The 72,089-nt window shown below is 48.8% G+C and overlaps 1 protein-coding gene across 1 annotated transcript; it reads right to left on the reverse strand.

The window, feature by feature from the left end:
- Positions 1-5,531: 5,531 nt before the first annotated feature.
- Positions 5,532-52,112, reverse strand: tamalin (trafficking regulator and scaffold protein tamalin). The gene is made up of 8 exons (XM_072567014.1): positions 51,839-52,112; positions 31,576-31,625; positions 30,078-30,132; positions 29,821-29,923; positions 14,758-14,851; positions 12,815-12,881; positions 11,074-11,140; positions 5,532-6,144 (listed from the first exon to the last, which is right to left on the reverse strand). The coding sequence occupies exons 1-8, from the start codon at positions 52,007-52,009 to the stop codon at positions 5,717-5,719; spliced, it is 1,035 nt and encodes a 344-aa protein (XP_072423115.1). The 5' UTR covers positions 52,010-52,112; the 3' UTR covers positions 5,532-5,716.
- Positions 52,113-72,089: the final 19,977 nt, after the last annotated feature.

Consider the following 72,089-nt stretch of genomic DNA (forward strand, 5'->3'; position numbering starts at 1 on the left):
TACCTCTGTGAAGCTGCTCCGCGTCCAGCTTCTGTCTTTTTTTAAGGCACAATGCGTCAAGTGTCACGAGGGTAATTTCAGGTGAAATATCTGCTTACTTTTGGTTTGTAAGCCAATTGTGCTCGGTTTGGTTGGATGGCTGGCCTACATTGCAGGGTGATGCGAACAGCCTGGGTTCGATTCCTGCACTGACCGAGATTACTCTGGGAGGCCTCTCTGCCTCAACCTCTCCCTTTGCTTTAATAATACCTGCCTCAGGAAGTTCAAAGCTGAACACAGCACATGGGCTACACGAGAATGCCTGAGCAGTTTAAAAATATCTGGCAATCGTGCCATTTTCATCTTTGCTTCCATTTGGACATCAGACTAAATTACAGGATATCGTTTCCACTTCAAGTGGAATTGAATGTACGCTTGTCAACACTAAATTCAATAAGAAATTCAGGAACACACACTTTCTCAGAGAACACTCTGAAAGGGGGACTTCCTACCATGACAAGTGGACAAGGTGAATAACATGCATCTGTTTTAAGAGCAAGCAAAATAAACACGAAGGCAAAAGGGCTAAGGTGAAGAGGGGTGGGACCAGGCTTGTGTGGATTGAGCTAAATGCCTTGCCAATGAAAACCATGTCTACAGTATGTGTGGTGGCATCTGCAAATCTCAACTGTTCAGGACCATTCTGGCTTTGGTCATTGTCTATGAAGAGTAAGTGAGGCCTGCAGATGCTGGAGATCAGAGCTGAAAATGTGTTGCTGGAAAAGCGCAGCAGGTCAGGGCAGCATCCAAGGAACAGGAGAATCGACGTCTCGGGCATGAGCCCAAAGCTCATGGTGTCCTTAGTAGCCGGACTACAAAAAAAACTGAAAGCAAATACGACTAAGGGAGTGAGAACACATAAACACTGCCGACAGTGGACTGGACCCGATTTATTTTGCACTAAAGTAGGACGCAAGAAACAGAATTGAACAAAAGAGACACCATTTTGACAGCGTGAGATGGGCATGCTGATTGGTTAGGTCTCCATTGGCAAGAACAGTTAACTGTCACTCTCCAGTCTCAGATCAGGCAGGGAGATTCGGATTGGTCAGAGGGGTTCCCATGGGGATGCAGCAGAGTTTGGCTGTCTCCATGAACCCCTTTTTTTTCCCCCCCAAGGGGTACAATGTTTGTACAAAATCCTTCCATTGACCAATCAGGATCTACCCTGCCTGGTCTAAGAATGAAGATTGATTTAATGTCTCATCTGAAAGCCACCATGTCTGGGCAAGCAGACCTCTCCATACTGACACTACAAGGGGTCAGCCTCTGTTTGGCCCGAAGGGTGGGTTTTGAACTCTTACCTTTCCATCTCAGAAGAAAGAGAGCCAAGGGCTGAGCTATTTGATTACTCATGTTAACATCCACTTGGCTGATGGGATTGAGTCATGCAGCACGGAAACAGGCCCCTTTGCAGACCAGGTTTCCGAAACTGGTCCCGTTTGCCTGCGTTTAGCACATATCCCTATAAAACCCTTCCTATCCACATAGTGGTCCTAATGTTGCAATTGTACCTGTCTCTACCACATCCTCTGACAGTTCTTCCATACATGCACCACCCTCTGTGTGAAAATGTTGCTCCTTAAGTCTTTTCCCTCTCATCTTAAACCTTTGTCTTCTCTCTCCTCCACCTTGGGGTAAAAACATTGGCTATTCACCTTATCTATGCTGCTCAGGATTTTATAAACTTCCACAAGGTCACCCCTCGGCCTCCTACGCTCAAAGGAAAAAAACCTAGTCTGTCCAACCTTTCCTTATAACTCAAATATTCCAGATGTGGAAACATCCTTTTAATCTTTTCTGCACCCTCTCCAGTTTAATAACATCCTTCCTAGAGCAGAGTGATTAGAATTGAATGCGGTCACCTCACCAATGTCTTGTACAGCCTTAACATGACACTGTCTGTAATGGACTACACTGGCTCCTTAAGCACGGTTTGGAACTCAAAAAGGCAAAAGCTGTAATTGTACGGTGGTTCAGTGGTTAGCACTGCTGTCTCATAGTACCAGGGACCTGGGTTCGATTCCACCTTTGGGTGACTGGATGGAATTTGCTCATTGTCTGTGTGGGTTTCCTCCCACAGTCCAACAATGTGCAGGTTAGGGTGGATTGGACTTGCTAAATTGCCCCATAGTCTTCAGGGATGTGCAGATTAAGGGGAATGGGTCTGGGTCAGTGTGGATTTGTTGGGCCAAAGTGCCTGTGTCCACACTGTAGGGATCCGATTCGAAATTAGCCTTCTCCTGGTTGACCCTAAAGTATCACAACAATTGGCAGTTCAATTGTTGCCAAAGTCCGAACTCAGGGTGTTACCATTCACTCAAAGCTTGGCTGAATTTCTCAGTTATTGCCAGCGTCGGGCAAAGCTTTAAAAAGATCGATGGCCCAAGGCAGCTGATCAGAGGCCTAGCCTTCAGGCTTTAGCCACTCATGATAGTGAGCAAACCTAATCCCAACTGGATTCACTCCAATCTGAAGCAGGATGCAGCCATCCTTCAGCCTGCCTATTGTTTCAGGTTACTGACAGGCTTCCTTTGCATCGAGAGCTTTCTGATTTTAGCCTGTCACAGCTGATGTTGACATTCACTCCCCAATCCCCCACAGCTGCTCCCCCCACCAGCTTCCTGCCTTGACTACATTTCAACTCGTGAAAGATTCGGGTCTGAAAGCAGACAGTTCCCACACCACGTCCTGTCAGTAACATGTTTCTTTTCCGCATAACCAGTGTCTAGAAGCCTTTGTGGTCACTGAATAGAGGCATGGCTGCAGAGCTATTTCGAGAGCAGCTCGGTCAGTCAGTCAGTAGAAGCTTATTTAAAGAGACAGTGACCTGGCCCATTCAGTTGCCACTCTTTTTTTTAACCCCTTCAGTCCTGCAATACTCACGCCCTTACCATGGCTCTACCTGCTGCTCCGTGTCATGGGTGTTACTCAGTGGAGGGGATCAGTTCGCTCGGATGGCTGGTTTGCAATGCAGCGTGGGTTCAATTACAACTGAGGTTACCACGGAAACACTCTCCTTCGCAACCTCCCCCCCTCGCCTGAGGCGTGGTGACCATCAGGTTAAACCACCACTGGTCATCTCTCTCGCTAATGAGACAGCAGTGGTAAGTTTTTGCCTTTACTCAGAGTCAGAGATGTACTGCACGGAAACAGACCTTTGGTCCAACTCATCCATACCGACCAGATATCCTAAACTAACCAAGTCCCATTTGCCAGCCCTTATCCCTCTAACCCCTTCCTATTCATGTCCCCACCCAGATGCCTTTTAATTGCTGCAATTGTACCAGCCTCCAACACTTCCTCTGGCAGCTCATTCCACACACGCACCACCCTCTGTGTGAAAAAGTTACCCCTTAGGTCCCTTTTAAAATCTTTCCCCTCTCACCTTAAACCTATGCCCTCCAGGTCTGGGCTCCCCCACCCTGGGGAAAAGGCACTCTATCCATGCCCCTCATGATTTTATAAACCTCTTGAATCCATGAGCTTTGTGGAATCCCACCTAATCCTGCTCATTTGATCCAAAAACAGGTTAAGACTGTGGGAGCTGCAAGCCATGTACACCAGAGTTTCTCACCGGCTCTTGCTCGCTCTCTGAGACTGTGGGGTACAGCTGGATAGGGAGAAGCTTTTCCCAATGGGATTGGTATCCATTGGGGTAGCAGGTTTGGAATGGCTGCAACTGGGCTCAGAGCAGATGAAAATGGGGAATTACTGTGTTAAGATTTGGAAAACGTTCTCCCAAAACGCCATGCCATGAGGATTGGCTGCACAGATTTATACCAGCACAGGGTTGAAGTTTGGTTAATATTATGGATGTATCATTGCCTATGAAAGCACGGGAGCCTCCGTTCAAAGGAAATGGCCTGTAATACATGGAACTTGCTGTCACGTCTCTCAACGTACAATGTGTTGCCAAAGGCTGGAACACAGACTGGTGGCGAGGCGAGGAAGATGGCTTCATGGCAAACCAGTTTGAGAATCATTTGGGTTTTTCCAAACCTGCCCCTCGGCCACCATCTTGGTCTTGCCAGTTGCCAGGCATCCTGACAAAAAGACGCAAGTCTATTTCTCAGATGTGGCACTGTCACTGGACTCAAAACCCAGGGGCTGCAGTTAAGGCTTTGGCAGTGGGGTGAGGTTTGGGGGGGGGGGGGGGGGGGGGGGGGATGGTGGGGGAGCAGAAACATGCCTGCAAATCCTACCACAGCGGCTGCTGGAATCTAAGTTGGGTGAATGGATATGGAATAGAAAGCTGGTCTCAGTAATGCTGATCGTGTTACTGTTGCAAATGTCCCACCTGGTTTACCAGAGGGGGGAAGGAAATCTGCCATCCTTGCCCGGTTTGGTCTGCACGTGACTCCCGACTCCAGCCAACATGGTCGACTTTGGCTGATGGAGGGGCCAGGGGGGTCAGTCGGGGATGTGGAGTTCTCCCTACATACAGATTCAGAGCGGCAGGATAGAATCAAGGGGCTGAATGGCTCGCTTCTGCTCGGTTTGACACGGAGAGTGAGAAAAGGTTCAAATGGGGTAAAATAAGACCAACATCGCCTATTGGAAAAAATCCAAACTCTTTTCCCCCCCCCATCTCTAGTCACAACAAAACTCTTTAACCAAGCTCACTCTTGAGTGTCACCTTCTCAACTTCCTCCCAACCGCAAATTTCTCACTTACATTTGCACAAAGCCACCCACTGCTGTTCAAACTCTTGCCGTTTTTCTTGTTTTGGCTACAGCGCCAAATTTATGGGTCTTTTGCGCCTGGCCGCCATTTTCTTCACAGCTCTGAGGTGCCGTCAGGTGATTTTATTCTGCGGGCAGAGAGTGACATCAGTCACGCCCCGCAGGACAAAAACAAAATCGCCTGACGACACCTCAGAGCTGTGAAGAAAATGGCGGCCAGGCGCAAAAGACCATAAATTTGGCGCTGTAGCCAAAACAAGAAAAACCACCATACTTTGGACAGCAGTGGGGGAGGAAGGGGATTGCTTTGATAGGAGAATGCCCCAGTGCATGGATGGCAATGCCCACAGTTTGAGGAATGCCTGGCCGGGCAAGGTACAAAGATGGTGGTACCAGTGGAAGTGCCCCCAGTCCTGGGCAGGAGTCTGTGCCTTTGGATGAGATAGCATCAGCGCCGGACACTGCACAGCAAGAGGACATTCGGCCCACCAGACCAGTTCTCTCTCGCTCTTCAGTGGAGCTGTCCAATTCTCTGTTCATGAAAAAAAATGGGAGCAGGAATTTCGCCAATCAGCCTTTCGAGCCTGCTCTGACCCCATAAGCGCGAGAAAGTTTTCTCCCTTGCCATTAAAGGGGTGTTGGGGGGGGGCAAGTGACAATTGGAAAACAATTGTTAAAGAGGATTGTCTTACATAGGGACACAAGGGAAGGGAACGGTTCTCTACCTCACCCAGCCCGCCCCAGTTCATTAACAAGGTCATACGCAGTTAGAATTGAACCTTACAAGCCCTCCCACCCCACCCCAGAGTCAACACAAACTGCAAAGCGGGTTTATTGATACTGTCCGACTGGCTCCTCAGGCAATTCTGTGTTACCTATCCGCTGTGCAAAGGCGTGAAATCAAAGCACTTTGGTACCCTTGATCCTCCTGGTGGTCATCTTAGTGGCAAAAATCTGGGAATGGCAATAAATAAAGACGCTGCCCCTCAGCCCTACAGTTGGCTTTCTTCCTCTTCTACTGAACGGTTGAGTCCGGGGATATACTTCAGCAGCCTCTTCCGCAAGCTTTTCCTCCTGGATTTCCTCGGCAGAGTTCCAAAGGCACTCTGGTTGTTGCCTTTATCCCAGGAGGAGCAGGTGACTCCGTTGTGCCCAGCCTTGGCGCTTACGCTCCTCGTTAGTAGCTTTTTGGCGAGCACCACCTCGCTGCCATGGCTGTCATCGCTGCCAGTGTCCAACGGGTCAAAGATACAAGTCTGATAAATGGGCTCGTCTTCGCCCTCCATGGCGCTGCAGCAGGTACTGCCACTGGAGCCGGGTTGCCTCTGGGCGGAAGGGCTGAGGTAGTGTGCTTGGCCACAGAGGCTGGCTCTCACCGACTCGAAAGCATCATAAACACTCGGATCTTTTGACACAATGCCTGGAGAGAGGGCAGAAACACCAGGCGGTGAGGTCGACAGACAAAGGGGTTCGCCACGTTTATGTTGGCGCTCAGGGCTGCAGGCGACTGGCACCCTTCCGCTCAGACAGCCAAGTCCAGCTCCGTTATCCTTGTGAGAGCCTCACAGAGCCAGTCTCTCCACTGGGTCTACATCGCTGCCATTGGATTGAGGGAGCCAGCGTTGGCAGAGTGCGCGTAGAGTGCCAGCTGACAAGACAGAGCCCACCACTACAACTGGCATCTTTAAAGGAGTGGATTCAAATTCGCGGTGGACCTCAAACAGGTGCCAGGCAGACCATGCCAAGCTAGACTTAGACCACTGGAAACAAGACTGTAGACACTGAAGCCCTTGGGTATCACCTACTGAAGTGTTTGTTCTTTGTCTATGAGCCAAAACAGTGAGAATCAGCAAACTACATCGTGACTTAGAGCTATTCCAACAAGGAGACTCAATGGCAAAACCAGATGCCAGGCGCGTGACCAGTTGGGTAGGAAGTAAGGTAATCCTACATCATTTATACATCATTGGCTGAACGAGACTTTAAGCTGTTGCATCCCACTCCGATCACCAGAAGAGAAAGAAAAATGAGTTTGGAAAGGATGGCAAAGCAGAACGACTGAAGAGTTGGGAGGACTGGATTGAGGAGCAGAGATTGAAGAGAGGGTCAAGAGGTGATGGAAGAGTGATAAGGATTCTATCGAGCGGTCGCTCCCAACCTATCTCCCAACTGTGACCCAGTTTTCCAGGCTTGAAAATGGTTCCAAGCCCTCAGCGAGATGCAGGGAGTAGGGAGAGCTTAAAAAAGGCCGAGGAGCGCAGGGGGAAGAGGGAGAGAGCACCCGGGAGAACAGGGGAAAACGATGGTGGAGAAGATTTACAAGGATGTTGCCAGGGTTGGAGGGTAAGAGCTGTAGAGAGAGGCTGAATGGGCTGGGGCTGTTTTCCCGGGAGCGTCGGAGCTGAGGAGTGACCTTATAGAGGTTTACAAAATCATGAGGGGCTTGGATAGGATAAATAGACAAGGTCTTTTCCCTGGGGTCGGGGAGTCCAGAACTAGAGGGGCATAGGTTTAGGGTGAGAGGGGAAAGATATAAAAAAGAAACCTAAGGGGCAACTTTTTCATGCAGGGGGTGGTGCGTGTGTGGAATGAGCTGCCAGAGAAAGTGGTGGAGGCTGGTACAATTACAACATTCGAAAGGCATCTGGATGGGTATATGAATAGGAAGGGTTTGGAGGGATATGGGCCAGGTGCTGGCAAATGGGACTATATTAAGTTAGGATATCCAGTCGGCATGGACAGGTTGGACCGAAGGGTCTGTTTCTGTGCTGTACATCTCTATGACTCTATGACTAAATGCGGTAGCCAGTGCCACCTTGGACCTCATAGCCACACAATTTCAGTTTGCGACCCCACTTGGGGTGCTGACCCCTACTTTTGGACACCCTGCTAGAGGCATGAGATAATGTGGAATGTAATAAGCGGTTTCCCTTTTGTCCAGGACTGTACAACCAGGCAACATAGGGTTTGCTTGATGGAACAGGGGTGGGCATTGCTAAATTCCAAGCTAATCGGTGAAAGGAGGATCTCAAATGGTCAGTTGATGGAACCAACTGCTTTCAGAACCGGAGGGAAGGTTGGGATTAATTCACACAAAGGTGAATTTCTTTCAGGGTGTAATCAGAGCAGTTTGAGCCGGGATGCGGCAACTGTTACCATTTTGTTGGGAAAACTCATCGGGTTCATGAATGTCCTTTAGAGAAGGAAATCTGTCATCCTCACCTGGACTGGCCTACACGTGACTCCAGACCCACAGTCTAATATGGCTGACTCTTCGCCACCCACTGAAATGGGAAAGCCACTCAGCTCAAGGGACATTTACAGATAGGCAGCAAATGTTGGCCTTGCCAGGGGAACAGGCCATTTTGTCCCATTGTTCCCAAAGTCTTCCATCTCCTTATGTCATCTCTCAGTCTATGGTGGGTTAGCTGATGGCATTTCATTGCAAGCATTGGTCACCCACCTCCATTTATGGTTGTACCATGAGACCATCAGGATGGTAGGTGAACTGGGGGATCCGTTCTGGTCTTCCTTTGTCCTGAGGATGTCGCAGTAAGGCCTGACCATGCCAACCCACCTATACTTTCCAACATGGCAGCCTGTCCCCACCAGTTGCCTGAGGTTTTTGGGGTGAGGGGTATGAGGGGTGAGGCTGTTGTAGTTCCATCCCCATCGCCAACCTCAAATTGAACAGCGCAGACAGGCTGAAAGCCGGAATGGTCTGAACTGAACAAGTTGGTTTGCAAAGCCTCTGCACTATGCCAAGCAGTGCCCACTATCTGGCAGGATAACTCCCTCAGCTCAATGAGCTGGTGAGGAGCTGGGTTCAACTCAAGACAAGAGCTGCTTGCCCAGTTCCTGATTAGGGCAATAGGATAACGGAGGGCATTGCAGGGCACTGGAACGGCAATTACAGATGGCTTTAATTCAAATGGCTGGGACATGTTCTCAGCAGGCTTTCAATAAAGTTCAAAACTTAGTACATGCGATTGCCGCTACTGTATCGAGATAAGTTGTATTTCCTGTCTCCCAACCAGATCTCACCATATGAATTAATAGGTCTTTTTTTCCAAGTGGCAGGCAGTGACGGATGGAGGACCACAAGGATCAGTGCTTGGACCCCAGCTATTCCCAATATATGTTAATGATTTGGATGAGGGAACTCTATGTCATATTCCCAAGTTTGCAGACAACACCAAGCTGGGTGGGAGGGTGAGGTGTCAGGAGGATGCAGAGGTGTTACAGTGTGATTGGCAGTGTTTTGCTCACTTTGGGAGCAGAAATGTGAAGGTGGATTATTCTCTGAATGGCGATAGATTGGGAAAGGGGGAGGTGCAGTGAGACCTGGGTGCCCTTGTACACCAGTCACTGTAAGTAAGCCTGCAGGGGGCAGCAGGAGGTGAAGAAGGTCAATGGGATGTTGGGCCTTCATAGTGAGAGGGTTCGAGTACAGGAGCAGGGATGTCTTGCTGCAGTTGGACAGGGCCTTGGTGAGACCACACCTGGAGTATTGTGTGCAGTGTGGGTCTCCTTATCTGAGGAAGGATGTTCTGGTGATGGAGGGTGTACAGCAAAGGTTTCCCAGACTGATTCCTGGGGTGGCAGGACTGACGTATGAAGAGAGACTGGATCGGTTAGGATTATATTCACTGGAGTTCAAAGGAATAAGGAGGAGATGTCATAGAAACCAAAGACTTCTAACCGGACTAGACTGAGTAAACACAGGAAGGATGTTCCCAGTGACCAGGGAGTTCCGAACCAGGGGGTCACAGTCTAAGGACACAGGGTAGACCATTTCGGACTGAGATGAGAGTGGGGGAGCCTGTGGAATTCTCTACCACAGAAAGAGATTGTGGATATAACATTGAATAGTTTTGAGAAGGAGGTCGATATAGCTCTTAGGGTGAAAGGGTCAAAGAGCAGAGGGGGGGAAAAAGTGGGAACAGGGAACTGAGTCGGATGATCAGACATGGTCGTACTGAACGGTAGAGCAGGCTTGAAGGGCTGAATGGCCTCCTCCTGCTCCCATTCTCTATAATTCTACGCTGGCGATGCACAACGACAGTATCTGGCCAGTGGTATGCACAAACTAACATGGTCAACAGGGGACAAATGGCTAAAAATGCGTACGAAAATGCAGCAAGTGAAAGAAGAAAAAGTTACTGCTTGGGAGGGAGGAGAGGATGACAATGGAACCAGTTTACACTCAAATATTCAGCGAGCCATGTGCAATTGCTGTGACACTGCGTGTGCTGTCTCCTTCTTTTGTAACCTGGCACCTACGTTCAGCAAATGCCATGGACTGTTTGCCATTGCCATGGACATTGACGACAAAGGCATGTTAAGCGTGCTAACGTTTGCAGGCCATTTCTGCGCCTTGTTCCAATGCCAATGCGGCCTTCAGCTCTCTAACATTGCAGGAAAGCTGAGAAGGCTGCTGCATGATCGGGGGGGGGGGCATTAAGACAGAGCAGGGGGGGATGCAAAGACAGCGCCAGCTGACATGCTTTCTTTATTTATTAAAAAGGCTTCTTGGTTGTAACAGTCACCGTTCATCACGCGTGTGCCAATCGCATTGGCACCAATATGCTCGCTACAGGCAATGGGCATTGTACCTTTGCCCTGCTGTATGTGATGACCTTATCGTCTGCATGCCAGTCCATTAAAACATTGCAGCGGGGCACAGTCCTTTTAAAAAAACTGTCCCCATCTCGCCATCCAAAAGCCTGCGCGAATAAAATTCAAGGGAGCAAATCTGAGGTTTGGTCTCATTGACAGGTGGCCACAATGCCAAGACTCGGAACTTGTCAAAAGCTTAATGCAGTTTATTTCACAGTCAGTGGTTTGTTTGGTGCTGGCTGTAAACCAGGATATAGCGTTTTTTTTAGATTACTTAGAGATTAGATTAGATTACTTACAGTGTGGAAACAGGCCCTTCGGCCCAACAAGTCCACACCGACCCGTACCCACCCAGACCCATTCCCCTACGTTTACCCCTTCACCTAACACTACGGGCAATTTAGCGTGGCCAATTCACCCTAACCTGCACATTTTTTTTGGATTGTGGGAGGAAACCCACGCAGACACGGGGAGAACGTGCAAACTCCACACAGAGAGTCGCCTGAGGTGGGAATTGAACCCGGGTCTCTGGCGCTGTGAGGCAGCAGTGCGAACCACTGTGCCACCGTGCCGCCCAAGTATCCAAAATTCTATAAAACCTGAGCTCCACTCCGAATGTAGCTTGGTCATGGTCAACAGAGGACCACACACCGCCCTGTTCCTGGACAACACCACCCCCCCTCCACCCTCCCCAAACCCCCACAAAGGAGAGAGTGAGCAGGTCACTTACCGTGCACCAACCTCTGTTCCTGAACCATTAGAGATCTGTACTCTTCCCATTTCTCCTGCAGTGTTTGCTGCAAAGTGAAAACAGCAATAAGCCTCTGTGAGAAATCACGGACCCAGTCCCAGCCCAGAATCAGAGGTGACAGAGCCCGAAGGAGATAATGGTTGGTGGGAGGTCAGGGGGTGAGGGGTGCTTGAGGAGTTGAAACGACAACTTCCGGTCCAGTAGCGCCTCTCGCCAACCCCAGGGCAACCCAAAGCAGTTTGCAGTCAGCGAACTGGCATTGAAAGGTGTTGTCATGTAGGCAACGCAGCAACTGATGACCACAAACAGCAAGCCCCGACAAACAGCAATGAGCTAACGACCAGAAGCAAAAAGAACTGCAGCAGATGCTGGAAGTCAGACCCAAAAGCAAGAGATTGCTGGAGAGATTCAGCAGGTCTGGCAGCAGCCGTGGAGAGAGAAAGCCGAGTTCATGTTTTGGGTCGAGTGACCCTCCTTCAGAACCCCGTTCCCGAACTGGAACTGAAACGTTCATTCTGATTTCTCTCCGGAGATGCTGCCAGACCTGCTGAGTTTTCATTCCATCGCAATTTCTGTTTCTGGTGTTAAGGTTTCCATGTTGCTGGTTCAGGGGCTAGGACATCAGGGGGAGATGTCCCTTGCTCTTCTCCAAAGAGTGTCTGTTAATGGGATCCTTTTACCTCTTTCGGAAAGAGCATGACGGGACCTCAGTTGAACGCCGTCTCCGAAAGATAGCACTTCTAACAGAGCTGCCCTCCTTCAGCACTGCACTGGAGTGTCAGCCTGGATGATCGCTCCCTGGTTTCTGGACTAAAACTGTCTGATACCGCAAAACCCTCAGCCCAGTTGATTAAAGAATGATGCCGTGCACAGAAATCCCAATGCTGCAGTGAGACAAAATCCTGGGTGGACCCCCACTTGGAAGTACTCTGTGCACCACACCTTAGGAAGGACAGGTTGGCCTTGGAATAGGTTGGCAAGAATGATACCTGGGTTTCAGGGGCTAAGTCACGGGGAGAGGTTATACAAACGAGGCCTGTTTTCTGGAATTTTGAAGGATAAGGGGTAATCTGATTGAAATCTTCAAGACATTGACAGGAAAGATACACTATTCCCACTGGCTGGGGATTCTAGACCCTGGAGGCACAGTCTGAGAATTGGGGCCAGAACGTCCAGGAGAATCATAGAATATAATCCAGTGTGGAAGTAGGCCATTCAACCCATTAAGTTCACACTGACCCTCTGAAGAGCAGCCCACCCCCTATCCTATCCATATAACCCTACATTTCCCGTGGTTAATCTACCTAGCCTGGATGCTGTAGAAAATTTAGGACGGCCAATGCACCAAACTTGCACATCTTTGGAATGTAGGAGGAAACCCACATAGATGCAGTCACCCAAGGCGGGAATCGAACCTGGGTCCCTGGCACTATGAGGCAGTAGTGCTAACCACTGAGTCACCATGCCATCTAACAACAGCTGCTTGATCTGAACTTTACAGTGCTTGAATCCACAGATACCATTCCAGTGATTTTTATTTTTTAAGGTGTTCACTGTCAAAATGGTGATGCTTCATTGGGGGAAATCTATCTTCAGAGAGCAGATTGCCCTCACTAACCTCAGGACTTGTGGTGTGTGAAAATTGCCCTTTAATTTGGCATCCATGGTCCCCATTAAGTAAATGCTCAGAGGGCCCAGAGCACAGCAAGATGCCACTCACCTTCAGGTACTGCAGTCTGGTTTCCAACTCAGCTCGCCTGATGGAGGTACCATACACCGTCTCCAGCCTGTCAGTGGGAATGGACCAGTTAATTGACTTTTCAAAATGCAAGTTCTCTCCTCACCCCTACTTATTCTTCAGCAGCTTTTCCACCGACTCTCTCAATGCTGGCCATGAGCTCACTGATGTCCTCTACGCACAGCTTCCCAGTTCACTGCCAACTCCGCGCTGTGACCAACCAATGAAGTGCAAACAACATGTTGAGACATCTCCCTCTGCCCATTGGTTCCCAAGGGGGACCCTCTCCCTGCCGACATGGCCTCCAACAATCCTATGAAGGACAGGAAGTTTGCCATGTGGCTCCTACCAGTAGTGCCATCACTACATAAGGTGGTACTGAGGCACAGAGACCAAGTTCATGGTCTGTGTCCACTGATCCTAGCTGGACTGGTGCGAGAGGTTTTGAATGCTCTGGGATGGCAGACAGGAAAGACCAAAAAGAGAGGTTCCAGTACTTTTTTTTATTATGTAATTCATTCACAAGATGAGGTCATCACTGTCTGGGCCAACATTTATTGCCCATCCCCAATTGCACAGAGGACGGAAAAGAGTCAACCACACTGCTGTGGTTCTGGAGTCACATGTCGGCCCATACCAGACTGGGTAAGGATGGCAGTTTCATCAGTGAACCAGATGAATTTTTCCAACAGTCGACAATGGCTTCGTCGTCATCATTAGACTCTTAATTCCAGACACTTTTATTGAATTTAAATTCCACCATCTGCCATGGTGGGATTCAACCCAGGGTTCCCAGGGCATTATCTGGGTCTCTGGACAAACAGTCCAGTGATAACAACACAAGACCATCATTCGGAGGGTCAGTGGGGAGTTGTTGGGCCGAAGGGCCAGTTTCCACACTGTAGGGAATGAAATGAAATGAAAATGAAGTCTCCCTTTGATCGACTGCGATTTGGTGACATCGCCCCTGTTGGAAAATGCACACGTACCAAAATTTGGTGAGAAACACCAAACAAAAAAAAAGCAGTGGCCCAGTGGTAATGTTCCTGAACTAATAATCCAGAATGCCAGACTGATGTTCTGCAGATATGGATTCTGTTCCTACTATGACAGGATAAATGCAACTTTCATTCAAAAAACCAGAAGAGAAAAGAGAGTCAAATGATAACTGTGCAATCATTGCTGATTGTTGGAAAAGGCAAAAGGGAGGACTGCAGATACTAGAAACCAGAGTTTAGATTAGAGTGGTGCTGGAAAAGCACAGCAGGTCAGGCAGCAGCTGAGGAGCAGGAGAATCGACGTTTCGGGCAAAAGCCCTTCATCAGTGGAACCTCGCTTTTTGGTCTTTCCTGTCTGCCATCCCAGAGCATTCAAACCTGTCGCACCAGTCCAGCTAGGATCAGTTGACACAGACCATGAACTTGGTCTCTGTGCCTCAGTACCACCTTACGTAGTGATGGCACACCGCCATTCTTACCTGGTCTGGGCCTACATGTGACTCCAGACCCATGGCAATGTCATTGACTCTTTACTGCCCTCTGGGGAATTAGGAATGGGCTATAACTGCTGAGCCAGCCAGCAACGCCCTCATCTTGTGAAGAAATTAAAAACAAACTTGTGTTTCGGCCCATGGATGATAATGATGCCTTGAGGGTTGTCATGGAAACCAGCCTCAGCAAGAAGGAGTACATTTAATAAAAGATGGAAGGGAAGATTATAATTTTTCAAAAAAAACCCATCATTTTAATGTTGATTAGGAACAAGCTGTGTGACTTAGAACCAAATACCAAAACTCCATTTTGGGGCCTGGAGTACTGGCATTTTTTCACACCCGTGCGCCATTTTAGAAATTCTACTGGTCTGAAATAATTATTAGCCTGAAGATGAACCCATATATTGTGTCATCTTTTCTTCTGTTAGATTACCTCAGGAAATTTCCTGACGATTTGATAAGATCCACAATATCTCGATGGCGGAATCCAGACACAAGTGTCCCGTTGATGCTGGTGATGGTGTCACCTGGAAACAAAGTGCAGCTCCTGTGAGTTCCAACTAAGCATCGTTTAGAAAAAAAAAACCCTCAACCTCTTCGGCTGCAAGTGAGATCAGCGAAGCATTTTCTGCCAGGACAGGATATCTGCACGAGACTTGGGGAACATATTTCAAAAGGAAGTTGGTCAAATTGGGGTGGGCTAATACAAAACTAACGGAGTGCAAAAGGTCGCAGGATTGAGATTGGTCAACAAGTGGAACTGGCATGTCAGCAGTCAAAACAGACAATGAGGAAAATCCAGAACTCACTCAGATTTACTGTACAGTCAGTGCACAAATACAACAACTGACCCCCCCATCCCCAGCATTACAGTACAGTCCATGTACAGATATAACTGACCCCCCCATCCCCAGCATTACAGTACAGTCCGTGTACAGACATAACAACTGACCCCCCCATCCCCAGCATTACAGTACAGTCCGTGTACAGATACAACAACTGACCACCCCATCCCCAGCATTACAGTACAGTCCGTGTACAGATATAACTGACCCCCCCATCCCCAGCATTACAGTACAGTCCGTGTACAGATATAACAACTGACCCCCCCCCATCCCCAGCATTATAGTACAGTCCGTGTACAGATTTAACAACTGACCCCCCCATCGCCAGCATTACAGTACAGTCCATGTACAGGTATAACAACTGACCCCCCCCATCCCCAGCATTATAGTACAGTCCATGTACAGATATAACAACTGACCCCCCATCCCCAGCATTACAGTACAGTCTGTGTACCGATACAACAACTGACCCCCCATCCCCAGCATTACAGTACAGTCCATGTACAGGTATAACAACTGACCCCCCCCATCCCCAGCATTATAGTACAGTCCATGTACAGATATAACAACTGACCCCCCATCCCCAGCATTACAGTACAGTCTGTGTACAGATACAACAACTGACCCCCCCCATCCCCAGCATTACAGTACAGTCCGTGTACAGATATAACAACTGACCCACCCCATCCCCAGCATTATAGTACAGTCCGTGTACAGATATAACAACTGACACCCCCATCCCCAGCATTACAGTACAGTCCGTGTACAGATATAACTGACCCCCCCATCCCCAGCATTACAGTACAGTCCGTGTACAGGTATAACAACTGACCCCCCCATCCCCAGCATTACAGTACAGTCCATGTACAGATATAACTGACCCCCCCATCCACAGCATTACAGTACAGTCCGTGTACAGATATAACAACTGACCCCCCCCATCCCCAGCATTATAGTACAGTCAGTGTACAGATATAACAACTGCCACCCCCATCCCCAGTATTACAGTACAGTCTGTGTACAGATATAACAACTGACCCACCCCATCCCCAGCATTATAGTACAGTCCGTGTACAGATATAACAACTGACCCCCCCATCCCCAGCATTACAGTACAGTCTGTGTACAGATATAACAACTGCCACCCCCATCCCCAGTATTACAGTACAGTCTGTGTACAGATATAACAACTGACCCCCCCATCCCCAGCATTACAGTACAGTCCGTGTACAGGTATAACAACTGACCCCCCCATCCCCAGCATTACAGTACAGTCCATGTACAGATATAACTGACCCCCCCATCCCCAGCATTACAGTACAGTCCGTGTACAGATATAACAACTGACCCCCCCCATCCCCAGCATTATAGTACAGTCAGTGTACAGATATAACAACTGCCACCCCCATCCCCAGTATTACAGTACAGTCCATGTACAGATATAACAACTGACCCCCCCCATCCCCAGCATTATAGTACAGTCAGTGTACAGATATAACAACTGCCACCCCCATCCCCAGTATTACAGTACAGTCCATGTACAGATATAACAACTGACCCCCCCCATCCCCAGCATTATAGTACAGTCCGTGTACAGATATAACAACTGACACCCCCATCCCCAGCATTACAGTACAGTCCGTGTACAGATATAACTGACCCCCCCATCCCCAGCATTACAGTACAGTCCGTGTACAGATATACCAACTGGCCCCCCCATCGCCAGCATTACAGTACAGTCCGTGTACAGATATAACAACTGACACCCCCATCCCCAGCATTACAGTACAGTCCGTGTACAGATATAACAACTGACCCCCCCCCCATCGCCAGCATTACAGTACAGTCCGTGTACAGGTATAACAACTGACCCCCCCCATCGCCGTCATTACAGTACAGTCCATGTACAGGTATAACAACTGACGCCCCCCCATCCCCAGCATTATAGTACAGTCCGTGTACAGGTATAACAACTGACACCCCCATCCCCAGCATGATAGTACAGTCCGTGTACAGATATAACAACTGACCCCCCCCCATCGCCAGCATTACAGTACAGTCCGTGTACAGATATAACAACTGACCCCCCCCATCCCCAGCATCACAGTACAGTCCATGTACAGATACAACTGACCCCCCATCCCCAGCATTACAGTACAGTCCGTGTACAGATATAACAACTGACCCCCCCCCCCATCGCCAGCATTACAGTACAGTCCGTGTACAGGTATAACAACTGACCCCCCCCCATCGCCGTCATTACAGTACAGTCCATGTACAGGTATAACAACTGACCTCCCCCATCCCCAGCATTATAGTACAGTCCGTGTACAGATATAACAACTGACCCCCCCATCCCCAACATTACAGTACAGTCCGTGTACAGATATAACAACTGACACCCCCATCCCCAGCATTATAGTACAGTCCGTGTACAGATATAACAACTGACCCCCCCCATCCCCAGCATTACAGTACAGTCCATGTACAGATATAACAACTGACCCCCCCATCCCCAGCATTACAGTACAGTCCGTGTACAGATACAACTGACCCCCCATCCCCAGCATTACAGTACAGTCCGTGTACAGATATACCAACTGGCCCCCCCATCGCCAGCATTACAGTACAGTCCGTGTACAGATATAACAACTGACCCCCCCATCCCCAGCATTACAGTACAGTCCATGTACAGGTATAACAACTGACCCCCCCCATCCCCAGCATTATAGTACAGTCCATGTACAGATATAACAACTGACCCCCCATCCCCAGCATTACAGTACAGTCCGTGTACAGATACAACAACTGACCCCCCATCCCCAGCATTACAGTACAGTCCATGTACAGGTATAACAACTGACCCCCACATCCCCAGCATTACAGTACAGTCCGTGTACAGATATAACAACTGACCCCCCATCCCCAGCATTACAGTACAGTCCGTGTACAGATACAACAACTGACCCCCCATCCCCAGCATTACAGTACAGTCCATGTACAGATATAACAACTGACCCCCCCATCCCCAGCATTACAGTACAGTCCGTGTACAGATATAACAACTGATCCCCCCATCCCCAGCATTACAGTACAGTCTGTGTACAGATATAACTGACCCCCCCATCCCCAGCATTACAGTACAGTCCGTGTACAGATATAACAACTGACCCCCCCCCATCCCCAGCATTATAGTACAGTCCGTGTACAGATTTAACAACTGACCCCCCCATCGCCAGCATTACAGTACAGTCCATGTACAGGTATAACAACTGACCCCCCCCATCCCCAGCATTATAGTACAGTCCATGTACAGATATAACAACTGACCCCCCATCCCCAGCATTACAGTACAGTCCGTGTACAGATACAACAACTGACCCCCCATCCCCAGCATTACAGTACAGTCCATGTACAGGTATAACAACTGACCCCCCCATCCCCAGCATTACAGTACAGTCCGTGTACAGATATAACAACTGACCCCCCATCCCCAGCATTACAGTACAGTCCGTGTACAGATACAACAACTGACCCCCCATCCCCAGCATTACAGTACAGTCCATGTACAGGTATAACAACTGACCCCCCCATCCCCAGCATTACAGTACAGTCCATGTACAGATATAACTGACCCCCCCATCCCCAGCATTACAGTACAGTCCATGTACAGGTATAACAACTGACCCCCCATCCCCAGCATTACAGTACAGTCCGTGTACAGATATAACAACTGACCCCACCCCATCGCCAGCATTACAGTACAGTCCGTGTACAGATATAACAACTGACCCCCCCCATCCCCAGCATCACAGTACAGTCCATGTACAGATACAACTGACCCCCCATCCCCAGCATTACAGTACAGTCCCTGTACAGATACAACAACTGACCCCCCCCATCCCCAGCATTACAGTACAGTCAGTGTACAGATATAACAACTGACACCCCCATCCCCAGCATTACAGTACAGTCAGTGTACAGATATAACAACTGACACCCCCATCCCCAGCATTACAGTACAGTCCGTGTACAGATATAACAACTGCCACCCCCATCCCCAGCATTACAGTACAGTCCATGTACAGATATAAATGACCACCCCATCCCCAGCATTACAGTACAGTCCGTGTACAGATATACCAACTGGCCCCCCCATCGCCAGCATTACAGTACAGTCCGTGTACAGATACAACAACTGACCCCCCCATCCCCAGCATTACAGTACAGTCCGTGTACAGATATAACAACTGACACCCCCATCCCGAGCATTACAGTACAGTCCGTGTACAGATATAACAACTGACCCCCCCATCCCCAGCATTACAGTACAGTCCGTGTACAGATATAACAACTGATCCCCCCATCCCCAGCATTACAGTACAGTCTGTGTACAGATATAACTGACCCCCCCATCCCCAGCATTACAGTACAGTCCGTGTACAGATATAACAACTGACCCCCCCCATCCCCAGCATTATAGTACAGTCCGTGTACAGATTTAACAACTGACCCCCCCCCATCGCCAGCATTACAGTACAGTCCGTGTACAGATATAACAACTGACCCCCCCCCATCCCCAGCATTATAGTACAGTCCATGTACAGATATAACAACTGACCCCCCATCCCCAGCATTACAGTACAGTCCGTGTACAGATATAACAACTGACCCCCCCATCGCCAGCATTACAGTACAGTCCGTGTACAGATACAACAACTGACCCCCCCATCCCCAGCATTACAGTATAGTCCATGTACAGGTATAACAACTGACCCCCCCATCCCCAGCATTACAGTACAGTCCATGTACAGATATAACTGACACCCCCATCCCCAGCATTACAGTACAGTCCATGTACAGGTATAACAACTGACCCCCCCCATCCCCAGCATTACAGTACAGTCCATGTACAGATATAACTGACCCCCCATCCCCAGCATTACAGTACAGTCCGTGTACAGATATAACTAACCACCCCGTCCCCAGCATTACAGTACAGTCCGTGTACAGATATAACTAACCACCCCGTCCCCAGCATTACAGTACAGTCCGTGTACAGATATAACTGACCCCCCCCATCCCCAGCATTACAGTACAGTCTGTGTACAGATATAACTAACCACCCCGTCCCCAGCATTACAGTACAGTCCATGTACAGATATAACAACTGACCCCCCCCATCCCCAGCATTACAGTACATTCCATGTACAGATATAACTGACCCCACCCTTCCCCAGCATTACAGTACAGTCCGTGTACAGATATAACAACTGACCCCTCCATCCCCATCATTACAGTACAGTCCGTGTACAGATATAACAACTGACCCCCCCATCGCCAGCATTACAGTACAGTCTGTGTACCGATACAACTGACCCCCATCCCCAGCATTACAGTACAGTCCGTGTACAGATATAACAACTGATCCCCCCCATCCCCAGCATTACAGTACAGTCCGTGTACAGATATAACAACTGACCACCCCATCCCCAGCATTATAGTACAGTCCGTGTACAGATACAACTGACCCCCCATCCCCAGCATTACAGTACAGTCCGTGTACAGATATAACAACTGACCCCCCCATCCCCAGCATTACAGTACAGTCCGTGTACAGATATAACAACTGACCCCCCCATCCCCAGCATTATAGTACAGTCCGTGTACAGATACAACTGACCCCCCATCCCCAGCATTACAGTACAGTCCGTGTACAGATACAACTGACCCCCCATCCCCAGCATTACAGTACAGTCCGTGTACAGATATAACAACTGACCCCCCATCCCCAGCATTACAGTACAGTCCGTGTACAGATATAACAACTGACCCCCCCCATCCCCAGCATTACAGTACAGTCTGTGTACCGATACAACTGACCCCCCATCCCCAGCATTACAGTACAGTCCGTGTACAGACATAACAACTGACCCCCCCATCCCCAGCATTACAGTACAGTCCGTGTACAGATACAACAACTGACCACCCCATCCCCAGCATTACAGTACAGTCCGTGTACAGATATAACAACTGACCACCCCATCCCCAGCATTACAGTACAGTCAGTGTACAGATATAACAACTGACCCCCCATCCCCAGCATTACAGTACAGTCCGTGTACAGATATAACAACTGACCCCCCCATCCCCAGCATTACAGTACAGTCCGTGTACAGATATAACAACTGACCCCCCCCATCCCCAGCATTACAGTACAGTCCGTGTACAGATATAACAACTGACGCCCCCATCCCCAGCATTACAGTACAGACCGTGTACAGATATAACAACTGACCCCCCCCATCCCCAGCATTACAGTACAGTTCGTGTACAGATATAACAACTGACGCCCCCATCCCCAGCATTATAGTACAGTCCGTGTACAGATACAACTGACCCCCCATCCCCAGCATTACAGTACAGTCCGTGTACAGATATAACAACTGACCACCCTATCCCCAGCATTACAGTACAGTCCGTGTACAGATATAACAACTGACCCCCCCCATCCCCAGCATTACAGTACAGTCTGTGTACCGATACAACTGACCCCCCATCCCCAGCATTACAGTACAGTCCGTGTACAGACATAACAACTGACCCCCCCATCCCCAGCATTACAGTACAGTCCGTGTACAGATACAACAACTGACCACCCCATCCCCAGCATTACAGTACAGTCCGTGTACAGATATAACAACTGACCACCCCATCCCCAGCATTACAGTACAGTCAGTGTACAGATATAACAACTGACCCCCCATCCCCAGCATTACAGTACAGTCCGTGTACAGATATAACAACTGACCCCCCCATCCCCAGCATTACAGTACAGTCCGTGTACAGATATAACAACTGACCCCCCCCATCCCCAGCATTACAGTACAGTCCGTGTACAGATATAACAACTGACGCCCCCATCCCCAGCATTACAGTACAGACCGTGTACAGATATAACAACTGACCCCCCCCATCCCCAGCATTACAGTACAGTCTGTGTACAGATATAACAACTGACCCCCCCATCCCCAGCATTACAGTACAGTCCGTGTACAGATATAACAACTGACCACCCCATCCCCAGCATTACAGTACAGTCTGTGTACCGATACAACTGACCACCCATCCCCAGCATTACAGTACAGTCCGTGTACAGACATAACAACTGACCCCCCCATCCCCAGCATTACAGTACAGTCCGTGTACAGATATAACAACTGACCACCCCATCCCCAGCATTACAGTACAGTCCGTGTACAGATATAACAACTGACCCCCCATCCCCAGCATTACAGTACAGTCCGTGTACAGATATAACAACTGACCCCCCCCATCCCCAGCATTACAGTACAGTCCGTGTACAGATATAACAACTGACCCCCCCCATCCCCAGCATTACAGTACAGTCCGTGTACTGATATAACAACTGACCCCCCCCATCCCCAGCATTACAGTACAGTCTGTGTACCGATACAACTGACCCACCATCCCCAGCATTACAGTACAGTCCGTGTACAGACATAACAACTGACCCCCCCATCCCCAGCATTACAGTACAGTTCGTGTACAGATATAACAACTGACCCCCCCCATCCCCAGCATTACAGTACAGTCAGTGTACAGATACAACAACTGACCCCCCCATCCCCAGCATTACAGTACAGTCAGTGTACAGATATAACAACTGACCCCCCATCCCCAGCATTACAGTACAGTCCGTGTACAGATATAACTGACCCCCCATCCCCAGCATTACAGTACAGTCCGTGTACAGATATAACTGACCCCCCATCCCCAGCATTACAGTACAGTCCATGTACAGATATAACAACTGACACCCCCATCCCCAGCATTACAGTACAGTCCATGTACAGATATAACAACTGACCCCCCATCCCCAGCATTATAGTACAGTCTATGTATACATATAACAACTGACACCCCCATCCCCAGCATTACAGTACAGTCTGTGTACAGATATAACTGACCCCCCCATCCCCAGCATTACAGTACAGTCTGTGTACAGATATAACTGACCCCCCCATCCCCAGCATTACAGTACAGTCCATGTCCAGATATAACAACTGACCCCCCCATCCCCAGCATTACAGTACAGTCCATGTATACATATAACAACTGACACCCCCATCCCCAGCATTACAGTACAGTCTGTGTACAGATATAACTGACCCCCCCATCCCCAGCATTACAGTACAGTCCGTGTACAGATATAACAACTGACCCCCCATCCCCAGCATTACAGTACAGTCAGTGTACAGATATAACAACTGACCCCCCCATCCCCAGCATTACAGTACAGTCCATGTACAGATATAACAACTGACCCCCCCATCCCCAGCATTACAGTACAGTCTGTGTACCGATACAACTGACCCCCCATCCCCAGCATTACAGTACAGTCCGTGTACAGATATAACAACTGACCCCCCCCATCCCCAGCATTACAGTACCGTTCGTATACAGATATAACAACTGACCCCCCCCATCCCCAGCATTACAGTACAGTCCGTGTACAGATATAACTGACCCCCCCATCCCCAGCATTACAGTACAGTCCATGTACAGATACAACAACTGACCCCCCATCCCCAGCATTACAGTACAGTCCGTGTATACATATAACAACTGACCCCCCCATCCCCAGCATTACAGTACAGTCCATGTACAGATATAACAACTGACCCCCCCCCATCCCCAGCATTACAGTACAGTCCGTGTACAGATATAACTGACCCCCCCATCCCCAGCATTACAGTACAGTCTGTGTACAGATATAACTGACCCCCCCATCCCCAGCATTACAGTACAGTCCATGTACAGATATAACAACTGACCCCCCCATCCCCAGCATTACAGTACAGTCTGTGTACCGATACAACTGACCCCCCATCCCCAGCATTACAGTACAGTCCGTGTACAGATATAACAACTGACCGTCCCCATCCCCAGCATTACAGTACCGTCCGTGTACAGATATAACAACTGACCCCCCCATCCCCAGCATTACAGTACAGTCCGTGTACAGATATAACAACTGACCCGCCATCCCCAGCATTACAGTACAGTCTGTGTACCGATACAACTGACCCCCCCATCCCCAGCATTACAGTACAGTCTGTGTACAGATACAACTGACCCCCCATCCCCAGCATTACAGTACAGTCTATGTACCGATACAACTGACCCCCCCATCCCCAGCATTACAGTACAGTCTGTGTACCGATACAACTGACCCCCCCATCCCCAGCATTACAGTACAGTCTGTGTACAGATATAACTGACCCCCCCATCCCCAGCATTACAGTACAGTCCGTGTACAGATATAACAACTGACCCGCCATCGCCAGCATTACAGTACAGTCTGTGTACCGATACAACTGACCCCCCCATCCCCAGCATTACAGTACAGTCTGTGTACAGATACAACTGACCCCCCCATCCCCAGCATTACAGTACAGTCCGTGTACAGATATAACAACTGACCCCCCCCCCATCCCCAGCATTACAGTACAGTGCGTGTACAGATATAACAACTGACCACCCCATCCCCAGCATTACAGTACAGTCCGTGTACAGATATAACAACTGAGCCCCCCATCCCCAGCATCACAGTACAGTCCGTGTACAGATACAACAACTGACCCCCCATCCCCAGCATTACAGTACAGTCCGTGTACAGATATAACTGACCCCCCCATCCCCAGCATTACAGTACAGTCCCTGTACAGATATAACAACTGACCCCCCCATCCCAAGCATTACAGTACAGTCTGTGTACAGATATAACAACTGACCCCCCATCCCCAGCATTACAGTACCGTCCGTGTCCAGATATAACTGACCCCCCCATCCCCAGCATTACAGTACAGTCCCTGTCCGGATATAACAACTGACCCCCCCATCCCCAGCATTACAGTACAGTCCGTGTACACATATAACAACTGACCACCCCATCCCCAGCATTACAGTACAGTCCGTGTACAGATATAACAACTGACCCCCCATCCCCAGCATTACAGTACAGTCCGTGTACAGATATAACAACTGACCCCCCCATCCCCAGCATTACAGTACAGTCCGTGTACAGATATAACAACTGACCCCCCCCATCCCCAGCATTACAGTACAGTCCGTGTACAGATATAACAACTGACCCCCCCATCCCCAGCATTACAGTACAGTCCGTGTACAGATATAACAACTGACCCCCCCCATCCCCAGCATTACAGTACAGTCTGTGTACAGATATAACAACTGACCCCCCCATCCCCAGCATTACAGTACAGTCCGTGTACAGATATAACAACTGACCACCCCATCCCCAGCATTACAGTACAGTCTGTGTACCGATACAACTGACCACCCATCCCCAGCATTACAGTACAGTCCGTGTACAGACATAACAACTGACCCCCCCATCCCCAGCATTACAGTACAGTCCGTGTACAGATATAACAACTGACCACCCCATCCCCAGCATTACAGTACTGTCCGTGTACAGATATAACAACTGACCCCCCATCCCCAGCATTACAGTACAGTCCGTGTACAGATATAACAACTGACCCCCCCCATCCCCAGCATTACAGTACAGTCCGTGTACAGATATAACAACTGACCCCCCCCATCCCCAGCATTACAGTACAGTCCGTGTACTGATATAACAACTGACCCCCCCCATCCCCAGCATTACAGTACAGTCTGTGTACCGATACAACTGACCCACCATCCCCAGCATTACAGTACAGTCCGTGTACAGACATAACAACTGACCCCCCCATCCCCAGCATTACAGTACAGTTCGTGTACAGATATAACAACTGACCCCCCCCATCCCCAGCATTACAGTACAGTCCGTGTACAGATATAACAACTGACCACCCCATCCCCAGCATTACAGTACAGTCCGTGTACAGATACAACAACTGACCACCCCATCCCCAGCATTACAGTACAGTCCGTGTACAGATATAACAACTGACCCCCCCCATCCCCAGCATTACAGTACAGTCCGTGTACAGATATAACAACTGACCCACCCCATCCCCAGCATTACAGTACAGTCCGTGTACAGATATAACAACTGATCCCCCCATCCCCAGCATTACAGTACAGTCAGTGTACAGATATAACAACTGACCCCCCATCCCCAGCATTATAGTACAGTCCATGTACAGATATAACTGACCCCCCATCCCCAGCATTACAGTACAGTCCATGTACAGATATAACAACTGACACCCCCATCCCCAGCATTACAGTACAGTCCATGTACAGATATAACAACTGACCCCCCATCCCCAGCATTATAGTACAGTCCATGTACAGATATAACAACTGACCACCCCATCCCCAGCATTACAGTACAGTCAGTGTACAGATCAAACAACTGACCCCCCCATCCCCAGCATTACAGTACAGTCTGTGTACAGATATAACTGACCCCCCCATCCCCAGCATTATAGTACAGTCCATGTCCAGATATAACAACTGACCCCCCCATCCCCAGCATTACAGTACAGTCCATGTATACATATAACAACTGACACCCCCATCCCCAGCATTACAGTACAGTCTGTGTACAGATATAACTGACCCCCCCATCCCCAGCATTACAGTACAGTCCGTGTACAGATATAACAACTGACCCCCCCATCCCCAGCATTACAGTACAGTCCATGTATACATATAACAACTGACACCCCCATCCCCAGCATTACAGTACAGTCTGTGTACAGATATAACTGACCCCCCCATCCCCAGCATTACAGTACAGTCCGTGTACAGATATAACAACTGACCCCCCATCCCCAGCATTACAGTACAGTCAGTGTACAGATATAACAACTGACGCCCCCATCCCCAGCATTACAGTACAGTTCATGTACAGATATAACAACTGACCCCCCCATCCCCAGCATTACAGTACAGTCTGTGTACCGATACAACTGACCCCCCATCCCCAGCATTACAGTACAGTCCGTGTACAGATATAACAACTGACCCCCCCCATCCCCAGCATTACAGTACCGTTCGTATACAGATATAACAACTGACCCCCCCCATCCCCAGCATTACAGTACAGTCCGTGTACAGATATAACTGACCCCCCCATCCCCAGCATTACAGTACAGTCCATGTACAGATACAACAACTGACCCCCCATCCCCAGCATTACAGTACAGTCCGTGTATACATATAACAACTGACCCCCCCATCCCCAGCATTACAGTACAGTCCATGTACAGATATAACAACTGACCCCCCCCATCCCCAGCATTACAGTACAGTCCGTGTACAGATATAACAACTGACCCCCCCATCCCCAGCATTACAGTACAGTCTGTGTACAGATATAACTGACCCCCCCATCCCCAGCATTACAGTACAGTCTGTGTACAGATATAACTGACCCCCCCATCCCCAGCATTACAGTACAGTCCATGTACAGATATAACAACTGACCCCCCCATCCCCAGCATTACAGTACAGTCTGTGTACCGATACAACTGACCCGCCATCCCCAGCATTACAGTACAGTCTGTGTACCGATACAACTGACCCCCCCATCCCCAGCATTACAGTACAGTCTGTGTACAGATACAACTGACCCCCCATCCCCAGCATTACAGTACAGTCTATGTACCGATACAACTGACCCACCCCCATTCCCAGCATTACAGTACAGTCCGTCTGCAGATATAACAACTGACCCCCCCCCCATCCCCAGCATTACAGTACAGTGCGTGTACAGATATAACAACTGACCCCCCCATCCCCAGCATCACAGTACAGTCCGTGTACAGATACAACAACTGACCCCCCATCCCCAGCATTACAGTACAGTCCGTGTACAGATATAACTGACCCCCCCATCCCCAGCATTACAGTACAGTCTGTGTACAGATATAACTGACCCCCCCATCCCCAGCATTACAGTACAGTCCCTGTACAGATATAACAACTGACCCCCCCATCCCAAGCATTACAGTACAGTCTGTGTACAGATATAACAACTGACCCCCCATCCCCAGCATTACAGTACCGTCCGTGTACAGATATAACTGACCCCCCCATCCCCAGCATTACAGTACAGTCCCTGTACAGATATAACAACTGACCCCCCCATCCCCAGCATTACAGTACAGTCCGTGTACAGATACAACTGACCCCCCCATCCCCAGCATTACAGTACAGTCCGTGTACAGATATAACAACTGACCCCCCCATCCCCAGCATTACAGTACAGTCCGTGTACAGATATAACAACTGACCCCCCCATCCCCAGCATTACAGTACAGTCTGTGTACAGATATAACAACTGACCCCCCCCATCCCCAGCATTACAGTACAGTCTGTGTACAGATATAACTGACCCCCCCATCCCCAGCATTACAGTACAGTCCGTGTACAGATATAACAACTGACACCCCCATCCCCAGCATTACAGTACAGTCTGTGTACAGATATAACAACTGACACCCCCATCCCCAGCATTACAGTACAGTCCGTGTACAGATACAACTGACCCCCCATCCCCAGCATTACAGTACAGTCCCTGTACAGATACAACACCTTTGACGTGATCCGTCTTCCTGAACATCAGGATCAACTGGTTGGAAGCTGCTATTTAACATTTCCTACTGACTGAGATGCTGCACGGCACCAGTTCACCATTTTCTTGTGTGAGTACCTGGAGTCAGTTTGGAACCTGTAACCTTCCAGTCTCAGTGACAAACTGCCATTCCAACAGTCGGTTGCTAATTACATCAGTCGGTTCTTTCTGAGATTTTTTTTTAATTGCTTGGTTCGTTTCACTTTATTTACCCATCACTCGTAGCCCTGAGGGCAGTAAAGAGTCAACCCCATTGCTGTGTGTCTGGAGTCACATGTAGGCCCAGACCAGGTAAGGATGGCAGTTTCCTCCCCTAAAGGGCATTAGTGAACCAAATAGGTTTCTCCAACAATCGACATCAGATGCATGGTCATTATTAGACTCTTCCAGATCCAGCTCTTCCACATATTTATTGAGTTCAAATAATACCACCAACCATGGCAGGATTCAAACCCGGGTCCCCAGAACATTATCTGGGTCTCTGGATTACTTATCGATATGATCAAAACCTTTCACAATTGCGAAGGCCTCGACCAGATCCCCCAGTAACCTTCACCGCTCTGGGACAAATGACCCCACAGTGTCCCGTCTCAGTCTATTCCAGCCAATTTCTCGAAGACCCTTCCTCAAGCCTTTCCAGCGCATGGAGCCCTCAGCTCAGACACTGTGCTCTAGCTGAGGCCATGCTGGTTTACAATGGGGACCCGGTTTCTTGAATCCCAGCGATGGCTTTCAGAGACCGAGACCACTTCCGTGACTTCGAGGCGTGCATTTTAAAACACAGCGGCCTGCGACTGCTCTGATTTAGCCGCCAGGCATCCCCGTCTGGGTCGGTCAGCTTTCCAACTGACGCAGCAGGGCACCTGGCAGCCAGCTCATTCAGAGGTATATGTCTCCAAAAGGCAAGGCCACCATCAACAAGAAGATAATGAGAAATATTTACAGCACAGCTTCCACTCGTTGGCTCAGACCGAAGGAGCAAGTTCGGGTCGTAAGTGGAGCAGTTCGTTACCTTGTCTCAGTCCTCCCAGTTCGGCTGGTGTGTTCTCCCGGACCCGACAAACAAACGTGCACATTTCCATTGTGTTTTCATCTCGATGATGCAGGCCATATGTCTGCAGAGAGAGCGCGCGAGAGAAAAGCAAACATACCTCTGATTAAAAACAAAGGGAAGGCAGCAGATGAACAAAACCAAAACAGGTCATGGCATGAGCCAGCTTTGGAGTCAGTTACAACAGGGGACGGAGGGGAAAGGAAAACAACTCATACCTGAATTTCAAATCCAAAGGCTTCACCATCTTGTTTCTCCAAGGTAATAATCCTCCTGAAGAGAAAACAGCAGAAAATAATTGCCATTAACTAAGGACGGGTTTACTCTTTTACCCTCTCCACCCCTCCTGGTGGTCAGACACAAAGAAAGCCTTCACAAGGCCTTCGACAAGGTTCTCCATGGTAGACTGGTCAGTAAGGTTCAATCACATGGGATCCAGAGGGAGCTACCAAGTAGGAGACAGAGGGTGGTGGCGAAGGGTTGTTCTTCAGATTGGAGGCCTGTGACCAGTGGTGTGCTACAAGAATCAGTGCTGGGCTCACCGTAGTTTGTCGTTTATATAAACAACTTGGATGAGAAAATGGGAGGCGCTGGTTAGTACGTTTGTGGATGACACCAAAACTGGAGGTGTAGTGGACAGTGAAGAAGGTTACCTTAGATTACAATAGGACCTTGATCACCTGGGTCACTGGGCTGAGGAGTGGCAGATGGAGTTTAATTTAAGGAAATGCGATGGGTTACATTTTGGTAAGACAAACCAGGGCAGGACTTACACAGTTAAAGGTCAGGCCTTGCAGAACAGAGAGACCTAGGGGTGCAGGTACATATTTCTTGAAAGCAGCGACAGAGGGAGACAGGGCAGTGAAGAAAGCATTTAGCACACTTGCCTTCATTGGTCAGAACATTGAGTGCAGGAGTTGGGATGTCATGGTGCGATTGTACAGGACATTGGTGATGTCATATTTGGAGTACTGCATACAGTTGCCCTGCTACAGGAAGGATGTTATTAAACTGGAAAGGTTGCAAGAAAGATTTACAAGGATGTTGCCAGGGTTGGAGGGTTTGCGTTATAGGGAGATGCTGAACAGGTTGGGGCTGTTTTCCCTAGAGCATTGGAGGCTGTGGGGTGACCTTTTAGAGGTTTATAAAATTATGAGGGGCATGGATAGGGTAAATAGACAAGGTGTTTTTCTCAGGGTGGGGGAGCCCAGAACTGGAGGGCATAGAAGAAAGGTGAGAGGGGAAAGATTTAAAAGGGACCTAAGGGGCAACGTTTTCACACAGAGGGTGGTACGCGTGTGGAATGAGCTGCCAGAGGAAGTGGTGGAGGCTGGTACAATTACAAATTTATAAGGCATCTGGAAGGGTATATGAATAGGAAGGGTTTGGAGGGATATGGGCCAAGTGCTGGCAGGTGGGACTAGATTAGAATGTCTGGTTAGCATGGACAAGGTGGGCCGACCAGACATCTCAATCTGACACAATCTCATTTGCCAGCGATTGGCACACATCCCTCATAACCCTTCTATTCACGTTTCCATGAAGTATGACTCTATGACTTCCCCACCTCCCCCCTCCCCCCCCCCCCGCCAGGTTGGGAACACTGAGGCCAATTGCGCTGTCCCCCTCCCTCCCTTCAGCTTCCTCCTCCCAGCCAAAACAAAAAAGGTCAAAGCCCAGGACAGCAGCTCACAAATACCAAAAGACACTACGCACCTCTCATGTTCAGGAGAGTCCGTCAGCGTTTTCCATTTCATCAACGACCTCTGCAACAAAAGGACAAGCAATTCGGATTTCAAAAGGAAAGTCGGATCAGAATTCGCAATACGTCAATAGGCGCTCTTTTGACCCCCTGAATGGGTGTCTCCAATCAAGATCATGCTTGTGATCAAAAGGTTGTGCTACAAGATCTACAACAGAAGAGCAGCTCATTTAAAAATGGAAGGTTCATTTTCAGACGTTTCGTCACCATACTAGGTAACATCTTCAGTGAGCCTCTGGACAAAGCTTCATTCGGAGGCCCACTGAAGATGTTACCTAGTATGGTGACGAAACGTCTGAAAATGAACCTTCCAGCTCAGCGAGCACACCTACATCCTTAACCTCAACCTGAGCGACAAATCTTCTCAAAACTCGCTAACTCATTTAAAACGTTCGAGTGAATGGCAACATCATGGAGTTCAAATTCCCATTGCATCCAAACTGGTGGGTTTTTTTTAATTCATGGGATACGTTTGTCACTGTCATTGCCCATTTCTTCCGGCCTGGAGGACAGTTGAGAGTCAGTCGCATCACTGCGGGTCTAGAGCCACATCTAGGCCAGACCCAGCAAGGATGGCAGGTTTCAATTTGTGAATTAGATAGGGTTTTGCAACAAATCAACAGTGGTTACGGATAGCCATTAGGGCGAGCTTTTCGACCCTCGACCTTCTTTTAGATAAAAAAAACAAATTGAATTCAAAAGTCACCATCTACCGTGGCGGACATTTCTGGTCAGCTTCCAGGTTCAGGGGAACTAGCTGCCTGGCGATGGCCAGCACTCCAGGCAGGCTCAGATGCCTTCCCTGACTGGCCAGGCTTCAGCTATAACCCCCAGGCTGTCCTGTCACCCCGGCAACAGTGTGGGTTCGTGACCCCAGTTGCCCCTGGCAATGAGCATTCAAATCCCACAAGGAAAACTTTGCCTTTTTGTTCCCCAGCTGAGCATATCCTGACGCTAATGCACCAATACATACGCAAATACTCATAGAAAAAAGGCAAAGGAAATGGAGAAGTGTTATTTTCAGGTACCCCTCTGAGTTTTGAGTGACACGGTGGCTCAGTGGTTAGCACTGCTGCCTCACAGCGCCAGAGACCTGGGTTCAATTCCAGCCTCGAGCGACTGTCTGTGTGGAGTTTGCACATTCTCCCCGTGTCTGTGCGGGTTTGCTCCGGTTTCCTCCCACAGTCCAAAGATGTGTGGGCCAGGTGAATTGGTCATGCTACATTGCCCACAGTGGTAGGTACATTAGTCAGAGGGAAATGGGTCTGGGTGGGCTACTCTTCGGAAGGTCAGTGTGTACTGGTTGGGCCGAAGGGCCTGTTTCCACACTGTAGGGAATCTAATCTTTTCTCCAGATGGAATCAGCACAAAGTTAAATCACTGTCGTCCTGCCCTCTCATTAGAGAGACGACGAATGGTGGTTCAACCCGAGGGTCCCCACACCTCAGGTGAGGGGAGAGTCCTTCAGCCCGTGTGGGAATTGAACCCACGCTGTTGGCATCACTCTGAATTGCAAACCAACAATCCAGTCAACTGACTCTCAGCAACTGAGTAATCAAGGGGATGAACTGTCAACTCCTGGAGCCTCTTGAGGGAGGGGTCAGTGACCCTACATGGGGTTAATACATCAAAGACAAAGCCAAAAGTCTAAGGCTCTTATTCTTGAACAGGAAATTCTTTAGCTCCTTAGTTAGTTCAACGTGCTTCCTGGCCATGTATTGGCTCTGGCACTGAATTCTGACTGAAGGGATACAATATGCAGTCAAACCAGGAGGTCAGCTCGGTTTTTAAGGAATGGGATTGCAGTGTTCATCTTAGACAGAAACGTATAGATGGAAATTTATTGTTACTTGAATTTGTGACGATACAATAAAATCTGTATAAATTGCCGCGAAACAGCACCGTTTAATTACATAAATTTCATATTAAAAAAAAAGACAAATGTCCTTCTTTTGTTCATTTCACAGTCTCTTGATTTCACGAAGACCAGGTTGGAGGGTATCCTGTGGCCTGTTGAAACTGCCAAGGAAGGCGGGCCTGCCAAAACTACCGAGGACCTGGGCTGACTCTTGACTGAGGCAGTGAGTGAGCGGGTTGCTCCCAGGATGGTGTCCGGGCTCGGAATTAGCCCAGCCTGGGTCTCAGTCTTGAGCATCTCCCTCCTGCTGAAGGGCTGGGCGGGAGAATGTCAGGCCGAGGTAGGTGTCGAGGAGTCCCTATTCAAAACATCCTCCTTTTCTATTTCATTTGATTCGTTATTGTCACAGGTGCCAAGATACAGTGACAAGTATTGGTTTTGATTCGGAGATGCCGGTGTTGGACTGGGGTGTACAAAGTTAAAAAATCACACAACACCAGGTTATAGTCCAACAGGTTTAACTGGAAGCACTAGCTTTCAGAGCGATGCTCCTTCATCACCTGACAATCACCTGATGAAGGAGCAACGCTCCGAAAGCTAGTGCTTCCAATTAAACCTGTTGGACTATAACCTGGTGTTGTGTGATTTTTAACTAAGTATTGGTTTGTGTGCTATCCAAACTAACCAGTCCTTCCATCAGTCCATCAGGGTACTAGAACAGAATGCGTACTACAGTGTTACAGCTACAGAGAAGGGGCACAGAAAGATCAACTCTAATACAGGAGAGGTCCATTCATAAGTCTGATAACAGCGGGGAAGAAGCTGTTCTTGAATCTGTTGGTACATGTTTTCAAACCTTGGTACCTTCTGCCTGATGGAAAAGGGTGGAAGAGAGTGTACCCAGGGTGGGAGGGGTCTTTGATGATGTTGGCTGTCTTCCCAAGGTAGTGTAGATGGAGCCAATGGATGGAAGGTTGGGTCATGTGAGGGATTGGACTGTGTTCACAACTCTCTGTAGTTTCTTACGGTCTTGGGCAGAGCAGTTGCCGTACCAAGTGCATCTGTAAAAATTGGTCAGAGTCATTGTGGACGTGCCAAATTTCCTTCGCCTCCTGAAGACGTAGAGGTGCTGGTGAGCTTTCTTCACCATCATGTCAATGTAGAAAGACCAAGATAGGCCGTTGGTGATAGTTACTCCGAGGAACTCAAAGCTCTTGACCTGCCAATCATTATCCAGAGTTTCTACGTTAGAGGTTGGTCAGCTAAGAGAGGGCAGCTGGCACCTGTGGCATCTAACTGTTGCCTGGCACCAAACTCTGCAGATGAGTCATCTCAGACTTGAAACATTGACTCTGTCTGTCTCCACAGATACTGAGTTTTGCAGTGTTTGCCTTGGATCTCCAGCATCCACAGTATTTTGCTTTTATGATAGTGATTATGTTATTGGACCAATAATCCGGAGGCCCGGACAAAAGATATGACAGCATGATTTAAATCCCACCATGACGACTGAAGAATCTAAATCCAATGAATCAAATAAATCAGGGATAATTTAGTGATAGAGTGGAAAACTCTTGGACAAGTGCTGCTTTCAAACATGCATGTTTTTTTCTGCAGCCAACATTTAACAAGCTAAAATAAAATTCAAGACTTGAACGCAAATGTCTATTTGACCGTCTGCTCAACAGACTTTGGGCAATGCTGTTTTTTGCCTTGGCTGACACAACATGGCACAGAGCCAACATTGTTTGTGCCCCAGAAAGTGTGTCGGTATCTTTCCCCAAGTTGGCATGCTTTGAGTGCAGAGGGCACAGTCACTCAGTCGGTGCCCGGTGTGAGGGTATTTCAGATCAAAGTTCCCTGTCTCAGTGAGCCAGGACACTGCAAACCATCGATGTTTGACATCTAGAACAGCAGTGTGGGTTTGTTGCTGTGTCAGTGAGGGATTAGCAGAGTGTTGTTTATATAGCTGGGACCGTGGGTGGGTACCAACAGCTGGGCAAACATGAATGTGACACCTGTACAAACACGTCAAGCCAGTTTAACAACCTTCCCCCAATGGAGGCTTCACTAAAGTAGACAACAAGGAGAAGAGGATTATTCAAAGATGGAGAACACCGAAAAGCCAACCCCCTCCCCCACCCAGTACAATGTGTATGGGGGCCCATTCATCACTCAAACTGGCAGAGGCCACTCTGTTGTCTAAGGCACCAGACTATCCCTACACCAGAAGACCAGAGTTAATCCTCACTGAGATATTTTCTTCCCAGGATGACAGCATTCCTGGCTAGGCCTGCATTTATTGCCCAGAGGGCAGTTAAAAGTCTAACCACATTGCTGTGGGTCTGGAGTCACGTGTAGGCCAGACCTCCTTCTCTGAGGGACATTAGTGATGGGATTTTCCGACAGTGGTAATCAGACTCAATTCCAGATTTCTTATTGGATTCTGCTGTGATGAGATTTGAACCCACGTTCCCCAGAACATTAGCTGGGTTTCTGGATTCTTTTTTGCGTGGCACGGTAGCTCAGTGGTTAGCACTGCTGCCTCACAGCGCCAGGGACCTGGGTTCGATTCCAGCCTCGGGTGACTGTCTGTGTGGAGTTTGCACATTCTCCTCGTGTCTGTGATTCCCTCCCACAGTCCAAAGATGTGCAGGGCAGGTGAATTGGCCACGCTAAATTGCCCGTAGTGTTAGGTCAAAGGGAAACGGGTCTGGGTGGGTTACACTTGGGAGGGTGGGTATGGACTAGTTGAGCTGAAGGGCTTGTTTCCACACTGTAGGAATCTAATCTAATAGCTGAGTAATAATACCACGAGGCCATCACCTCTTCTTAACTTGCTGCTTTGTCCCTAGCTGGTGTGACTGATTGCAGTGCTCCCTAATGCAGTCCCCGTTGAGAATTGTTAACTCTGTGCAGACAGGCCTGGCTGCCACATGATTGTACCCAGCAGCACAGAGTTCCTAAAGAGGGAAAGGAAATGGTTGCTTTAATTCAGCACAGATCTTTCAGCTATCCACGCAACCCCATATGCTGTTTATTCCAGTCACAGCATCCCAACGAGATGGCTAAGAGCTTAGCGTGAGGAAGAAAAACAAGCAACAGGTCCGTCAACATGGCCAAGGCATCTGATCAACTCCCTCAGTCTTGAGTCAGGCCTCAGGCCCGAGGCTGAGGGAATTGTTGATGTTTGGCCTGTTGCTCCAACATGCTGATTTGGATCCTTTGACCGGAGCTTTGAGCCCACTGTCCTGTAACAGTCCTACTTTGTTCCTATTTTCTTGAGTTTAACCACCTCTGCACTGGGCTAATTCACAGGGAGCCCCACCCTGACATTTTCAAAAAGGACACCAGAGGTCTGAAAGCCGACATCCCAAATCTTGTCTTGATGCCATATTGCATTTCTACGACATCGTCACATGTTCCAAGGTGTCCCACGGGTGTGGAAACAAAACGAAAAGAAAAAGTGACACCAAAATGCTCACGTCGACGCAAGGACCAGGGACCTATGCTTTTAAGGAGTACCTTAACCAAGGAAAGGTGAGGCAGAAAGGTTAAGGGAAGCAATTCCAGAGCCTGGGGCCTAGGTGGCTGAGGGTACAGGTAAAAACAATGACTGCAGATGCTGGAAACCAGATTCTGGATTAGTGGTGCTGGAAGAGCACAGCAGTTCAGGCAGCATCCAAGGAGCAGCGAAATTGACGATTCGGGCAAAAGCCCTTCATCAGGCTGAAGGTACAGCCCAACAGCCCACGGACTGATTAAAATCAGGGCTGAACTTTGAGGAAACCTGAAATCTCAGAGGGTTGTGGGATGGAGCAGATTACAGAGCCTGTATGAGGGCTTTGAAAACAAAGTTGAGGACATTTGTCTAATGTACTTGTATGAAATCATTCTTTTCACTATTTTTAAGAGCTCTGCCTGATGTAAGGAACGTCAGAAGGTGTTGGGTATCTGTGCAGATATGGCACTGAGTGGTTTCAATGCCACAGTCTTTGCACTACAATAATACTGACAGCATCTTACAACGGCCCAGAGGTATGTGTGTGAGTCTAGTTTCTACCTTTCACTGTAGTTGGACTCTGATATTGGCACTGCTCTGTAGTGACATGGCTTGCAGCATTGCGAACATAGCTACCTTCTCGATTGGTCATACAAAAGCTGTTGTACATCTGGTGAATTGCCACTCAGGTCAATGAAAATGGGGCGAGTCCATAGTGAGAGTTTGTTGGGCTGTCCAGGAACAGGCAGAGCTTGGTGCACACGGCTCACAGCAACCAGAGTCTTCAGACTCAGAGGATCATACAGGACAGAAAAGGCCCTTCGGCCCATTGAGTCTGTCCTGCCAAAATGGAAAGGTCAATGAGAGTGCCTGTATCTCTCAAATGGCATGAAATCCAATGGTGATACCCCCTCTCTGCATTGCCAAGCTACACACCAGGAAGCTGAGAGCTTTGGCAGGACACCACACTGAGTGAGATGTAGTTGCAGCCAGGGGTGGTACAATGTGCCCCAGTGCCCCTAAGGGTGGCATGGTCACCAGCTAATGACCTTGACCAACCAAAAAACTGCAGGTACACCCCACATTAGATAATCACAGCTGTGAGTCAATGCCCTACAGTCATCCCCACTCACCCACTGCAAAGCTGGCTGAAGGGAAAACAACAGCCCACTTACCCTGTAAACAGCCTATAGCCAGTGCTGTGCCAAACAGCAAAGTCAGCATACTCCCTCTTGAGAGAGATAACTGGTGGGGATTTAACCCAAGGGTCACCACACCTCAGACAAGGAGAGGAGTTTGAGAGGGGGAGTCTTTCATGATAACCTCAGTCAGGTGCAAGAATTGAACCCATCATTGCTGGCACCATTCTGCAGTGCAAACTAGCCATCCAGCCAACTGAAGTGAACCAACATGGAGCGTGCACATTCTCCCTGTGTCTGCGTGGGTTTCCTCTGGGTGCTCCAGTTTCCTCCCACAGTCCAAAGATGTGAAGGTTAGGGTGGATTGGCCATGCTAAATTGCCCCAAAGTGTCCAGGGATGTGCAGGTGAGATAGATTAGCCATGGGAAATACAGGGATATGAGGATGGGATGGCTCTTGGGCGGGGGGGGCGAGAAGGCCAGTGTTTACTCAATGGGCCGAATGGCCTGCTTCCACTCTGTAGGGATTCTATAACTCCCACCCCATGCCAAAAGCATTCTGAAACTGACTGCATTCTGCATGTCAACTGAAATGAACAAATGCCTTAAAATGTGTAATTAAAATAGATTCAGTCACAAACAGTGATTGAGTATATTGGGATTAAAAGGTACCACCCATTCCGGAGTTATCCTTGTGTTCTAAACGATGGAAGGTTAACTCTCTGGTTCTCAATATAAGCAGGTAGCAATTTACTTATAAACAGAGGGCTCTTCCTTGGCTTGGCATGTGGATAAGACAATGGAAATGATCCAATTCCATCCCCCAGAGATCAGAGACCTCTACTGCAAGCCTTTCTGAAGATAAAGCATTCGTGCCCCAATCAAGCCCCTCAAAGTTGGCATGGTCACTTTTGCTCAGATATTATAGGAGAGTAGCCAACACGAAGGCTAATTCCAAATCCCTCTGCCAGTACCATTCTACGGCATAAACACTGCACCCCCCTCACCCCACCCCCAAAGGCACGACCCACAAAAATGCTCAATGCCAATTGTGCCCATGAGAATTTCTATGGCACCTCCTTGTTGTAAAACATTCTGACGGGCTTGGCAGGCAGAAACTGAGGATAGTGGAAAAAATGACCAAATAACGGGTCAAGCAGGTAGGGGAACATCCTAAGAGGAGGGGGGCAAGAGAGGCTTAGGGAGCGGATGCCCTAGGGATGGCCTAGGCAGCTAAAGGCATGGCTACCAATGGCAGAGCGATCAAAACAAGGGACGAAGAGAGACTGGAATTAGAGGAGATTGGCAGAGTGTTGAGAGGCTGGAGGAGGTTTGGGAGTTAAGGAAGGGTGTAGCCATGGAGGGGTCTGAACAGAGGGAAGATGAGAATTTGAAAATGGAGATGTTGCCAATGTAGATCAGAGAGCACAGAGCGAAAAGAACTTAAAGTAAATACAGACTCAGAGTGCCATGTAGGCAGACTGAGGTATTGCATTTTAGTGAAGTGAACAAGGGCAGAACTTAAACAGTTAGTGATAGGGCACTGGATAGAACATAGAACAATCCAGCGCAGAACAGGCCCTTCGGCCCTCGATGTTGCGCTGACCTGTGAACTATTCTCAGCTCATCCCCCTACACTATCCCATCATCATCCATGTGCTTATCCAAGGATTGTTTAAATCTCCCTAATGTGGCTGAGTTGACTACATTAGCAGGTAGGACATTCCATGCCCTTACCACTCTCTGTGTAAAGAACCTGCCTCTGACATCTGCCTTAAATCTATCACCCCTCAATTTGTAGTTATGCCCCCTCGTACAAGCTGACGTCATCATCCTCGGAAAAAGTCTTTCACTGTCTACCCTATCTAATCCTCTAATCATCTTGTATGTCTCTATCAAATCCCCTCTTAGCCTTCTTCTTTCCAATGAGAACAGACCCAAGTCTCTCAGCCTTTCCTCATAAGACCTTCCCTCCAGACCAGGCAACATCCTGGTAAATCTCCTCCACACCTTTTCCAATGCTTCCACATCCTTCCCAAAATATGGGCACCAGAACTGTACACAATATTCCAAGTGTGGCCGCACTAGCGTTTTGTATAGTTGCAGCATGATATTGCGGTTCCGGAACTCAATCCCTCTACCAATGAAACCTAACACACCGTATGCCTTCTTAACAGCACTATCCACCTGGGTGGCAACTTTCAGGGATCTATGTACATGGACTCCAAGATCCCTCTGCACATCCACACTACCAAGAATCTTCCCATTGACCCAGTACTCTGCCTTCCTGTTATTCTTCCCAAAGTGCATCACCTCACATTTAGCTGCATTGTCAAACAGAGAGTCCTCGGGGGTTCAGGTACATAGCTCCTTGAAAGTGGCATCACATGTAGACAGGGTGATACAGAAGACATTTAGCACGCTTGCCTTCATTGCTCAGACCACTGACTACAGGAATTGGGACATCATGTCAAGGTAGTACAGGACATTAGTGAGGCCCCTTCTGGAGTACTGTCTGCAATTCGGTTGCCCTGTTATGAGAGGGACTGTTATATCATTAAATTGGAGAGAGTGCAGCAAAGACTAACCAGGATGTTACCGAGATAGGAGGGCCTGAGTTATAAGGAGAGGCTGGTGAGGCAGGGGACTTGTTTCCCTGGAGCGTAGGAGGTCGAGGGGTGACCTTACAGAGATTTATAAAATCAAGAGGGGTATAGATTGGGTAAATAGCCAAGCTCTTTTTCCTGGGTTGGGGGAGTTCAAAACTAGAGGGTATAGGTTTAAGGTGAGAGGGGAAAGATTTAAAAGGAACTTGAGGGGGATCTTTTTCACGCAAGAGTGATGCGTGTGTGGAATGAACTGTCAAGAGGAAGTGGTAGATGTGGATACAGTCACAACATTTAAAAGTCACTTGGGTAGGTGCGTGGATAGGAAAGATTTAGAGGGATATGGGCCAAACACAGGCAAGTGGAACCAATTTAGTTTGGGAGACTTGGGGGAAAATGGACAAGATGGGCCGAAGGGTCTATAACTAGAGTGGACACCACAGCACAAGCTAATGTCACTGGTACTTGACAACAAGAGGGAACTCTGAACTTGCTCTTCTAGACAGCAATCACTTGAGAGACACAAGAGGCTCCTTTTCCTTGTGAACGGTTGGAATAAAGCAACGGGATCCCCATACTGGGGAAGGTCATGAAATTAAAACCTCATAGCTCAGTGTGAGCTAGTGGCCCCAGCCTTCATGGGATGAGAAGGGTCTTTAAGTTTTCTTTGAGATTGCTGACACACTCGGCAGTGCCGTTGCCCTGCTGAATGTCATTGCTGATTGGGTGGGAGCGAGGGGAAGATTTATAATATCTTACAAGTTGTCGTTTCTGGTTTCCATTAAGTTTTGTTTTCGCTGGCACCAGTTGGAAATCGGCACATGAAAGCACTTTCCCCTCTTGAAAAACCAACTGAGAGTCAATGCAATTTCCTCATGCCTTGTTATCCAGACAAAACTGCGCCCCCCCCCCCCCCTCTCAACCCACGCACCTCCCCCAGCTATGTCATCCCACCCACACCCTTCTGGTTAGCTTGACCGAATGCATTTCCTCTCTGATCTCTATCACGGTTAGGTCTGTCTGCATACCCTTACTCCCCAAACGCTGCTAACCATTGCAGGGTGACTTTCCATGTCTTGCACGCTTCCAGCCGGTCTAGTTGATTGCTGAAGTCATTAGGGAGCAGTTTTGGCTTTTTAAGTTCCACTTTGTAGCAAACAAGAAAACCTTGATTCATATCACATGAAAGCAAAAGAGGGGAAAAGAATTAATCACCCAGTGTAAATATGTAGCCTTTCACAAGTGTGCATGTTGTAGCTGATTCTATTGCAGCATGGGAGTGGCTGTATGGGAGCAGGGTTTTAATGGTCTCGCTAGGGCAGTGCCCTCCAATGGTATAATATGCCACTGAGCTGAATCCCAGCTCTGTGGGTAGATGGCTGGGTCAGGAGTGTGCCTTTTGGACTAGGCAACACGGTGGCTCAGTGGTTAGCACTGTTGCCTCACAGCACTAGGGACCTGGGTTCGATTCCTGCCCTGGGCGACTGTCTGTGTGGGTTTTCTCCAAGTGGTCCGGTTTCTTCCCACAGTCCAAAGATATGCAGGTTAGATGGTCATGCTAAATTGCCCAGATAAGGTCAGGGACGGTGGGTATGGGTCGGATCAAATGGTCTGCTCCTACACTTTAGATTCTTTGACATCAGCATTGAATAGACCGGGGGGGGGGGGGGGAGATTAGTAGGGAGCTTCTATCGGTTGGCACTGAGCTGGTCAATTAAGGTTGGCACATGGGCTCAAACAAAAGGGTCAATGGACAGCCTCAAAGCTTGGAGGTTCCCAAAGACCAACTGACCTTTAACTCACGTCAACTAGCCCGCCCACCTCCAGGTAAATGGCTCAGGGGCAAGATGGATCTGGAAAACAGGTAGGAATTCACAGGCCAGCCTGCCTCTGCGACAGGCCCAAACCCAGCCCCTGGTCTCGGCAGAGCAGTGTGGGTTAGTTAGAGAACTCAAACCAAATTCAAGATGGCAACAAAAAGAGAAATTTTTTTTAAAATCATGTTCTTTGCAAAACTGACAGCAACTCTGAGTCAGCTGTGTGTCACAAACTGTCGAACATGATATATGGTCCGGTCACCATTCAGAACCTTGAGCACTTGGTTTTCAACTGAATGTTGCTTCTATTTTACAACATATAGAGATGCAGAGGCCATTTCAATTCTTCTATGCATTTACCAACATAGAGCCCTCCTCAGTTCAAGAAATCAGTGCACTCCCAACATGAAGCTGCAAAATCCGAGGCAAAGCAAACCCCCCCCACACCCTCTACTTTGCTCCAAAAACAAGTCTGAGCCCAAACCCCAAAGGCCGCTGCCAGTGCAGTGTTTGCCATTTCCACCCAACCTCCTTGGCATCTTTGCCCAAAGCTTTGTCGGGGGAAGGGAAGTTATGCCTGTCTTTGAGACTGACTGCCCAGATTTGCTTCAGGTTGGCTTTCATGCCCATCAAGAGGAGCTGACTCCTCACCCAGATGCCAGGGACTGTGCGTGCGCCAGCTCACTGCACTTGCTTTCATGGGATCCAAAAGGGTGAAGGTGGTATCACTCAGGAATGAATGGGAAGATGGTATCACTCGGGAATGAATGGGAAGATGGTATCACTCGGGAATGAATGGGAAGATGGCCCATGGTACTGTGTGCTTGTGTGATTTAATTTACCATTCCAAACAATAGATATTCATGTGTACCCAGCATGTACATCCCATATCTCGTCCATAAGTCTTGGTGTTTTCAGAAAATCAGCTCCATTAAATTTGAAACATTGAACCAAATCGTGCACATCACTCAGTGTTTAAGACATTATATTTTCCATGCTGCCTTGCATGTTTGGAGTTGCTGTTCAATTGTAACGTTACTTTATCCTCCCAACTGTCACCCCTCACTTACTTGGCAATGGAAAATGTTAATCCCCCTGTTGATAAGGAAGCTGCCTGAACTCAGTGGCTAAACTGACAACACAGGCATTTCTCATTTTCTGAGCCCACAAGTCCCCAGGTTAGATCTTAAATGAGGAATTGAAATTGCCCGATTATGAAGCAAGAACATGACCTGCTTGGCTGACGTTTTCTTAGTTCTGATTTTACTCAGGCCAGCATTGATCACCCAAGCTACCCCTGAGGCAATCCTGTGGCCAATTCAGAGTCAGCTCCATTGGCCGTGGGGTCTGGAGTCACATGGAGGCCAGACCAGGCAAAGGCTGCAGATTTCCTTCTCTGAAGATGTCCCTCCCAGCTTCATGTTAGTTGTACGGTCTCCAACACTAATGCTATTTTTTAAAAATCATAGATCTATTTAATTAATTGAATTTAGATCCCATTGATGCCTTGGTGGGATTTGAACTCTTGTCTATGGCTCATTAGCAGAGGCCTCTGGTACCCTCATCAACAGTTGAACCCCTTCAACATTTCGCTCCTCATCATTGATCACAGGGAGAAGTCAATTCCAGTTCTTCCATCAAAATTCAGGTTGACATGGCCCACAGGCCCACATTGAAACTTAAAGAGGAAGTCTTGCCAACCAGAGATCTCAGCTGTTGAAAGGGCCTGCTCCAAAGATAAGATGGCAGATAGACACTGCAGCTTTCAGACTTTACTGGAACAAAGCTTGCTGTGCCCAATGTGAATGACCATCTAAAATCAACATCTACGCCCTCCCCCACCGACGCTCAGTAACAGCAGTGTGTACCATCTACAAGATGCACTGCACAAACTCACCAAAGATCCTCAGGCAGCACCTTCCAAACCCACGACCACTTCCATCGAGAAGGACAAGGGCAGCAAATACATGGGAACCCCACCCCCTGCAAGTTCCCCTCCAAGCCCCTCACCATCCTGACTTGGAAATATATCGCTGGGTAAAAATCCTGGAATTCCCTCCCTCAGGGCATTGTGGGTCAACCCACAGCACACGGACTGCAGTGGTTCAAGATGGCAGCTCCCCCCCCCACCTTCTCAAGGGGCTAACTAGGGACGGGGTAATAAATGCTGGGCCCAGCCAGCGGCACCCCACATCCTGAGAAACTTTCTTTTTAAGAATTACAACGTTGCTGAGAGTCTTTTGGCCACAATAATTTAAGAACAGCGATAAACGAATCATTTCAAACAGATTTAGTTGGAGGATATGGATTGGCACAGGCTTAGAGGGCAAAAGGGCCTGTTCCTGTGCTGTAATGTTCTTTGTTAACACTCACTGGAAGGTCTGTCTAGAGGTCAGGTGACAGCCAAGTGGTATTATTGCCAGATTATTCACCTGGGGACCCAGGTTCAAATCCTACCATGGCAGATGGTGGAATTCAAATTATGTATTTTTTTTGAGATCTGGAATTAAGACTCTAATGATGACCAGGAATGGATTGTCGGGGGGGGGTGGGAACCCATTCACGAATGCCCTTTAGGGAAGGAAATCTGCCCTCCTTACCTGGTCTGGGCCTACATGTGACTCCAGACCCACAGCCAATGGGGTTGACTCTGAACTGCCCTCTGGGTAATTAGGAATGGGCAATAAATGCTGGCCTAAGCCAGCAATGCCCACAGCTTGTGAATGAATGATTTTTTTAAAATGCCGGCTAAAAGCTCTTTAAGACCCTGACCCTTTAACAGAATGCACTCGCGTTAACTTATTCACGAACATTTTGTTATCTCTTAGGTGGTGTCAGGATCGAAAGCTACTTTCACAAAATGTTTCAGTGTATCATGTCATGGTTGATGGGTCATAAATCTGCGTCTGCGATTCCCCACACAGTAAACCCCTGGGTTTCTCTATGCAGGGGTCCTGCCCCTTTCTCTCGGGGATCTGGGGTGGAGGGTGCTACATGCAACGGTTCCGCAGATTGCGGTGGTTCACGGACTCCCAGCCCAACTGCTTGTTCTGTGGTGCGGTGGAGTCCGTGGACCATGTATATATTGGGTGTGGGCACTTACACCCCCTTTTTGATTTTCTTAAAATATCTTCTTCTCTGTTTTTGGTTACACTTCAGTCCCACGCTCCTGATCTTTGGGCACCCGGTACGGAGGAGGGAGGGCAGGTCCGAAGACCTCCTCGTGGGTCTGCTCCTGGGCCTGGCCAAACTGGCCATCAACAGGTCCAGGCAGCGGGCCGTGGAGGGGGTCGTTAGGGCCGACTGCCTGCCCCTCTTCCGGGGTTACGTTAGAGCCCGGGTGTCCTTGGAGAAGGAGCACGCGGTGTCCACCAACATCCTGGAGTCGTTCAGGGAGAGGTGGGCGCCGCAGGGAGTGGAGTGTATTATTTCCCCCTCCAACTCTATTTTAATTTAATCCCTGCCCTCCCCTTCACTGTTTGATCACACAGTGTTACACTTTGACGTGAAGGGCACTGCTTATCACTGGTCACCTGGGGGTTTCCTATCTTCCTGGTGGTGGAAATTGAATAAAGATTCGTACACCTGGTGTCTTTCACTGTGTCTCACACCCGCACACACACAACATGGGTGCTGGGGGACAATATAAGCACAACCGCAGTTAGGCGGCAGTGTGGAACAAAAAAGACAATGGGGAAGAAAAGAACAGGAGTGTCAGACATCCTGTTCACTCTGAGAGCTGGCTATGAGGGAGCTGGATCAGATAAAAAATAAACCCTTAACACATTGGCTAATTGCTCAGTGAAGGTCAGGCACTTGCCCACTGCCGAAAGAGACGAGACACTACACAGTGATTGGATCTAGTTGAACCGGTAGCGGTGTGACAACAAGGATATTCATTGATGTAGCACCTTCAATGTGGTAAACCACTCCACTGCGCTTCAGAGGAAGAATTCTCAACTAAAATAGGCGACCGAACCACACGGAAATGTGAGAGAGGCACCAGGGGAGAGAGAGAGAGAGAGAGAGAGAGAGAGAGAGAGAGATAGAGAGAGAGAGTGAGAGAGAGAGTTTGGGACATTTTGCCCTGGCAAGTGGAGGTTTGCTGGTCAATGGTTAAGCAACGGAAATTTTGCTGCACCAGAGGCCAGAATTGAAGGAAAACAGAGGGTTGCAATCCGGTTTTGCAGGGATTTGAACAGTTACTGTGAAACGTGACCTGTTGAAAATTCTGCATTGCTCAGTGAAGCGCCGCAATGTTTTCTTGATCTCAGTGCAGCTCATTCTCGAGAAAGGCACACCCCAGGCAGGTTTCACTGCCAGCCTGGTTAATTGAGGACGCTTGCCTTTATATTAGATTATCGTGTCAAAGCATCTCAAAGGAACTGCAGACAATGAGGTGGCGTGAGTGTCACGTAGGTGACATGTCAATCATACGGTGTCAACAGCCTCCCACAGCCAGCAGGGGGATGGTTCAGGAGGACCAGAGACCCATTCAGCCCGTCAGTTCAGTGCCTGCTGTCTCAAAGGGCGACCAGCTAGTCCAATCACCCTGGAATATTTGCCCCTTTCGAAAACTTCCGCTGAAACTGCTCCCACCGCCATGACCAGCAGCTTATACCCAACTGGGAGAGGGTACAGAGAAGACTAACGTGAATATTTCCAGGGACGAGGAACTTTCATGGGTGAGACTAGAGAGACTGGGGGAGGTTCCTCTTCAAGGGGGGGGGGAAGGTTCCGCTCAAAGCTGTGAGGGGGTTCGGAGCGAGTGAGTGAGAAGTAACTGCTTCCCAGTGCCAGGAGTCAGCAGAGGTTGAGAGAGCTAGCGGTCGGGCAATGTTGCAAATTATGTCTGACTCAGGTGAGACACCAGAGTGTTTTCTTTAATGACTTTAATCACGCAAGGAGTGGTCACGATCTGAGATGCAATGCCCAAGAGGGCAATGGAAGCAGGTTCAACAGTGGCATCAAAATAGGATTAGAGCAGTCCTCCACACGACCAAGTGACTGGGAAAGGGGAATGCAGTGGGGTTGGCTGGACATTTCAAACAACGGGCCGAGTGGCTTCTTGCTACATGACACCATTTCCTGATACTTTAATGATACACTGAGGAAAGCCCCCTTCAGAGGTTGGTAACTGGGTGTTCTCAATGCTCTGGATTGCAGTCAGAGCTCAGGAGAAGGGAATGCAACTGTAGTTCCCTTTGTTCGAGAGCAGCAGCCCCAGTCACCCATTGCTATTTGCAAAGGGACTGAGGTAACTGCTGAAAAAAATGTGTTGCTGGAGAAGCGCAGCAGGTCAGGCAGCATCCAAGGAGCAGGAGCATCGACGTTTCGGGCATACTGTCTTGGAGTTCTGTTCGGTAAGGCCAGCAAGACGTTCGGATAAGCTACAATCTAATTGAATGGTTTTCACGTATGATTCGGCAAAGTTGAGCAATCACCTGACTGGTTGAATGAAATGGAGCCCTCTTAACAGGATCAGCCATCAAGCCAAGAGAAAGGACGGGGGTGGGGGGGCATGGAAGATGGCGTGTCACATTCGGCCAGTTGGTAGTGCTGCTCTCAAAACACTGGAAGGCCAACCCTGCCGACAGCAACAAGGAGGAAGCCATTCAGCCTGTTCTGCCATTCAATTAGATGACGGTCAATCTGCAGTTTAACTGCAATGACTCGACGTTGTTCCCCAGACCATCACACGGGTCGCCAGCTGGTAATATCACCCAGACGGACAGGCAAATGTGGAGGGCATGGGTTCAAATTCCACCACGGCAGCTGGTGGAATTGGTATTCGAATGAATAAATCTATTGTGAAACCACCATCAATTGTCAGAAAAGTCCATCCAGTTCACTCGAGTCAGGGCTGGAGAGCAAGGAAACAGACCCTTCGGTCCAACCCGTCCATGCCGACCAGATATCCCAACCCAATCTAGTCCCACCTGCCAGCACTTAGCCCATATCCCTCCAAACCCTCCCTGTTCATATACCCATCCAAATGCCTCTTAAATTGTACCAGCCTCCACCACTTCCTCTGGCAGCTTATTCCATACGCGTACCACCCTCTGCATGAAAAAATTGTCCCTTAGGTCCCTTTTATATCGTTCCCCTCTCACCCTAAACCTATGCCCTCTCGTTCTGGACTCCCCCACCCCAGGGAAAAGACCTTGTCTATTTACCCCACCCTCATGATTTTATAAACCTCTATAAGGTCACCCCTCAGCCTCCGACGCTCCAGGGAAAACAGCCCCAGCCTGTTCAGCCTCTCCCTGTAACTCAAACCCTCCATCTCTGGCAACATCCTTGTAAATCTTTTCTGAACCCTTTCAAGTTTCACAACGTCCTGCCTATAGCAGTGAGACCAGAATTGCACGCAATATTCCAACAGTGACCTAACCAATGTCCTGTACAACCACAACATGACCTCCCAATTCTTATACTCAATACTCTGACCAATAAAGGAAAGCATACCAAATGACTTCTTCACTGTCCTATCTACCTGCGACTCTACTTTCAAGGAGCTATGAACCTGCACTCCAAGGTCTCTTTGTTCAGCAACACTCCCTTCGACCTTACCATTAAGTGTATAAGTCCTGCTAAGATTTGCTTTCCCAAAATGCAGCACCTCACATTTATCTGAATTCAACTCCATCTGCCACTTCTCGGCCCACCTGGTCCAGATCCTGTTGTACTCTGTTTATTCTCCTTCAGGGAAGGAAATCTGTCATCCTTTACTGGTCTGGTTTACATGTAACTCCAGACTCATAGCAAATGTGACTGACTCTTAACCACCCTCTGAAAGAGCTGATTGGGTTCAAGGGTTAATTAGGGATGGGCGGTGAATACTGTCCTCATGGTTGACACCCACACCCCATGGAAGAACACAAAACCTCCCCGCCTCCGAAACAAATTGGTCAGTTTTGAAACTTTCAATTGCACCCCACCTCAACGTAAACAACTTTTTTGTTTGGGTGTGTGGTGGAATGGGAAAGAGAGCTCCCTGTTTCAATCCCCTTTGTTTGAAGAATTGCTTCCTGATTATATGATGCTGGGCTTACAGTTCCTGCCATGAAAAGCAAACAGATGAGATCGAGTTGTTAACTCTCAAACCACTACTCAACACATATTCGGGCAATTTCCTCCTTAAACAAGCCAAGGTGGAATTCAGAGACCAGGAGTCCGTTCCACACAATTCTCCCCAACCGTGGCACCTTGACACCGACAGCATGGACACATGCAAGGTCACTTGGATGCTGGAAATCTGAAACGGATAGAGAACTCACTGGAGAAACTCACCAGCATCTGGGGAAAAAGGAAACACAGAGTGAACCTTTCGAGTCTGACATAACTGTTCTTGAGTCACACCAGGCTTGAAACGTGAATTCTGTTCCTCTCTCCACAGACCTGCTGAGTTTCTCCAGCAACTTCTGCTTCAATTTCAGCAACAGCCCAAGTTGGTGAAAGCAAATGATAGGGCGAGGTCTAATGCTCCCACTTTGTGACTGACTCCCGGACAATCTATTACTCTCTACCTATGTCAACCCCATCTGCAGCTTTGGCCCGAACGTGGCCCACTGAGATTGGGTACAGACCTTCTCTTCAGTGTTGGCCTCTGCTCTTGTCTGTATTCATTCACGAGACTTGGCCATTGCTGGCTGGACAACATTCATTAGGCAAAAGTGAGGACTGCAGATGATGGAGATTAAAGTGGTGCTGGAAAAGCACAGCAGGTCAGGCAGCATCCGAGGAGCAGGAAAATCGATGTCGATTTTCCTGCTCCTCGGATGCTGCCTGACCTGCTGTGCTTTTCCAGCACTACTCTGATCTGGGCAACATTTATTGCCCCATCCCTAGTTGCCCCTTTGAGAAGGTGGGGGTGAGCTGCCATCTTGAACCACTACAGTCCATGTGCTGTGGGTTGACCCACAATATCCTGAGGGAGGGAATTCCAGGATTTTGACCCAGCGACAGTAAAGGAACGGCGATATATTTCCAAGTCAGGATGGTGAGGGGCTTGGAGGGGAACTTATTCTCCAGTTAAAAAGACAAGCACTTGGAGCTTGGTGAAAAAAAGGTCAACCAGAATTTAACCAAACCATTCAAGGGCTCTGTATGTGTTGGATTTTCTCTGAAGACGTTCTCTTGTGAAGCACCCTGGGATGATTGACGAGGTTGAGGGTGCAATGTAAACGCACATTGTTGTTGTTGTAAACCCCTCTGGTATCACCAGCACACTTGACACAAACGGCCATCTAGACTCTGGTTTCCAGCATCTGCAGTCTTTGTTTTTACCACGGACCGTTTGGCTCCATTGAAGGGGCTAAATCAATGCAGGTCATGCTGTCATAAATCCCTCTGTTATCACAAGCCCAGGATACAGCCATGAATCGGCCACCTGACCCTCAAACACACACACACACAGCCCTCCCTGAACTTTACTCTCACTCCGGTTATGGTCTGTCCCCTCTCTCCCTTCCCAGGTTTGTGATAACCAGAGGGATTCATAACAGCAACAGTATGCATTTATGTAGCACCTTCGTCGGCGTCGAACTTTCTTAACCCAATGATGACCATCCACCAGGACTATCAGACCGCGGAATACGCTTAACCAGACGTCGTGATGAATATTGCCCGACGAATCACTCCCCCGAACCCGCTCAAAGGATCGAATTAAAAGAAAATCTGTTATTAATAACGAGATCAAACCCGTCGGGCAATTCGTGTTGGCGGCATAAGGGAGGACAGCATCAGCTTTCAAAGCAACGACTTTTCCTCCGTGCAATGTGGTCGCCCTTTGCACGAAACGGAAATTTTTTGTCGAAATTTGCATTGGAAGAGATTGAGGGGACCAGGATGAGGGTGCTACTAATACAGGAATCCTCTCCCCATGAGAAAGAACCCCCCCCCCCCCCCCCCCCCACACACACACACACACCCAGCAACAGCACTCCACAAAAGGCTTCACTTTTATCCAGAAGTGGGACATTGCAAAGGTGGGGACCGAAATCTGAAAGCCTGAGTTGCTGTTCAAAGACAACAAGACCCCTTTGTTTGTCTTGGGACAAATGTTCCGACAAAACCATGTTTTGGAAGAACAGGGGGAAAGCCCATGCAGTCGTGTGGGCTCTGCTGATGCCTCGGCTAAATATTATGGGCATCTGATTGAGAAATGCAATGATAAATTCTGATCTCTGTGTGTGCAAAGGTTTATGGCATGACCGAATGTGCAGACCAGCAAATCATTTGATGAAGAAAGTATATTTTTGAAATAAACACAAAACAATGTTTGTTGACTCACCTGCTTGTGGTTGCGAGGTAACGTGCCCCCGCAGTAAGCGAGGGTCTTGTACAGCTCGGAGGTCTTGCAAGCTTCAGCTCCGCTTTTGGAAATATCGCCTTCCGCCCCGGTGCACTCGGCGCTGTCATAATCCCCCTTACGGCTCAACCTTTTCACCCTTCGGAAAGTCATTTTCCTGCGATGCTCATCCTCTTGCTGCCTTTCTCGCCCCCCACCCCCTCGGACACTTCCTCCCGCCGGATGCAAACCCACGGCGAAGTCTGTCCCGAAGTGGAAGTTGTTTCTCTGACACATCGGTTTTATCAGAGAGTCTGAACGGATGCTGCCGTTCCCCAGCCCACACCCCCTTCTGCCGCACGTGGTTGCAGTTTCATCCCCCCCCCCCCCCCCATCCCCCTAAAGATTTCAATCAACATGAAGCTTTCAATCTCTTCTTCAGGGTCACTCCCTCCCCTCTCCAGATCGAGGGGGAAATCCGTTTTCTCCACCTGGATATCCCAGTCTGTCACCGACACTCTCACGCTGCATTTGCACAGGGTGCCAAAGCTCCCAATCCAACTACCCGCACCTCCACGCCGCTGGCTGGAGACAAAATAAAACCGGGCAGACGCTGGAATCCAATCGATCTGGTGGAGGCTGAACACCAGCACTCTGACATCAAGTCCTCCCTCCCTCTTGACCAGGACCCCACCAATGGTCCACCAGGCCACACTGGGCCGTGCCCTCATCGCCTCTGGTGATCTCCCTTCCACCGCCTCCAACCTCAGAGCCCCCAGCCCCACACTGCCCGGGTCTCCCTGCTCCCCAAGATCCACAGGCCCAACTCGCCCGGCTGACCCATCATCTCCACACACTCCTGCCCCACCGAACTCACCTCTTCCTACCCTTGGCTCTATTCTCTTCCCCTTGGTCCAGGCACTTCCAACCTACATCCAGGACACCAACAACACCCTCCACCTTGTCAGAAACATCCATTCCCCACCCCCCACCCCCCCCCTCCCTTTCCAGCTCTTCATCTTGACTATGGACATGCGGTCCTTATACATATCCATTCCCCACAAGGACAGCCTGCAAGCCCTCACTTGCTTCTTCTCCAATCCCCCACCACCTAAAATCCCCTTCGCCTCGCTGAATTACTCTGTACCCTCAGCAACGTTTCCTACAAATCCTCCCATTTTTTCAGATCCAGGGAGTGAGGCCATGGATACCCAGAAGGGCCCCAGGATGGACTGAAACAGTTCATCGACTCCACCCACAACTTCTATCCCACCCCTCCAATTCACTTGGTCCATCTCGGGCACCCCCCCTCTCCTTCCTTGACCTCTCCCTTGCCACCTCCAAACTGACATTTACTACAAACCCACAGACTCCCATAACTACCAGGACTACACCTCCTCCCACCCCGTATCCTGCAAGGACTCCATCTTGTTCTCCCAATTCCTCCGTCTCTGCCGCATCTGCTCAGACGAGGAGACGTTCCACTCCCACAAATCCCGAGAGGATTATAGAGTCAATGTTTCAAATTGAAGACCTAAATTTCAATACAAACTCATTTCTTTGATAAACTTTAGAAATTTATTGTCGATGTTTGTGCTCGTTCAGTAAAGTCGATATTGTGTCTTCTTGAACGAGTCGCTGGAGAAACTCAGCAGGGCTGACAGCATCTATGGCGAGCGAGAAACAGAGTTAACATTTCCGGTCCAGTTTGACTTCTTCAGAACCGAGAAGCAGCTAGGAAAAGGCAGGTGCTCCGAAAGCTAGTGTGCTTCCAAATAAACCTGTTGGACTATAAACTGGTGTTGTGGGATTTTTAACTCGGGAAAGATGGTATTTAAGGAGATTGTGGGGGTGGAAATGAAGTCCAGGCTGTTGGTCTCAGGCCTGCTATAGTGCTCCAGTGAGGCTAAGTGCAAACTGATTTCCTCTCAAACTGTCGTGAGTTAGCCTGACTGCTGTGTGACGTGATCACAAGTGATAGTATCGTGGCTGCTATATAGTTGCTTTGTCACCTTTTTGTGTTCAGCTCTCACTGTGGTTTCACGGCATAACAGCAAAAAGTGAGTCTTTCTCACCAGTATCTCACTGTCTTCACCGGCAAGCCTAAAGTACTGCCTCTTTGTAGCAACGTCTATGAACTGGGTCCCTTGCAGACTGCAATCTGGAATCGGACGAAGGGTCACTGAACCCAAAACGCCAGCTCTGATGTTTCTCCACAGACCTGCTGAGATTTTACATCAACGTCTGTCGCTGTTTCTGATTTCCAGCAGTTCTTTCAGTGATAGTGACCGTTTAGCCATTGTCTTACTCATTTGATTCACTAATGTCTGAAAGGGAAGACCTTTAGGCTGTAAGATACCGTCTTTCCCTGGTCTAGTTTACACAGGCCCATGGCAACGTGGCTGACTCTTAACCACGCTCAGCGATGGCCCAGTGAGCCACTCTGTTTCAGGGCAATTAGGGACAGGCCATAAATGCTGGCCTGGTGACATCCACATCCCCTGAAAAAATAAAGATACAAAAAAAAAGGAGGGTCTCAGAAGAGGCGTGCCCGACAAACCCACGAACATGTGGTTATACCCAGGTGCCCAGGCTTTGTGTGAAAAGACGGCTAAGGGGGGGTGGGGGTTAAATCCTGACAGAACATCCAACTGCCATTCTGTCAGCAGCAATCTGTCATCGAAAAGGCATCTCCCTGGCAACTCACGCAGCAGAGCTGGTAGCAAGCTCACCCTGCCCCTTTGGGCAATGCCAGTGCTGCCAGGGGATGGTGAGGCTTGGGCAACTTAGTGTCTCCTTCCCAAGCTGCACCCCAGAGGGGGCACTTCAGCACGCTGGGTAATGTTGGCGCAACTCAGAAAGCAGCAGGTATGAAGCCCTCACTTAATTGGTGGAGAACAGCAGGAATACAGAAAATAGGAGTAGCGTGAGGCTATTTGGCCCTTTGAACCTGTTCCACCATTCGATATAAACGTGGCTGGTCATCCAACTCTGTCCCCTGTTCCCATTCTCTCCCCCATACCCTTTTGATCCTTTTAGCCCGAAGAACTCAATCTAATTCCTTGGAAACATTGAATGTTTTGACCTGAACTGCTTTCTGTGGCAGAGAATTCCATAGGCTCTCCTACTTTCTGGATGAAGACATTTTAAAATCCTATACCGTAGATTCCCTACAGGGCAGGTAGAGGCCATTCAGCCCCTTGAGTCTGCAGTGACCCTCCGAAGGGCATCCCACGCAGACCCAGCCAACCCCACCCCCCCCTCCCCCCACCACCCTTTTACCCTTTCTCCTAATCCCTGAGATGAATTGCTGACCACATATCCTTAAATGGTGTCGCAGTGCCGGGATTGGGGGGGGCGTCGCTTCTGATGGAGTGAGAGGTCACTTGATCTCATCAGATCACTATTCCCTGCCCCAGGCTGGGCAATGAGACACTGCCCACCATCCCCCTGCCAAGCCTGCTCACTTCGGCGAGCACTTGGAGCATAAAGAGACATCCCTTCACAGGCCAGTACCGAATTAATGCACTGGGCGGAACAAAAGTCACTAAAGAAGGCAACAGTTTGTCATACCTCAAATAGGAATGTAGGCACCATGATATACTCTCTAGGCACAGTCAACTGACCCTTCAGAGACAGACAGATGATGTTGGGGTGTGTGTGTAAATTGATGACATGCGCATGCAGTTAAAGATACAATGGGACAGCTTCATAGTTCCTTGAGTGTGGAGGTGCAGGTAGATAGGATAGTGAAGAAGGCGTTTGGTATGCTTTCCTTTATTGGGCAGAGTATTGAGTACAGGAGTTGGGAGGACATGTTGCGGTGTACAGGACATTGGTTCGGCCACTGTTGGAATATTGCGTGCAATTCTGGTCTCCTTCTGATCGGAAGGATGTTGTGAAACTTGAAAAGGTTCAGAAAAGATTTACAAGGATGTTGCCAGGGTTGGAGGAGTTGAGCTACAGGGAGAGGCTGAACAGGCTGGGGCTGTTTTCCCGGGAGCGTCGGAGGCTGAGGGGTGACCTTATAGAGGTTTATAAAATCATGAGGGGCTTGGATAGGATAAATAGACAAGGTCTGTTCCCTGGGGCTGGGGAGTCCAGAACTAGAGGGGCATAGGTTTAGGGTGAGAGGGGAAAGATATAAAAGGGATCTGAGGGGCAACTTTTTCACACAGAGGGTGGTACTTGTATGGAATGAGCTGCCAGAGGAAGTGGTGGAGGCTGGTACAATTACAACATTTAAAAGGCATCAGGATGGGTATATGAATAGGAAGGATTCAAGGGAGATGGGCCAAGTGCTGGAAAATGGGACTAGGTCAGATTGAGGTGTGTGGTTGGCGTGGATGAGTTGGGCTGTTGGGTCTGTTTCCCTGCTGTATGACTCTATGAGTGAATGGGATCAGACAGCACGGCTGATGTTTTGAGGCTCACTGGGGGCCCTGTCTGGAGCGAGTGAACAGATCTGAAACAGCCTGCGCCAACCTCTGCAGGACACAGGGTATGATCAGGTGTTATTTGACAGAAAGAATGTACATTTCACAAAAGCTCGAAACCGCTCTGGGTAGACTACTTAAGACAGGAATGACTCACTGAGAAAAGTCCATTGAATTCACCGCCTACCAACTTGAGAGTCGTGTGAGGTAATGATAATAGTGTGGTTGACTAGTTAGACTAACTCATTGCCTACTTAGTCAACAAAAGACCCAACAAATAACGCAAGGAAACCCCGTCATGGTAGAGAAGCAAGGGTACACACACACACACAAACAGACAGACATACACACACACACACAGACACACACACACACAGTCTCTCTCTCACTCTCTCTCTAGCAATGCTAAAAAGGTTCCATCTCCAATACCTCTCCCCAAAACCTTGTTTCTGGAGGAAGAGAGAGACTTTCAGCTTGCCCCTGCCTCTCTCCAAACACACACAATACATATTAAGACAAGGACAGAAAAAGCACCGTTTTGGCTCTTTGGTTTGGAAGGGAGGAAGTGCTTAGTCACAATGCTGAGGTCACTGTGAGCAACAGGCCAGAAGGCTTTCTTAGAAACTCAGCTTAGAAACTCAAGTTGATGACTGCCTCAATCAGGCTGTCTCTGGTACAGGGTGGTCCTTTGCAATTCAATTGGAGTACAGAGCCCAAAGCTGATTTGTTCAGTCTTGACCTCCTTCTGATCCAGGGATGGAGGCGAAGGCAGAGAGAGGGTGTGTGTGTGTGTGAGAAAATGTGTTTGTACACGTGTGTGAGTGTATGTGTTCGTGTGTGCTTGCGTGCGTGTTAGAGAGGGATGTGTATGCGCACATCTGTGTATGTAACTGAATGTGTGTGTACACATCTGTCTGAGTGTGTGTATGTGTGTGTGAGAGAGAGAGAGTGTGTGTGTGAGTGTGAGACAGAGAGAGAGTGTGTGAATATGTGTGTGTGAGACAGAGAGCTCAAGAGAGAGTGTGTGTGTGAGAGATTAGATTACTTGCAGTGTGGAAACAGGCCCTTCGGCCCAACAAGTCCACACCGCCCCGCCGAAGCGCAACCCACCCATACCCTTACATCTACCCCTCACCTACACTATGGGCAATTTAGGATGGCCAATTCACCTGACCTGCACATCTTTGGACTGTGGGAGGAAACCGGAGCATCCAGAGGAAACCCACGCAGACACAGGGAGAATGTGCAAACTCCACACAGTCAGTCGCCTGAGGTGGGAATTGAACCCGGGTCTCTGGCGCTGTGAGGCAGCAGTGCTAACCACTGTGCCACCGTGCCGCCCACAGAGAGAGAAAAAGAGACAGAGTGTGTGTGTGTGTGTGAGAGAGAGACAGAGAGAGAGTGTGTGAATATGTGTGTGTCTGTGTGTGTTAGACAGAGAGCTAGAGAGAGAGACTGTGTGTGTGAGAGAAACAGAGAGAGAGTGTGTGAGTGAGTGTGTGTCTGACATCAGAAACTGATCATGGAAACTGAACCCAATTAGTCCAGACGACATCAGGGAATTCACCAAGATGGGGGGTGACCATGGTAGTAGTGTCATTGTCCCTGAACTCGTCAGGCAGGAACCCAGGCCAACGTCCTCGGTTCAAATAACACCATGAGCAAACCCTGATGGTGAAATTTGAATCAATAATTCAACAACCAAAAAAAGTCTGGAATTAATTAAAATTGTCTAATGGAGACCACATCAACATTGTCAACTGCTGTACAAACCAATCTGGGCCAGCGGGCTTGTTGACTGCACCTGTATTCCCTCAAGTTTGGACAATTGAGAGGAGAGTCTGACTGAAATGTGTAACAGTCGAACAGGGTTGGACAGGGAGGATGTTTCCCTGACCCTTGGGTGAGAATCAACTCAACCTGTGGAATACTCTACCCACTATCGAGGCAAAGTCACGAAACACACTGAGGAGAGAAGAGCTCTCCAGAGTTAAAGCTATCACGAGGCATGGGGAGGGAGTGGGACTGTCAACCATGAACATATTGAATGGTGGCATCGACTCGATGGGCCGAATGGCCTAATTTTGCTCCTAGTTTCAATGTTGTTGTGTTGCTAAGCTCTGGGTGGGTAAGCCTATGGTCCACTGTCCTGCCTTACCACTACCTGAGGTACTTAATTGGCCAAGCGACAAATACTTAAGGGTCTCACCCTATTGGCCTTGGATGAACCGAATCTGATACCATGTGACTTTCCAGGCAGCTGTGCAGACAGCTTGATGTCGTGAGAGGTGGTCTCCTCAGTCCATGATCACATGACTGGACATCAGGAAGGAGAGAGCCCGCTAAGACCCTCTGTCCTTACTTCCTGTTAGCTCTGAGGCCAGTATCTCAGATGGTATTGGAACTTCATTCACATTTGCTGTGGGTCTCGAGTCACACCAGGTCAGGACAGTCAATTCCCTTCCCAGTAACTCTCATTGCTGACTCCAAGCCCCATGATGTTTCACAAAAAGGGCATTAGCGGATTCTTTTCGATCCATAATGGTCACTGTTGCTCAGACCAGTGTCATATTTCCAAGCTTTGTGGATCAAACTACTGCATTGGTGGCTCAGGGGGTTAGCACTGCTGCCTCGCCTGCGCCAAGGGCCCAGGTTTGATCCCAGCCTCGGGCGACCATCTGTGTGCAGTTGGCACATTCTCCCTGTGTCCGCAAGGGTTTCATCCTCCAGACCAAAGACGTGCAGGTTAGGTGGTTTAACTATGGGAAATGTAGTGTTACAGAGAGAGGGTAATGGGATGGTGTGCACTTAATGGGCTGAAATGACCAGCTTCCACCCTGTAGGGATTCTCTCTCTCCAAAGACGCAACCAGACTTTCCGCAGATCTGGAAGGAGAGTGCGATTTCTTTTCTTACAGACTTGAGGTAGGTCAAGAGTTAATATTTGTTCGGTGGCGGGGTGGGGGGGGGGGGGGGGGAAGTAAAGTTTTGGCATGAACGACAAAACCAAGCATCTGGGATACAGATTTAGTGATGGATGAGAGGTGGGATTTTTTTCTCTCTTTTGAAAAGAGAGAAGATCGTGAGGCCTGTAGGAGTTCTAAATGAATCCAACTGCTTCCTGTTTTAGAGGTCGAGAGTGCTGTTTACCTGATTGATGACGACTGGAGAATGACTTTTCAATTTCTCTAACTTTCCATTTCTCAGCTTCTTCCTTTAGATCCCAGCGAGTCCAAATTGGCCCATTGGAAGAAAACCAGAACTGGCCCCGCTGAAATTTGAAAGTGATTGTGTCACAAAAGCGTAAGAACTCGGCCATCTTGCCCACCGAGCCTGCTCTGCTATTCATGGCTGATCTTTTTGTGGAACTGAAAATGTGTTGCTGGAAAAGCGCAGCAGGTCAGGGCAGCATCCAAGGAGCAGGAGAATCGACATTTCGGGCATCGGCCCTTCTTCAGGAATCTGAAGAAGGGCTCCTTCCTGAAGAAGGGCTGATGCCCGAAACGTCGATTCTCCTGTTCCTTGGATGCTGCCCTGACCTGCTGCGCTTTTCCAGCAACACATTTTCAGCTCGGATCTCCAGCATCTGCAGTCCTCACTTTCTCCTCGATGATCTTTTTGTGGACTCTGCTCCACTTACCCGCCCACTCACCGTGACCCAAAATTCCTTTATTGTTCAAAAGTCTATCTATCGTTGCCTTAGAAACATTCAATGAGGTATCCTCAACTGCTTCATTGGACAGGGAATTCCAGATTCACAAGCCTTTGGGTTGTGTATCGATAATGCTTTGTGGAATCGGGGTTTGAGTCCCAACACGGCACACGGTGGCATTTAAATTCAATAAACCAACCTGAAATGTAGCGGCAACTGTAACAAACAGTGTTGTTGAAGCCCCAACTCATAAGCTTCAGGGAAGGAAATCTGCCGTCCTTACCCTGCCTGGTCAAAATGTGACTCCAGACCCACAGCGATGGGGTTGAATCTGAAATGCTCTCTGAAATCGATGAGTAAGGCACCTCCCCACCCCCACCCTCCTCTCATTTATCTCTCCACCCTTCAGGCTCTCTGCCTGTATTCCTGATGAAGGGCTCTTGTCCGAAACGTCGATGTTCCTGCTCCTCGGATGCTGCCTGACCTGCTGTGCTTTTCCAGCACCACACTAATCTAGAATCCACTCAGTTCAAGGGGCAATTTTGGCCTTGCAGCTTTCTATGAAAGGATACATTTAAAATTCTACCAGACCCTCATGTTTCTGTCCTGTCTGAATGCAATTAGAAAGTCATCGAGTCATACAGCATGGAAAAAACACCGACCATTAACCCTATCTATACCCTTCATGATTTTATAAACCCCTCAGCCTCCGACGCTCCAGGGAAAAAAAACTCCCAGCCTATCCAGCCTCTCCTTATAACTCAAGCCCCCCCATTCCCTTTAACATCCTGGTAAATCTCTTCTGAACCCTCCCCAGTTTAATAATATCCTTCCTGTAACAGGGTGACCAGAACTGGACACAGTTCTCCAGACGAGGCCTCACCAATGTCCTGTACAACCTCAACATGACGTCCCCAACTCCTACACTCAAAGGACTGAGCAATGAAGGCAAGTGTGCTAAACACCTTCTTAACCCCCCTGTCTATATGTGATACAAACTTCAAGGAATTATGTTCCTGCACCCCAGGTCACTCTGTTCTATAATACTACCCAGAGTCCCACCAGTAATTGGATAAGCCCTACCCTTGTCTGTTGTACAAACACCTCACATTTTTCCACATTGTGCTGCGTCTGCCATTTTTCAGCCCATTGACCCATTTGATCAAGATCCCTTTGTAATCTTAGAAAATCTTCTTCACTGTCCACTACATCACCGATTTTGATGTCGTTCACAAACGTACTGACCATGCCTTCTATATTGCCATCCAAATCATTTATATAACTGACAAACAACAGTGGGCCCAGCACCGATCCCTGTGGAACACCGCTGGTCACAGGCCTCCAATCTGAGAAACAGCCCTCCACCACCACCCTCTGTCTCCTGATGTTAAGCCAATTTTGTATCCAGTTGGCAAGCTCACCCTGAATCCCATGTGACCTTAACTTTGCTTGCGATTCCACTGTAAATTCCAAATAATCCCATCCTCCTTCTCGAACCAAGAAAAAGGCTTGGTAAGGTGGCTAGTTTCTTTTTTTTTTACTTTTCAGTAGTCTCGTTGGGAATTTACAATCATGGGAATGGGGGTCAGGGCAGTTGAATGTTCCTCCATCAGTGGTGGGCAAGTTGTTGGAGGGAATCCTGAGGGACAGGATGTACATGTATTTGGAAAGGCAAGGACTGATTAGGGAATAGTCAACATAATTTTGTGCGTGGGAAATCATGTCTCACAAACTTGAGTGAGTCTCTTGAAGAAGTAACAAAGAGGATTGATGAGGGCAGAGTGGTAGATGTGATCTATATGGACTTCAGTGAGGCGTTCGACAAGGTTCCCCATGGGATACTGGTGAGCAAGGTTAGATCTCATGGAATACAGAGAGAACTAGCCATTTGGATACAGAACTGGCTCAAAGGTAGAAGACAGAGGGTGGTGGTGGAGGGTTGTTTTTCAGACTGGAGGCCTGTGACCAGTGGAGTGCCACAAGGATCGGTGCTGGACCCTCTACTTTTCGTCATTTATAAAAATAATTTGGATGCGAGCATAAGAGGTACAGTTAGTAAGTTTGCAGATGACACCAAAATTGGAGGTGTAGTGGACAGCGAAGAGGGTTACCTCAGATTACAACAGGATCTGGACCAGATGGGCCAATGGGCTGAGCAGTGGCAGATGGAGTTTAATTTAGATAAATGTGAGGTGCTGCATTTTGGGAAAGCAAATCTTAGCAGGACTTATACACTTAATGGTAAGGTCCTGTGGAGTGTTGCTGAACAAAGAGACCTTGGAGTGCAGGTTCATAGCTCCTTGAAAGTGGAGTCGCAGGTAGATAGGATAGTGAAGAAGGCGTTTGTTATGCTTTCCTTTATTGGTCAGAGTATTGAGTACAGGAGTTGGGAGGTCATGTTGTGGCTGTACAGGACATTGGTTAGGCCACTGTTGGAATATTGCATGCAATTCTGGTCTCCTTCCTATTGGAAAGATGTTGTGAAACTTGAAAGGGTTCAGAAAGATTTACAAGGATGTTGCCGGGATTGGAGGATTTGTGCTATAGGGAGGGGCTGAACAGGCTGGGGCTGTTTTCCCTGGAACGTCGGAGGCTGAGGGGTGACCTTATAGAGGTTTACAAAATTATGAGGGGCACGGATAGGGTAAACAGACAATGTCTTTTCCCTGGGGTCAGGGAGTCCAGAACTAGAGGGCATAGGTTTAGGGTGAGAGGGGAAAGACATAAAAGAGACCTAAGGAACAACTTTTTCACACAGAGGGTGGTACGTGTATGGAATGACCTGCCAGAGGATGTGGTGGAGGCTGGTACAATTGCAACATTTAAAAGACATCAGAATGGGTATATGAATAGGAAGGGTTTGGAGGGATATGGGCCGGGTGCTGGCAGGTGGGACTAGATTGGGTTGGGATATCTGGTCAGCATGGACAGGTTGGGCCGAAGGGTCTGTTTCCATGCTGTACATCTCTATGACTCAATGACTCTAGTGTGAGAGGTGAGGGTCACTGCTGGTGTCCCTGCTGACTACATCTGTGTGAAGTGTACCCAACTCCAGCTCCTTGGAAACCACGTTAGGGAACTGGAGCTGGAGTTGGATGTACTTCGGATCATTCGGGAGGCAGAGGGGGTTATTGAGGGAAGTAGTCACACCTTAGGTACAAGAAAAAGGCAAATGGGTTACAGTCAGGGGACGGAAAGGGAACCGGCAGGCAGTGCAGGGATCCCCCGTGGCCATTCCCCTCAACAATAAGTATACTGTTTTGGGTACTGTTGGTGGTGGGGGTGCGTTACCAGGGGAAAGCAGTGGGGCACAGGGGTCTGGCACAGAGTCTGTCCCTGCTGCTCAGAGGGGAAAGGGGAAGAGGAGCAGAGCAGTAGTCATTGGGGACTCCATAGTTAGGGGGACAGACAGGAGGTTCTGTGGGGATGAGAGAGACTCAGAGTTGTGTGTTGCCTCCCAGGTGCCATGATGTCTCTGATCGTGTTTTCGGGATCCTTGTGGGGGAGGGGGAGCAACCCCAAGTCGTGGTCCACATGATCACCAACGACGGTGGCCGAAAGGATGTTTAAGGACTCATCTGCTGAAGTAGTATGGACTACGTTTAGAAACAGGTCACCCTGTTGGGAGTTTTCTATCGGCCTCTGAATAGATCCAGAGATGTAGAGGAAAGGATAGCAAAGATAATTCTCAATAGGAGCAAAAGTAACAGGGTGGTTGTTAGGGGGGACTTCAACTTACCAAATATTGACTGGAAATACTATAGAGTACTTTAGATGGATGAGGTTTTTGTCCAATGTGTGTAGGAGGGTTTCCTGACACAGTATGTAGACAGGCCAACAAGGGGACAGGCCACATTAGATTTGGTACTGGGTAATGAGCCCAGCCAGGTGTTAGATTTGGAGGTAGGTGAACACTTTGGTGATAGTGACCACAATTCGGTTATGTTTACTTTAGTGATGGAAAGGGATAGGTATATACTGGAGGGAAAAAGAGACAGCCGGGGGAAAGGCAATTATGACACAATTAGACAAGATTTGGGATGCATAGGATGGGGAAGGAAACTGCAGGGGATGGGCACAATTGAAATGTGGAGCTTATTCAAGGAACAGCTACTGCGTGATTTTGATAAGTATGTACCTGTCAGACAGGGAGGAAGTGGTCGAGTGAGGGAACCATGGTTTACTAAAGACGTTGAATCTCTTGTCAAGAGGAAGAAGGCGGCTTATGTTAGGACGAGATGTGAAGGCTCAGTTAGGGTGCTTGAGAGTTACAAGTTAGCCAGGAAAGACCAAAAGAGAGAGCTAAGGAGAGCCAGGAGGGGGACATGAGAAGTCGTTGTCAGGTTAGATCAAGGAAAACGCTGAAACTTTCTATAGGTATATCAGGAATAAAAGAATGACTAAGAGTAGGATGAGGGCCAATCAAGGACAGTAGTGAGAAGTTGTGCGTGGAGTCCGAGGAGATAGGGGAAGCACTAAATGAATATTGTTCGTCAGTATTTACACTGGAAAAAGACAATGTTGTCAAGGAGAATACTGAGGTACAGGCTACTAGACTAGACTTGGAGTATTGCGTACAGGTCTGGTCTCCGCATTATAGGAAGGATGTGGAAGCTTTGGAAAGGGTTCAGAGGAGATTTAGATTAGATTAGATTCCCTAAAGTGCGGAAACAGGCCCTTGGGCCCAACATGTCCACACTGACCCTCCGAAGAGTAACCCACCCAGTTCCATTTCCCTCTGACAAATGCACCTAACACTATGGGCAATTTAACATGACCAATTCACCTGACCTGCACATCTTTGGACTGTGGGAGGAAACCGGAGCACCCAGAGGAACCCCACGCAGACACGGGGAGAATGTGCAAACTCCACACAGACAGTTGCCCAAGGCTGGATTGAACCCGGTACCCTGGTGCTGTGAGGTGGCAGTGCTAACTACTGTGCCACCCTACTCAGATGTTGCCTGGTATGGAGGTGAAGGTCTTACGAGGAAAGGTTGAGGGACTTGAGGCTGTTTTCGTTAGAGAGAAGAATGTTGAGAGGTGATTTAATAGAGACATATAAGATAATCAGAGGGTTAGATAGGGTGGACAGGGAGAGCCTTTTTCCAAGTATGGCGATGGCTAGCACAAGGGGACATAGCTTTAAATTGAGGGGTGATAGATATAGGACAGACGTCAGAGGTGGTTTCTTTACTCAGAGTAGTAGGAGTGTGGAACGGCCTGCCTGCAACAGTAGTAGAGTCGCCAACTTTAAGGGCATTTAAATGGTCATTGGATAAACATATGGATGACAATGGAATAGTGTAGGATAGATGGGCTTCAGATTGGTTCCACAGGTCGGTGCAACATCGAGGGCCGAAGGGCCTGTACTGCGCTGGAATGTTCTATGTTCTATGTAAACAACAGACATCAAGTCATGGAAGCCCCACAGTGTGGAAACAAGCCATTCGGCCCAACAAGTCCACACTGATCCTCCAAAGAGCACCCCATCCATACCCATCCCTGAACAGTACGGGTAATTTAGCATGGCCAATTCACCTAAGTCGCACATCTTGTGTGTTTCTATGCAAACTGTAAAATGTTTGTCAAACACCTTTTTCATGATAAAATGTCTCTCTCCCCCCCCCCTCCCCCTCTCTCTCTCTCTCTCTCTCTTTTCTCATTTGCACAATGACTGTCCTCCTGGAAGGGGAACAACACCTTCTTCCATCAAGCAATTTGATCCTGCCCTGTCCACAGCGTAGCAGCTTCGTTCAGCATTGCGGCCACCATGTCATCAGTAGTTCGAGATGGGGCTGGACAATCTGTCCCCAGACTCAGGACAGAAATAACAGCAAGGAAAGTCTCCTGACGAAATTACTCCTCCACGTACATGGTAACAGTTGGGTAACAAACAGTACTCTTCAAAATCAGCTCCAGACAGGAATGACTGGGGAATTGCCTGAACATCTCTCTTCCGTCGGGGAATAACAGCGACTTTTTTTCAATTCTCTCGTGGGACGTGGGTGTTGCTGGCTGGGGTATCATAGTTGTCCATCCCTCATTGTCTCTGAGGAGGTGGTAGTAAGCTGTCTTCTTGAGCTGCTGCAGTCTGTGTGTTGTCGGGACGCGCACGTCGTGCTGTTAAGGCGAGAGTTCAGGATTTTGACCCAGCGACACTGAAGGAATGGCTGGCAGTGGCGAGACGCTGAATGCAGCCTCACTTAAATGGACACTTGCTGCTCATTGCCTGTCAATTATTGGCAGGTCGAATGAGAGGCAGCTGAGCTCGCCACACGACACAGCCCGAAGGTTACTGAGTTCGCTGTTCACTCATATACTCAGGGTTCAAGCATATACTCGAGTGAAACTCTGAAGGAGTGATGAACTGTCAGAGGCGCTGGCTTCAGAGGAGACCTTAGAGTGAAGCCGCCCAGCTACCTTCTTCCGGCGGATTTCAGTGGGATCTTGCTCACTTGGAATAGATACATTGGCCTCCTGTCTGTCACACCAGATGTGCGGCTCTCTTTACAAGGTGCTTGTTTCGTGGTCAATGCTCGTGCTTTCAAGGCAAAGGACAAAACGTTCTTTTTAGGGCATCAAGGGATAAGGAGCAAAGGTTGATGGGAGTTGAGGTTGCTATTGGCTCTGATCTGACGAAATGGTGGGCGGCTTTGCCTGGTTGAGTATCTGGTCCTATTGTGCCCAAATTGCCTGCAAAGTTCAATAGTGCTCAATCTGCTTCAGTGCACAGTGTTAAATACGGCCATCTATATATATTTGTTGAGGAAAGGCATCTTTTCTTTTCTTCATTCATTGCCCATCTCCAATTACCCAGAAGGCAGTTAAGAGTCAGCCACTTTGGCTGTGGGTCTGGAAGGGAAGGACGTCAAATTTCCTTCCCCAAAGGGAACCAGATGGAGTTTTCCAACAATCATAGTCATCGTTAAACTCTTCAAAATTAAGGCTTTCATTGAACTCAAACTCTACCTTCGGGCATGGCAGGACTTGTGCTTGGGGCTCACAGATAAGTAGTCAGGCAATAACACCAGTAGGCCATCACCTCCCCTATCAGCTATTGGTCGGAGGATTGGGGAGGGTGGCGGAATTGGGGACCGGCCGAGCTTGGCGACTCCCTTTTGTTTCCTGAGACGATGCTGTCAGCAGTCAGCCGAACCGGATCACAACAGAACGAGCCTCTCGGTTAACAAAACGGGCACTTGTGAGAAAGAAACAACAGCCCAGCTGTGTTTCTCATTTAGCTTTTGGAATGCACCCAAACCTTAAATTGTAAGCGCCCCCTGCCAAAGCTGGGCTATATTTAGCCATAGTGGGTGTCTTCTGCTGGTTGATGTTAGACGGAAGTGGAGTTGACAGCATCTGGTTCCAATGTTCGGGGAACTAAACAGGAACCGCTTGGTGCCCTCTTGTGTTAGTCAGCCATTTCGTTCACAGACTATTGGCTGGCTGAATCCATTTTCCCTAAACCGCCCCCCCCTTTTCGTTTCTATGAATTGGCGGCGGTTTCAAAGTTGGCGGGCATGGGCCACTGGCATTTCTGCCCGCACCCAGCAGACTCGAGCGAGCGTGCCAGCGGTAGGGAAGAATCTTGAGGAGGACGCTTTTGTTTTGACCAACTTCGGAGTTTTTCCAGATCGGTTTTTGTGAGGAGACTTCGAGAGAAGTCGGGTTCACGTCGTGCTGTGACTCAATAACGGCAGACACGGGGCCAGGCATCTTTTTAAGAGCGCCAGCTTGAAAGGTCAAGTGACAGGGTCAAGCTGGAACCAACTCTGCCATCCTCATTTGTAATTTATCATCCAATTCCAACCTCATTAGTCTTGTTCAAAAAATATTGAAACGGTATTATAGGGCAATTTGAAACCTTCTCTTTTGACATCTGTTGGTATCAATAATGGCTGAGGTATCTCAAGGAGTCAAGAAGCAGTCTTTTGTGAGGTCAAAATGGAAACTCCCTCTTCTGATGGTTCAACACCAAACGCCAACCTTTTGCTTTCTCTGTTGCCAGAATAAGGACAGTGCTGGCAAGCCCAATTATTGCCCAGCCCAGGCTCTTCCGAGGACACCAGGGGTCAGGTGTGGGACTGGAATTACATGCAGCCATGGAGTCATACAGCACGGAAACAGACCCTTCGACCCCAACCTGTCCATGCTGACCAGATTTCCTCACCTCATCTAGTCCCATTTGCCAGCACCCAGCCCATATCCCTCCAAACCCTTCCTATTCATATACCCATCCAGAAGCCTCTTAAATGTTGTAATTGTACCAGCCTCCACCACTTCCTCTGGCAGCTCACTCCATACACGTACCACCCTCTGTGTGAAAAAGTTGCCCCTTAGGTCCCTTTTAAATCTTTCCCCTTTCACCTTAAACCTATGCCCTCTAGTCCTGGACTCCCCCACCCCAGGGAAGAGACTTTGTCTATTTGTCCTATCCCTGCCTCTCAGATTTTATAAACTATTATAAGGTCACCCACCCCTCAGCCTCCCGAAATGTTGACTTCTCCACCTCCTGATGCTGCCTGGCTTGCTATGCTCTTCCAACCTCCTGCTTGTCTTGCCTTGGAATCCAGCAATCCATCACCAATAATCCAAAGTTGCCAATAATCTTTCGTTAATACACTGGAACCACCACCCCCACCCCCCCCCCCACCCCCACCCCCCCCCCCACCCCCCCCCCCCCCCCCACCCCCCCCCACCACCCCCCCCCCCCCCCCCCCCCCCCCACCCCCACCACCACCACCACCATTATGCATCCAATTTTGCCACCAGTTTATTGATATGACTTATGTCAGTTTTTACATTGGACTGATTGCTTGGTGAGGGGCAGAGTAGAAGGGACACAATCTGATTGTATTATCCAGTCTAAAAACAATTCCCAAAGCATTAGTAAGTGTCTATCCCTATGGACTGCAAGAGAGCCTGATTCCCGGTGTTTGGTCATGGCACGAACACGCCACTCTCTGCTTCCAATGTCGGAGGAAAAATAGAGGGGGCTTCTATCTCTTCACCTGCTTCCATTGGGCAGAAGATACATATGATTGAAAACACATACTAACAGATTCAAGAACAGCTTCTTCACTGCTGTTATTAGGCTTATGAACGGCCCCCTCATATATTAGAGTGGATCTTTCTCTGCACCGTCTCTGTAGTTGTAACACTGTAGTCTGCATTCTGTTCTAACACCCTGATGCACTTGTGTAAGGTATGTTTTGGCTGAATAGCATGCAAACCAATACTTTTCACTGTATCTTGGTACGTGTGACAATAACAAATCAAATCAAATCATTGCAGCAGAAATTGGATGAATAACCGATCTCCATGTGATTTCAGGTAGCTGGGAGGATGGACATCCGAACAGAGAGCCCAAGTTTCAGCCAGCAAGGTATCACCAATGCATGGTGGCTCAATGGTTAGCACTGCTGCCTCACAGCGCCAGGGGCCTGGGTTTGATTCCAACCTTGGGTGGCTGTCTGTGGGGTGGGGATTTGCACATTCTCCCCGTGTCTGTGTGGGTGTCCTCCTTCAGTCCAAAGATTTGCAAGTTGGGGCGGATTGGCCATGCTAAATTGTCCCGTAGTGCCCAGGAAGGTGCAGGTTAGGGTGGATTGGCCGTGCTAAATTGCCCATAGTGCCCAGGGATGTGCAGGTTAGGGTGGATTGGCCATGCTAAATTGTCCCGTAGTGCCCAGGAATGTGCAGGTTAGGATGGATTGGCCATGCTAAATTGTCCCATAGTGTCCAGGGATGTGCAGGTTAGGTTGGATTGGCCGTGCTAAACTGTCCCATAGTGCCCAGGGAAATGCAGGTTAGTGTGGATTGGCCATACTAAATTGACCCATAGTATCCAGAGATTTGCAGGTTAGGGTGGATTGGCCATGCTAAATTGTCCCGTAGTGCCCAGGAATGTGCAGGTTAGGGTGGATTGGCCATGCTAAATTGTCCCGTAGTGCCCAGGAATGTGCAGGTTAGGGTGGATTGGCCGTGCTAAACTGTCCCATAGTGTCCAGGGATGTGCAGGTTAGGGTGGATTGGCCATGCTAAACTGTCCCATAGTGCCCAGAGAAATGCAGGTTAGTGTGGATTGGCCATACTAAATTGTCCCCATAGTGCCCAGGGATGTGCAGGTTAGGTGGATTGGCCATGCTAAATTGTCCCATAGTACTCAGGGATGTGCAGGTTAGGGTGGATTGGCCATGCTAAATTGTTCCATAGTGCCCAGGGATGTGCAGGTTAGGGGTGGATTGGCCATGCTAAATTGTTCCATAGTGCCCAGGGATGTGCAGGTTAGGGTGGATTGGCCGTGCTAAATTGTCCCATAGTGCCCAGGAATGTGCAGGTTAGGGTGGATTGGCCATGCTAAACTGCCCCATAGTGCCTAGGATGTGCAGGTTAGGATGGATTGGCCACGCTAAATTGTCCCATAGTGCCCAGGGATGTGCAGGTTAGGATGGATTGGCCACGCTAAATTGTCCCATAGTGCCCAGGGATGTGCAGGTTAGGGTGGATTGGTCATGCTAAATTCACCCGTTGTGCCCCAGGGATGTGCAGGTTAGGGTGGATTGGCCATGCTAAATTGTCCCATAGTGCTCCGAGGATGTGCAGGTTAGGGTGGATTGGCCGTGCTAAATTGACCCGTTGTGCCAGGGAAGTGCAGGTTAGGGTGGATTGGCCATGCTAAATTGTCCCATAGTGCCCAGGGATGTGCAGGTTAGAGTGGATTGGTCATGCTAAATTGCCCCATAGTGCTCTTAGGATGTGCAGGTTAGGGTGGATTGGCCATGCTAAATTGTCCCATAGTGTCCAGGGATGTGCAGGTTGGGTGGATTGGCCATGCTAAACTGTCCCATAGTGCCCAGGGAAATGCAGGTTAGTGTGGATTGGCCATACTAAATTGTCCCATAGTGTCCAGAGATGTGCAGGTTAGGGTGGATTGGCCATGCTAAATTGTCCCATAGTGTCCAGGGATGTGCAAGTTAGGGATGGATTGGCCATGCTAAATTGTCCCATAGTGTCCAGGGATGTGTAGGTTAGGGCGGATTGGCCATGCTAAATTGACCCATTTTGCCCAGGGATGTGCAGGTTAGGGATGGATTGGCCATGCTAAATTGTCCCATCGTGCCCAGGGATATGCAGGTTAGGGTGGATTGGCCATGCTAAATTGTCCTATAGTGCCCAGGGATGTGTAGGTTAGGGTGGATTGGCCATGCTAAATTGTCCCTTAGTGTCCAGGTATGTGCAAGTTAGGGATGGATTGGCCGTGCTAAATTGTCCCATAGTGTCCAGGGATATGCAGGTTAGGGTGGATTGGCCGTGCTAAATTGTCTCATAGTGCCCAGGGATGTGCAGGTTAGGGTGGATTGGCCATGCTAAATTGACCCGTTGTGCCCAGGGATATTGGCCATGCTAAATTGTCCCATAGTGCTCCTAGGATGTGCAGGTTAGGGTGGATTGGCCGTGCTAAATTGACCCGTTGTGCCCAGGGATGTGCAGGTTAGGGTGTATTGGCCATGCTAAATTGTCCCATGGTGCCCAGGGATGTGCAGGTTAGGGTGGAATGGCCATGCTAAATTGTCCTATAGTGTCCAGGGATGTACAGGTTAGGGTGTATTAGCTGTGGGGAATGCAGGGTTACAGGGATGAGGTATTTGGGTGCGATGCTCCTCTTCGGAGGGTCGGTGTGGATTCAATGGCCCACATGGCCTGCTTCTCCTCTATTGGGAACTTCTGAAGGTTGAAAAGAAATGACGGTTGAGAAGCAGCAGGAAGGAGACTCCAACTTTAGGAATGAGTGTGAAGAGGTGACGTCCGTGAGGAAACAGGCCAATGTCGCAATATCTCAAGAACGCAATCGATGTCACGCTCAACCTTTCCAATAACACTGTCCAGCTGGGCTACGGGATCCCATCTGGAAGGCCACACATGAGTAAAGGGCCCCCATGACATGGTGGGGGAGAGGTGCCAGGGATGAAGGCGTTGACGAAGCTGGGACTGTTTTCCCTGGAGCAGAGAAGATTAATATCCTCAAGATGGCGGCAGTGGGGGAAGCTCCTGATTTTGGGGCACAGCCGCTCATGGGCACCATACAGCATCCACACTATTGGGCGCCAGATCCATGGCTGGCTCTGTCTCTGTGTTGGTGTTTGAGGAGCCCAGAGCTCGGA

Source organism: Chiloscyllium punctatum, chromosome X, assembly GCF_047496795.1.
Source record: "Chiloscyllium punctatum isolate Juve2018m chromosome X, sChiPun1.3, whole genome shotgun sequence".
NCBI lineage: Eukaryota > Metazoa > Chordata > Chondrichthyes > Orectolobiformes > Hemiscylliidae > Chiloscyllium > Chiloscyllium punctatum.

Bases quoted from the DNA above. Each gene is read 5' to 3' on its own strand.
- tamalin (XM_072567014.1), bottom strand. From the start codon at position 52,009: ATGACTTTCCGAAGGGTGAAAAGGTTGAGCCGTAAGGGGGATTATGAC. The intron at 29,924-30,077 runs GTATGAGTTGTT...CTCTCTCTGCAG, and splicing joins CCTTTGGATTTGAAATTCAG to ACATATGGCCTGCATCATCG. The intron at 14,852-29,820 runs GTAACGAACTGC...CTTTGTTTCCAG, and splicing joins ACTGGGAGGACTGAGACAAG to GTGACACCATCACCAGCATC.